The sequence below is a fragment of the Falco rusticolus genome, chromosome 3 (genome assembly GCF_015220075.1).
Source record: "Falco rusticolus isolate bFalRus1 chromosome 3, bFalRus1.pri, whole genome shotgun sequence".
Classification (NCBI taxonomy): Eukaryota; Metazoa; Chordata; class Aves; order Falconiformes; family Falconidae; genus Falco; species Falco rusticolus.
In genome coordinates, this window is record NC_051189.1 from 24010716 (window position 1) to 24081223 (window position 70508).

Genomic DNA, 70508 nt, shown 5'->3' on the forward strand with positions numbered 1-70508 from the left:
GATTCATTTTTCCCAGTAGCCGAATCCCAACAGCACCTACCTGCTCATTCGGCTTCTGCTTCTCCTGCGCTCCCTAACCTTTCGGATGCCTCAAACCGAAGCTGGCAAAAATGAACTGTTGTCACTTCAAAGCCCCTTGCCTGATCCTCTCTATTAATTAAGTTTATTTTTTGCAGTTATTTATCAACCTGGCTGATGTTGCAGTTACAAAAGTTTAAAATGTATCTGGATCATCGTAAGAGACTTCTATTGGCAAATTATTGTATTATGCTGAAATTTCAAGAGGCCCCAAAGATACACATAATTAAAAAATTACCAGCAATATGTGCAAAGCTGGAAAACAGTAGTTGTCATGGATCAGAATAGTTACTCTTTTTTTCATTAAAGTAAATGTGAAAACAAAAGAGAATTGCTGATGAAAATACAACTGCCTTTTTTTTGTTTGAAGAATTCAGCCTCTTACCAGTTAGTATTTGCAACACAATTCAGAGGCTTCAACCACTCCCTCTAGCAAAGAAGTCGCAAGAGGAATGCCACCAACAGTTTGATGCAGTCTTAACTTCTTCGTCCTGTCCAGCTACTAGAAAGGATATGCTCAGGAGTATGCCATATCACATTTTCCACAGGCTTTTTTCCCCCCATTCTGCATTTCTAGTCAACATAACTTGTTAATTGCTTTTCTTTAAAAATCTAAGCAAGTTTGCACAACCATATAAAATTATGGATTATTAAAAAGTGGAATAGGTGATACCACATTACGGTGCACTGACATAGAGAAAAGGCTTAGAACCACAAGTCCACAAAATTTTTTATCAAAATAACACCAAGTTTAAGAAACTGATGCAGTGCAAAGAAACTTCAGCTCATCATACAAAAAAAAAAAAATAATCCATACTTAAGTATGTAAACTGCTTCCAATCCTGACATGACTGACATAGTACAGAAAAAGAAAACACTGTAACCCAGATGAACATCAAAGTTAAAGACTGGCATGCTGGGCAAGAAAGGTTCTTATTCTTTGCAGGAGTTCCTTCTTTACACTGTCTGGTACCAAGGCTGTAACACAAAGAAGAAAGGAAGAGTTAAAAAACCCAAAATTAAAAAATATGCCTACATCAACCTTTTACAACAGCTACTTTATTATTTGTTTGTTATTGCAATTCTGTTAATTCCTAAAGTAACTGAAGCTTCTTGATTTTCAAATAGCAGATCTATATTTTCCCATTCAAAATAGGCTAAAACTGAAGTCTATTGAGAACACTTGTTATTGGCAGGTTTTTGCCTAGCCATAGTCAAGAAAATTGGAAAGTTTAAGGGAAAGAACTATTGAACAGTAAGGAGGATATAATCACTAGAAACTAGCTGATTATCCTACCTTTTCTTCTTCACAAATTTGAGACCAAAAAAAAAAAAAATCTCAGACATGACCTCAGAGTAAGGGTCTCCAGCAAGTTATTTCAAAGGTCTATTTTCATTTAAGACTTAAAAGTTTCTCCCACTAACGCTAAAGCCTAATAAAGAGTCCAATATAAATTGCCTATATAAGTTGTCTATCCAAAGACAACTGCAATATTTCCTGAAGAGATTCTATTTTTCTCTATATGCTACATCCTTTCCTTTTCCCATTACACAAGTACTGGTAGTTCCTATTTTCCATCTTAAAAAGAATTGGAATTTTTATCTCTGCTGCATACCTCAGGTTGTCTTGAGACCATTAAGTCAATTATAAAGATGAATACAGACTCATGACTAAATAATGTAACCTGCAGAAGTAATCTACACACACAGCTCATTACATATTTTTAACGGCTGTTGCATAATACAAATTCACTTTTATTTGTAGTTAATCTCAACCTATTAACATTTTTCCTTGAATCCAACACAGGCAAATTCATAATGATGCTTTCAAAATATTAATGAAATACAGGTAGGTATGTTTACTGTGGTACTACCATATCCACATTTGCATTTTCTTACCTCTGCCTTTTGGAGTGATTTCTGCCACCAAATCATCAACGGTAACATGCTCTAATCCTTTTTCTTTAATGACATCTGAGGAAGACCAAGACCAATATTTTAAGTCTTTTAATCTATTCATTAGAAGACAAAAGCTGTATGTGTAGGTCATCAGAGAATATGAAGTCATTCACTGCAGGTTATTAACTCAGTACTTACTGCATTGTACAGTGCATTTAGTCTCTCATTCATACCGCAGGTTTAAGGATGGGAACTTGTCACTACTGATGCATCTTGATCAGCTCGTATTTTAAAATCCAACGTTACAAAGTTTAAGCTTATCTGAGCATTACCAGATGTGTACATTACTGGAGTGTTGTAGCAGTTCACAAGTTGGTCTGCTTATCTCTTCAAACACATTTTATGTAATAGTGAGAAAGAGATGCAATTGGAAAAAGACTTTGGAACATACAAGGGAGAGCAGAGAGACGGCAAATACTACTCTTCATAACTGGTTTAAACAATGTCTCCCTCTCTATTTCAGCAAAGTAAAAAAGCATATCTGAAAGAATGGTATACATCTACAGCAAAACAAAAGCTATGCTTAAGACATACCGTGTGATTAATATATACCAGTATTTAAACGATTGCCTATTTATAACACCCTGAAGACTACTGAAAAATGCAGAAGTTAACGCTGAGTAGAAACTTCAATTCAGTAGCATAATCCTAAAATATTTTGTCTAAACTTGAATAGTTTTAGCTGTATGTCAGTACATAGGATTGATTGTCCCCAAGACACTAAATGTTTTCTGAACTGACACCACATGAACTATTTATAAACTAATTTTCTTGGATGAATTGTCTGTAGAAATTAATCCTGGATTTCTCAATTACTGGCCCTTATCCACAATGGCAAGAGGCTCTAGAACAAGTTACCAAAAAACCCCAATCCCAAACCAAAAAACAATCCAAAAAACCCCCACCACAACAAACCAACAACAGCAAAAAAACACCTAACCCCCACAAATTCCTCTCTGTCCTTTCTTTTGGAGGTTATTAGGGCTTTAACAGAGACAAATGAACTTATATTTGCATTCTCAGCAGCTGAAGTTACAGTTCAATGTGCTAATGTAAACCAAGTAATTTTATATAACTTTACTATAGCACAGGATAAAGTATGCAATTGAGAAGGCATATAAATATCTCTTTTGCTATCTGTACTATTGAAATGGATTGTCTCTGGCAGTGACATCAGGCAGACAACTGCAAGCATGGATCATTTCAGCCTTCTCTGCAAAACCACCTATAAAAACAATTTAACACACTCAGCCCTACAAAAAGAAAGACTTTATAATGCAATATTGACTTGCTGGGCACAATAGACCAAAACAGAATTAAAGCTCAAGGTATTTTTTATTTGCTTTAAGGAAATTTCATCACATGATCACATTCCCAGATGCTTAAATACCATTTATAACAGTTTCATGCAATTTACAAGTCAGTAAATTGTAGTAATGCTAAAACTAAAGATTTGGTTATTTAGAGGCTCATCTGCTTGTTTTCTCTCATCTAAGTAGATGATCTTAGTTTCAAGAATGTATTCAGAGAGTACAAATGCACTTCTTTCTCTCCCATGTGCAGAAAACAAAGTTCTCTTAAGTTTCTAAGTTGCATACTGCTGCATTTGCTCCATGTTCCTTTATCTTAGCTTTTATTCTTCTGTGGTAAGGAAGTAATCTCTCTCAGAACAAAAAGTCGTATCATCATGATAAAGAATCAGTTGCAATGCTTTTATCAGAAGCTTAATAGAGATCAGACCAGAGAAGAAGTTTCAAGGTTTTTTTTCCCAAGATGGCAAGATTCTTGCATGCAGAGATACCTTCCTCTGGCCCAAGTCCCATTTTAATTGACTGTTAGGCAGTAAAGCCTTCATCTGGGCCTTTTATTTGGCCAGAACCACAGCTGATTACAAAGGGCATTAGTTATCTGACTATTGTTACCTTTGCAGTGTGCCTTCAACTGATCTTTCCAGCCGCATTCAATTAATTTGGCTCTCAGCAACTCTTTAAGGCTGTTAAGGCAATATATAATCTTGTTAGGAACAGCAAACACGCTTGAGAACTTAAATATGCTCCAGTGCCAAGCCAAGCCTACAATCACTACTCATAGCAGAACTCCCAGACCAGCAGCAGAAGTGGCTGAACAGCATGTGAATCCTAACCCAAATGGGTACCAATTTCTGTTTACCGTGTTGAACCACAAGGAGTTGGCAGATCAGGAGCTAATTCACAGTATTTCTTCAGGCAGTGTTGATGCTGCAGCCATGGAAAAGAGGTAGAAACCCTTGAACCACTTGAACTGTCAGAGTCTGTTAGCAAACGTATGCTAACTTTCAAAGTTAGAATATTTCACCTGAAACCTGGCCTTCAAAACAAATAAAACCTTCCCCCCTCTTTTCTGAAAGCAGAATTCTATACCACTGTCTTCAACTGCAGGTTTCTCTCCCCGGTTACACTTTACCTCATGCTGAGTGAAGATGAAGGGATCATATCTTATCTTCCTAAGTATGGTTAGCAATTATAAGTGTAAGCAACAAGAATTCAGGCATTAAACAGAGAAGACACACAACAATCTGCTGCGATGATACATCTACTGCATATATCAGAAGAGAATATTGAAAGCTAACTAAAAAAAGTGAAAATTAGTACTGAAAAACAGATGGGAAAATGAAAGTAAGATACGATAAAATAACCTTTAACATTTTTATCCTTTATTCCATCAGCTAGCAAGCATACTTACCTTGTACCATACTAAATAACTCTAGCAAGATTCTGTTTTTATGAATCAAAGGATTACAGCAAGAGGCTAAACCGTGTAGGTCTAATCCCTTTTACTCAGTGCATTGTGCAGAGGGCAGTTGAACTGATGACAAAAAGCAGAGTAATAATACAGGTTACATTCACTGCTTCTGAGTATTCAAGAAATCTAAGTGCTGTCTCTGATCACAGTACAGGTCTGGTAAAGGATGTTTATATTAGAGCTTTTGACACCCTGTCAAAACTCTTCTCACTCTTAAATTAGAATAAAATAGGTCCCAGTACCATTTCAAGAAATTGCTTGGTCTGCTGAAGCTCTGAAATCTCCACAGACACCATGTCAGTCTACAAAAGTTAAGGCTAGGTACAGGGCTATGACCTAGAAACAAGACTCCTTCTCATAAAGGCCTCAAAAAATGAAGGAAATGGAGGTTTTGATGTGTAGTGTTACTAGTAAAATCATAAGGGAAACTTCACAAGCATGCTAGTTACATGTAAATACAATGCAAATAGAACAGAGTGAAGAAGCAACAAAAGGCCAAGAACTAGCTGCCACTCTGCCTTGGATAATTTGTTGCCTTTATTGAGATCTCTACAACGACTTGCACAAGTGCTGTTTTATGTGTTTCACTGTATACTTCTTTCCCTAACAAGAGAAAAGATGGGAACCCAAGAAAAACTTAAGAGCAAAAAGGAAAGTTTTGCCTCGTTCTCTTTATCAAAAAAAAAAACACCATTCAATGCAATGAGTTGCATTTAATGGTGATTTTCATACGAACCAAGAGCTTTCCAACACAAAGTACCAGAATAAAATAAAGCTTTAGAATTCATAAACCAACCGCCCCATCCTTTATTTTCCCAGCTTCTCCTTTCAAGTATAAACCTGCAATAAAACTGTTCAAAAGGCAAAAAAAATCAGCTGTTGGGTTTTTTTTATATATATAACTTTATATAATACATAAGACTTTCACATGCAGGCATATGAAGAATTTAGAGTTAAGCTTAATTAATCTTTACTGCTAGGTGTACTTCATGGCTGGTAACATTTAACGCCCCTTACTGGCACGGAGTAGGAAGCTTACTTACCGTTCTCGCTCTCCTGTCTCTATTAGCTTTTGGTTAATGGTTGCTCTCATCTGGGCGTCTTTATTCATGTTGGCAATCTGGGTTTGTCACCGACCTACACAGAACAGAACAGCGCTGTGACAAGCATCGGTGTCACCGGCACCACAAAAAGAACAGTCACGGGCGCAGCACTGCGCCCATTGACGCACCCCCGCAGCGCCTGGCCGGCGCACCGGTACGTGACCTGCCCCGGAGGAGAGCACGCCCGCAGCCCCACCGGAACGGCACTGCCCGTCCCCCCAGCGCCGGGGGCACCGGCAGGTCACCAGGCGGCCGCGGCCCACCTCGCCGGGCACAGGCCCCCCGCAGCCCGACCCTCCCACCCGGCGCCTCACCCGCCCAGCCCACCCAGCGGCTCCCCCGCCGCGGCCGGAGCGAGGGCGTGGGCGCGGGGCTCGGCAGCGGGCACAGCCCCAGGCCCAAGCCCGGCGCGCTCCCGGCTCACCCCGCCGCGGCGCTGCCACTCCCCGGCGGCAGGAGGTGGAACCGCCTCCCGGACGCACGTGCCGCCGCCCGCCCCCCTCCCCTCTCTTGCGGGGGCCGCCGGGAAACGTAGTCCGGGACGGTGCCGCCGGCTAGGCGACTACAACTCCCGGCGTGCCCCAGGGCTCCTGGCCGCGACCCGGCGCGGCCTACAGCTCCCCGCGCGCCCAGGGCTCCCGCCCCGGCCCGGACTACAGCTCCCGGCGTGCTCCGTCGCCGCCGCCGGCCGCCAGCGCGGCCCTTCCCGTGGTGCTCCGGGGCGGCTCCCGCGCGTCGCCTGAGGGGCCGCCGAGTTGCCGCCTGCTGCCAAGTTTTCCTTGGGGCCGCGGCATGGCGGGCGCCGCCCACTGCTCCCTGCGGGTCAAGCGCCTGCTCTTGGACCCCAAGTTCGAGGGCTACAAGCTGTCCCTGGAGCCGCTGGCCTGCTACCAGCTGGGGCTCGACGCGGGTGAGGAGGGGGGTGGGTCCGGTGGCGTGCGCGGCGCGGGAGGGAGAGCCCACCGGGCTTCGCCTTCGCCCGGCGGCTCGGTCGGCCCCGTGGGCAGCGGGGAGGGTACCGGCTTCGTCCCAGTTGCCCTCCGTCCTTTTCCAGTGCTCCACAGCTCGGCCCGGCGGCCCTCGGTACAAGCCAAGTGTGCCCTGAGCCGGGGAAAGCCCGGCCCGCCTTACCGGGAGGCCTGCACCACTGTCTTCTGTCGGGAACAGCGGACGTTTCGGGACCTAGCGTTTCGTCGCGATTTTTGTCGTTGTAATTGACTGAAATGTCATTGGTATCTGCCCCACCCCTCTCCTAGCCTCATGTGGCTTCATGGTAGACCAAGGCTTCTGACTGCTGTCAGATCACTGCCTTACAGCTGTCTGCCCCTGTGAGTTTGGACTTAGTTTCTAAATGGGTAAGAAAATGTGTGTGCTAAATCTGGTCTTGGCTTGTGCACACGAGGTGACCAGCAGAGGTAGCTCAAAATGATAGTGTATATGTGAGTGTGATGGATTATGTGCAATTTAGAGAAATGTGTAGGAAACTGATACCGTCTACAAACAGAACAAATCTTCAGCAAATTAGTTATTTTTCTTCCTCATCCCACAGTTCAGAGGTGCATCTTCAGGCTATGTATTCCATGCTCTGCTTTTTCTGCTAAGTATTACTAACGTTTGAGTTACTAGTCCATTAATGGGCTAATTCACCGAGAAGAGCATTAGTGCAAAATTGTGTTGGGTATGTGCATACAACCTTAGCCACGCCCCCTGAAATCTCTCGGCATTGTACCTTTATTGATTTGTGAAATTTAGGCCTTTTGTAAAGTGGATGAATTAGTGCCCTTTTTTTTAATAAAGCTGGGACAGTAATACACAATTTGGGTGGACTATCTATTTCTATTTCTACCTCTATATGTTTACTGGAAAATATACCACTTTACAGTCACCCATTATGTGTTACTTTAGTTTTCTGTTGAATACAATGTATTTAGTAATGGATCAGAAAGGTATGTTTGCTGTGGTGAATTGTCAGCAGTAACATGGAAGTTGTATGTGAATTGTGTATTGGAGGATAAGTGAATGAAATTGAGGTGAAACTGTATATGTATCTATGATAGGACTGGAAAATTTAATGAGTAACATTTTTGTTATGTATTTTTTCTTTTTACTGTAAGACTGGTTTAGGTGTCACCTTTCAAAAGGCAGTCCAAATGTGAGTGTATGTGTGTTGGGAGCATACTACAGCTGTGTCAAAGATGGCAATGGTTAGTGTAGCATAGTTACAGTCTCTTAGTTTGTCCTTTACTTGATGTTCTGCCTATGGTCAGACAAGCAATATGGTTCTTGGATAGTCAATTGTGCACCTATTCTAAATAGATGAGGATTACAGGTTTTCGTTAAAATATTTGAATGATGAAGTTGCTAATGGAGAGATGGATCTAGTCAGTTCTTGTTCAGATATTTTACATAACAGTTATAGTAAATCATGTGATAGGTGTCTATTAAATCCTACTAAATCATTAATACCAAGTCACTTATTCTGTTCTCTGCGTGCATGTGTGTATATATTTAGCTAGATATTGATCCACTGGAGACTGGAAAGCTGCGTTGTTGTTATTTAAAACTAGCAACGTGAAATATAAACCAAACCAGGCCTAATATCTTCTAGATGTTTTGTTTGTCCATATTTCAGCCTGCCTTAGGCCATACAGCTGATGCTCTATTGTTGCTGGTTTTATTCTGCTTACTTCAAGGTGGTTTCCTCTGGTAGCAGTGGTCTACATATGGGTCCTTCGATAACTTGACTTTTATGTTGTGCGTGGTTTGTAGGCCATGGCTTTTTCAAATCACTGCATGGGAGAGGAAATTAAAACTGTGTGAGAAAGCCAAGGACTTTTGCTTTCCAGCATATTTGTGAGCAGATAAAGTGCCTCAGGAACATGATGAAGAACTTAGTAGTTTGTTGGTTATTAAATTAATATTTGTTACTGAGCAAAGAGTTTGGTTTCGTTTCCTCAAAGTGGGAGTTAGTAAAGTACAATAGCTGAGAAAAATGTCAAATGTTTAGGAACACTTTCAGCTGGACTAATTTCTGATTTTATTCACAAACTGTGTGCAAAAATGTTGTAGTAGAATCTGGACAATAAATATAAAAAGGCTGTTGAATTTTTTGTTTGTTTTGCAGGAAATTATTTCAGGAGTGCTTGTCTCAAATGACCTGGGATTTGGAGTTCTGCTTGTGTGGCATCCCAGATTTCATGGCTGTATGATGAACATGTGAGGTTTAGAGTACTTGGAATACGTGACAATAAGTAGAAATAGGTACTCATTCTTAAGTAGAACTGAGTTAACTCAGCTGTAGTTGAAGTTTTTATGCAGTGTTATTACAGACTTGCGTATTGAATATTAGAGTATTGATCTCCTTTGTTGATATTTTAATTTATGTTTTTATATTTATCCATTTTTATGAATTTCACTACTAGCTATAAAATTATCAAAAAAAAATTGACACATGGATTTGTTGCAGGTTTCAACTGCTAGAACAGGTGGATAGCAGCACATGGTATTGCAGGGCGACTTGTGGTTGTCATGCTCATGTGGATGGACTGCATTGAGCTTCATTTCCTGACCATTGTGTAAAACTTAGTATTCAGCTCAAATTTGCCTTTAACTGTCAAACTGTGGTTGCCAGGAATTTGCTGTGGTCAGATGTACAGCTGAAGCAGAGAGAAATTTAAAACACTTTTTTAGTTATTTACTAGATCTGTGGTAGGGAGGCATTGTCTAGTGAATTTCTGAAATATATAGTCACAGAGATGGAGATTTATGAAATTCTGATATCTTATGTTCCCTTTTAAATACTCCGAGTTGCATGTTCTTTTATTTCTTCCTTATTTCTACCCATTCTGTCTTAATCTAAACTTTCACAGTCTTTTGTCTTTTCTTATCTCTCATCCTGGTAACATGTTTTGACTAATAATGCGTCCCACACTATTATACCTTTAATTCTCAACTCTTCATCCTAAATCTTGTCTATTTTTCTTTTTATTTTCCTTAGTTTACTTCCATAACTTATTTTGGAATGCTTCCATTGCATTGAGCTTTATAATGCCTTTCTTTGAGATCACGGAACCTTTGTGAGGGAGGAAAGAGTGTCTTGGTTACAGTCACCTCTTCTGCCCTGATCTGACCTTGGCAGAGTCCAGTACAGTGACTGTGGGGCAAATCCTTGTCTCCCGCAAGGAGCATGTCTAAGACACACAACATTTTTAAAGGAATTAAAACCTTGCTCTTGACTTCCACTAGTTAGATGTAACTTTGTTCCCTTTTCTTTCCAGAGGCTTAGGATTTATTCAAATGTGGACATCCCTCATGCCTTTCCTGTCTACCTTGTCTGTCTGGCAGAAGCGTTACACGTATGATGTACTGCATGCTTTTTGATGCAGTAACAGCTGAAAGGCATAGTAAACAGTCACTCAAACATGGAGCTCCTGTTGCAAGTCAGGAGAATATGCAAGGAATGCATTCCCTTGAACACATATGCATTTATGTTTTTTAATCACTTTTTAAAAAAGTGTTGTTAATAAATGACTGCCCTATTTGCAGCCTGTTAAGACGAGGTCTGTGCTTCAGTCAAAAGTAGCTGCCCAGTATTAGTACTGCTACATGGAAAACGTGGAGCCGAAGGCACTGATACATTTCAAACATTTATAGAGATTTCCATTTGCATTTTCCAATTCTGTTTGAAAAATAAAATATAGAAAAAAGTGTTTAATGTAATGGAAATACTGAGAAACTGTGAGCCACAGTTTTTTCCAGACATTTGCAGCTATAGTTCATAAATGTAGGTTGAGGTCTCAGGCATGTGTGTATCTGTTCTTGTGTTGCACCTCAATTTCTTGAGAAAGGAAAAGATAATATATAGACAAGTTCTGCCTTGAAACTGTTGTTAAAGAAAATGGTTCTTGCAGCTGGTACAAGTCAACTTACAAATCAAGGCATTGCTATAGTGATACTTTCACAAATGCATTGATAGTTTTTGGATCTTGTTCAATTTAGTGCATGATAGATCCTATTTACTTTTCACACTTGTGTAAGTAATTTGATCTGACAGAAATACTCCATTACATGGTATCTGTCAGCCTGTGCTTGTTTGCAGCAAGCTATGTGTTTATTAAACAGTAAATTTTTGTGTTGTCTATTAACATACTTCCTGCAGTAGAATAAAAAAGCCTTGTACTTTTACTCAACAGGAGCAATGAGATGATCCTACCATTAACAATAAAAACATATTTGTTAATTAATATTTTTATTAGTTAACATTAATATTTTTATTAGTTAACATTAATATTAAAAGAAAAAAATTAATACAGGGTTAGAAGCATCTTTGAATGCTGCTATTAGAAAATAAATTAATGTGATCTCTTCCAGTAGTAGATAAGTGTATATGAAATACTAAATTGCTTCCACCGGGTGGCACTGCAAAACAAAGTATGACATACAAGCATATAACATTTGATGCCCCAAAATAATATGTTGATATAATTATTTAACATATTTTCTGGTACTGTAAAGTTGTTTTGATGTATTTGGTAAAACATTTAGAATGAGAAGGGAGATGGTTCTCACCCTTTTTTTCTCTACTTCCTCCCCGGTGCTGCTTTTTAGTGATTGATGGCCCATATATGACTTCATTTAAAGTATAAGTCCATTGTTAGTGTTCTTTATTCAGAGGTTGTTGTTTGTTTGGGGTTTTTTGTGGGGCAGCGTAATAATTATAGTAAGATTCAGTTAGGTTAGGGACATCTTACTCCTATTGATTCTTATGAGTTACTTTTGCATTCAGTGATTTTGCTTTTAAGTAAAGGTGGTGTGAATGAAAATCTTTGCTTAATTATCTTTGAAGTATTTCAAGTCAAACTACTTCTTTTAAGCATGGTGCTGGAAATGAGTACAATTCTAGAAAAGTGGCATAATTTTCTTTGTACTAGTCTGAAATATCCCAGCTAGCTAGGGTTGTTGGGAAATAGTATTGACAGCTGAGATTTAATTTATACATCTTGTATATTTGCTGTCTTCTGGTGTGACAGAGTATCAATCAATGTTCCTGGGGTTTAGTTGTGCAGATTTATTTATCAGAAACTTGCAGGAGACCATGTATCATTCTGTTGAATAGCTGCCATTAACTACTGCTTATTAATTGAACCGGAAAAGCAGAAGCTTAATGAATTAGTATACTCTTAATAAAAACCAAACCAAACAACGCCCCCCCCAAACCAAAAACAAAGCAAGCAAAAAATCCTGACCAAACACCCACACAAAAACCCACAAAACTGTGACTGAATAAGGTGATGATCTAATTGAAGTATTTCTTCTTTTCTCTTTATATTAACTTCTCTTTTCCTGAATTTACTTTATTAAATGTCTTCATTTCTTCTCTTTTTTGTCCTTCATTACCTTGCACTTAGCTCTGTTGGTTTTCTCCTTGTTTTTTCAAGGACTTTTTTTCCAAGTTTTTCAAGGTTTTTCCAAGAAAACTTGAACCTGGAAGGCTATAGAGAGGAAGGAATGAACTTCATCCTAGTGTAAAATCTCCTATGAACTATCTGAGCACATGGTATGTGATAGCAGATGTCATTTGTGCCCAGATTTCAGTGAATCACAGAATGGGTTTCAGTTAATCAAGGATGGAATAGTTTATCTAATTACTTTTCCTTGGCAGGGAGCTATATATACAGGATACATTCTGCAAGCAGTTGATAACCTTCTTCACAGTGTTTCATGACAGTGCCACACACATTTGTTTGATTTCCTGAAATCACATACAAATTTCATAGTTTCTGACTGCTGTTTATGAAGAATTAATTACATATTGCAATTATGCAAGGAATTTGGATCTCCTATTCCTGACCCATTGTTCAGGGCTGTCAGGACTACAGGCTGAGAAACTCAAAGAGAGTTATTCATGTTCTTCCAGCTTTTATAAAGCTTATCACCTTACAATCAGCTAATTAATAGTATATCGTTCCAAGAATTTTCTTGAAAGGTTATACATTTGCTTTAGGAAGCATCTAGTTTGGACTATTTTCACTATTTGTATGTGCTTTAATTAGAATCTAATAGTAGCAACGTGTCTAGGGGGACGGGGAAGAAGTAGAGACAAGAAGCTTTACAAAATAAGGCAATTTTAGGTTTTCTGTGCTGAAAAAGCTTTATATGCTTCTGCATGTGTGTTCTAATTTCAGAAGATCAGTTGATCTAGCTGTACAGGAAGTAGATGATGTGCATTTGGTTTCATTGAAAATAATTATCTTGGATTATGCTAGGTTTTGTCTTTAATTGTTTATAGAATATTCACATCATCTCTTGTCATGTTGGGAAAATTATCTCTGTGATAAAGCTTGATTGTACAAACAGCTTTAAAACACATTTTCACAACATATCCTTCTAATTTCTTTTACAGTGTAATTTACAGCAAAAATATTCTAATTAGTTAAAGTAGAAATTAGAATGGGTAGCAGTCTTTCCCATTATGACAGGTATACTTTCTTATCACCTCCTTTGTTGATATTGTAGGGCTTTTTTTGAAGTGCCATGGCTTGGTGAACAGTAATTTATTAATAGCAGAGGTACACAATCTCTCCTGTGTGGTGGATATGAATAATGATTTGAGCTGAGTGGAATTAATGCTTTTGGTTTGCAAATATCAACAGTGATTAGGAGACTAATTGATAATTATACTGTCATTTTGCAAGCATTTTTTGTAGTATGAGTAGATTTTTTTTTATTAATCAGGCAGTATAATCTTGCATAGTTTCCTATAGCCACTTTTATGTTAATAGCCAGTATTTCTAATGAGGTCAGTTCTGAGACATCTGGTGACCATCTGATTGATAGTATTGTGATGGCTGTGCAGTGGCACTGATTGCATTAATTGGTGTTCTGACAGAGTAGAATAAAAGCTACTGAAGAAGCATTAGTTTAAGTAGATTCTAAAGAAGAGTGTAAAATCTGAGATGAGGACTGCTGCTGCATACAGTTGTGAATGATGTCTGTTACAGGAGTGGATGGAAGTGGAATACTGGGTATAGCTTTGCTCTGTTTCTGAGCAGAAAAGAGAAGAAAATGGAAGCTGAAAAAGTAGAAACTAAAATAACTGTTGCTATGAGAAGGATTAGCCTTGAGGTGCTTTCCCCTCTGGGTTTGAAGGCTAATCATCATAGACTGACAGTTGATGACTTAAAACTTTCTAAAGGATTTTGCTTGTTGTGTGAAGTTTGAGGTACGCTTCCTGCAGGGAAGCTAAGATCCTGGGACAACTGTACTGGAGAGTAAACACATCTTTTTTGTGTTCCAGTCTGTCTGAGACTACGTGCAGAAGGATGGATGAGACCTCTGCTAATGTCTTTGCTAAAACTTGGGGATTTTCTGTGTTTTGAGATGTTGAGACTACAGCTGCTTGGTCTCTGTATCGGTATGGAATAGGATGAAGGAGCTGCAGCTAGTTTAAATAAAAACTTGATCAGCCTTAGATAACTCCAGTTCTTAATAACTTCTATCTGAGGAGAGGTTTTCTATTTAGAAAAATCTTGCTCGAGCGGATGACTGTAGGTAGCATGCTTCTTTGCTTGAAGAAGGTACCGTTACAATGGACAGCCATTCTCTGCAGCCTCTTTCAGTTAGAAAAAGCTTAGTCTGAAATTTTGATGGTACCTTGGACATTTCTCAAGATTTCAACTTCAGCAGGAGTGCTAGCAGCATGGGGTGGTTTTTTTTTGTAATGACCATATACTAATTCTGCTTTTTACTGTTGTAATCTTCTGCCTTGCAAGTGTTGATAGCTTGGTTCAGAATTTAAGACTATGAAATGCATGTAGTTAGATGGGATGTTTCTTTTGGCTCTTGTTTGCTTGAAATTACTGTAGAGCAGAAGGTTTTTTCCTTTACTGTAATACCATGTACATACTGGAAATGATTTGTGCTCTTCCCAAGCAAATGTAAAGTAGGTTTTACATAGCTGTTGTGTGTGTGTTTCATCTTGTGAGGGTTATCGAGAAACTGGATCTCAGCACATCCTGAGAAGATGCAACATAAGTGTATTGGGTTTGCATGGCTGGGTTTTGGTAGTGGGGGGGATAACAGGAGTGGCTTCTATGAGAAGCTGCCAGAAGCTTCCTCTATGTTCAACAGAGCCAATGACAGCCAGGTCCAAGATGGATCCACTGCCAAGCCAAGCCCATCGGTGATGGTGGTAGTTCCTCTGGGATAATGTATTTAAGCAGAGGAAAATGTTGCTGCACAAGAACAACAGCAGCAGACAGAGGACTGAGAGTATGTGAGAGAAACAACTCTGCAGGCACCAAGGTCAGGGGAGGGAGGAGGTGCTCCATGAACCCGAGCAGGGATTCCCCGGCAGCCTGTGGTGGAGCCCATGGTGAAGCAGGCTGTCCCCCTGCATCCATGGAGGTGAACAGCGGGGCAGATCCTTACCTGCAGCCTGTGGAGGACCTCACGCCAGAGCAGTTGTGACCCCGTGGGAAGCCTGTGCTGGAGCTCCTGGCAGGGCCTGTGGAAAGAGAGGAACCCAGGCTGGAGCAAGTTTGCTGGCAGGGCTTGTGACCGCGTGGAGGACTCACGCTGGAGCAATCCATGAAGAACTGCAGCCCATTGGAAGGATTCACTGTGGAGTTGTGGAGGACTGTCTACCATGGAAGGGACTCCATGCTGTAGCAGAGGAGGAGTTGAGGAGTCCTCCCCCTGAGCAGGAAGGAGCAGAAGAGACAATGTGTGATGAACTGACTGCAGCCCCATTCCCCATCCCCCTGTGCCACCTGAGGGGAGGAGGTAGAGAATTCAGGCATGAAGTTGAGCCTGAGGAAGAGGGAGGGATGGGGGAAAGTTGTTTTTAAGATTTGGTTTTATTTCTTATTACCCTACTCTGATTTTGATTGGTAATAAAATAATTTCCCCAAGTCAGGTCTGTTTTGTCTCTGACAGTAATTGGTGAGCGATCTTCCCCTGTCCTTATCTTGACCCTACGAGTCTTTTGTTATGTTTCCACTCCCCTGCCCAGCTGAGGAAAGGAGTGATAGAGCAGCTTTGGTGGGCACCTGGCATCCAGCCAGGGTCAGCCCACCTCAGTGGGCCACTATAAATGGTAATAGCTATTACGTGATCACAGTAAAGGGCTGCAGTGGCCTTCAGTGTGGATGACCTGCTTTCCAGGATTATGGTGACATTTTAAAGTGTGTATAAATTTATTTTTCTTCAAGTAAACCAGACCTATGGACTAAGGATGGAAGAATTATTTTTAAATTACTAATTTGAACTTTATAAATTATTAAATTATAAATATATAAATTTTAAAATAGGCTTTTTTTCTTTTTTTTTTTCCTCCAGCTGTAGCAGAAGTAAAACTTCGTGATGACCAATATACCCTTGACCACCTGCGTGCTTTTGGCATGTATAATTATCTTCACCTTGATTCCTGGTACCAGGATAATGTCTACTATGTTGATCAGTTTGGAAGGGTTATGAATCTGTCAGTGACTCTGGTAAGAATAAACTTTTTTAAAAAATTACTGGATTTCAGAAGATGGGAGTAGTTAAGGTAGAAAATATGGCAGGTAGGATCTACATGCAAAAACTGTGGGAAGCTATTGCCAGGAAGATAGGTAGATTAACAAAAATACAGTTAACCAGGAAGGATGAAAGATTTTACATGAGGTTTCCAACATCTTTTTGTTAATACTATTGCATTAGTATTGCAATAGCACTGAATCTACTTCCAGTCTGGAGAAGATAGACATGGTGACAAGCTGAAGACTAGACACTTCTTTTCTAGTTGCTGGCTGTTTCTCCCCTACGTTACTTGGTGTTTGTTTGCTATTAAGGAGAGAAAGAAGCTGTACATGTTAGAAATGCAAGCCTTTATGGACTAATAACTTAACCTGAGTGTCACTTGTTGGAGGCAAAAAGGTACTCCTGGCCCTGGGGAAACTTGAAATAGAGTGTAAGCAAGGTAAACTGAGTCTGAAAAACATGACAATTCTCTGCTTTTATGCCGATGTTTTTAAGTAGTCAAACTTTCTATTTCTTTTGACCCATTCTAATGTGTGGATGCCCTAGTTTCCATTACAAACCTTTTTTTCATTCTGGAGGGGAACATACGTAGCTCGATGTACACTGTTTCTGGTACATGCAATTGTAGTACTTGGTCATTAAGGAGTAAAAGACTGTGGAAAGGAAAATATCCATCTTCATGCTACCAAGGAATTTGACTTGTAACCCTGTGGGATGAAAGAAAACACAACATAGAGAGTGTGACTTACTCTGTGCAAGATCCTGGTGGTGGAAATTACTAGGACAGGGCTAAGCTGAGAAAAATCCTGAAATAGTAGTCCTAGATTTTTCAGGAAATAACAGGTTTTTAGAGGATAGTAGGCTGAAAGCTGAAGCTGCAGAATAGTTACTTTACTTTTCATAGAATGTAGAAGCAGTTGAAGCCTTTGGCAGACTCTTCCTGAGACAGAATAATCTTCTGGGACTTCTTCCAAGTCTTCTGAGATCATCTGGATTCGCAGTAGGAATGTCTAAAGGAAAGAAGCTTGTTAGGGGAAGCTGCCCATGAATAGTGGCTCGTAAAAATCTCATTTTTTGTGTTTTTTAACTTGTGGTTGGTTAACCTGGGCTTGCTGCCAGACACCCACCCACCCACCCAGACTGTCTCTCACTCCCCCTCTTCAACAGGGCAGGGAGAAAAAAGACAACAGAAGAGCTTGTGGATTGAGATAAAAATAGGAAGATCACTTGCCAGTTACCATCACGGGCAAAACGGACTCAACTTTGGAGAAATTAATTTAATTTATTGCCAAATAAAACTAGAGTAAAATGATGAGAAACAAAGTCACTCAAAGCTCTTACCAGGAGCTTGCTCCAGCATAGGCTTTCCATGGGCTGCAGGGTAGCTATCTGCCCCGCCGTGGTCATCCATGGGCTGTAGAACCTCCTTCCCCATGATCTTCTCCAAGAAGTGAACCTCTACTCCACACCACCATCTTGGCTGACAGGCTCAGCTGTGCACTGTGGTGAGTCTGTCTGAGCCAGCTGGAAGTGGCCGTGTCTGGTGTGGGGCAGCCCTGGCCTCTCCTTACAGAGGCCACCCTGCAGCTCCCCAGTGCCAACACAACACGGACACTCAGTATGTTCCTTTGTTAGGAGGGCTCTGAAGTGTGTAAATTTCTTCCTTAGCAGATAAACTACATAAAGACTTTTATAACAGGCAATAATTTGCATTTCTGTGTGCAGTAAATTGAAATGATAAATACTTTTCCCTAAGACTGGTGGGTTCACTGGAATCTTCAAGAAAATGATGCTTGGTTAATACCTTATCATGAGTTTCAGTTCCACCGGACTGTAAAATAAATAGCTGCCACTTTGTGTCTTAATATAAAATACAGTGCTATTTTGCAAAGAAAACATGTTTGCATATGTATTAAGAGGAATGTGTATTCAGAAACATCAACAAGGTGTCTTATTACAAATGCGCCTGGCCATATATTAGTCAGATGTATATTACAAATAATATTGTTTTCAGCCAAGCCTAGCTTACAAGTTAGCAACAGCCACAATTAAAATTAATGTTGGTGTTCTATAAAACAGAAGATGGAACAGGTTAACATGCTTATCCTAAATCCAAAGAGAAAGAACACAAAGGCTTGTAACACATAATTATTTCTAATTCTGCTTCCTATTTTGGTTGCAACCTTGATCCCAATATGGTGGTGTGTTAGTTATCCATAAGTCACAAATTATCTGTGCAACTTGTGTGTTTAAAAAGATGGCATCTGTGAAGGCAAAAAGTATAGCTAACACCATGCCACTTGCTCAAAATCAAGCATAATTGAAAAAGGTGATAAACATGAGCAGTTTTTCTAAGTCAACAGATGAATATTCAGGTGTTGTGTTTCTAATACCAGTTCGAGAAAGTTATTACCCTTACTTGGCTGGAAACACTATACAAGGTTCAACATTCTTGTTAGAGCTATTGGACTTCTTTCATTCAATAAACCAGCATCTTTGGTTTAGAGATCAAATGGGTAGTGTAGTGACAGGATTACTGAATTGTTTTTTTAATCGTTGTGGGGGTTTTTGCATCTGAATTGGCTTTTTTAGTTGCTTGATGTTTGTCAAGCTAGGAAATACTCAAAGTTTTCTCCTCCAGCTGTTAAATACTTTGACTTGATTTTGTGACCTTCAGCTATTCTTATGAAGATGACTTTGTTTCTTCTTATATTCAAATAATGAGAAATTATGGCAACAGTAACTCTTCTCACCTTGCTTAAAACCCTTAATGGCATCTATATTTTCATCTGTATTCCAGTAAGAATTAGCTGTGGAATGCTGTTTGTGTAAGTGTCAGTTACCTTTAATTCAGAGCAACGATTAGTGGCACCAGAAACAACTTGAGAATTCTGTTTGAAACAAGTCAGAATAAAGAAGCAGATAAATTGAAGAAGTCTAACAGGTTTTGTTGTTCTATATCGGGGGTTTTAAATATTTGGTTCTTTGTTACTCAGAATGCTGTGTGTGGGCATTTTTGCTCAGTTAGAGAGGTGTGTCAAGTGCCTAGATATTTTGATTTGTCATCAAAATGAAGTTTTGTATTTGTTACGGCTGCTCTGTGGCAATTGCCACATAACTTAGAGCTTTTGTCTTTTCCTTTCTCTTTTGGTATGTTTTGTCTTTTCTCATTCCCTGTCTTTTCCGTGGAAAAGTCATTCTTATTTGAAATGTCTTCTGAAATATTACTTGTTTTTACAGTACAACAAACTGTTTCTGACTTTGGAACAATACTATTTCTTAATACAACTTAAAAAATTTAAATCTTACAGGCATGCCAGAGAACCCAAGTAAAATTTCACTACTTAACACTGTGTAAGCTAAGATATACTACTTAAATGGAGCCTGGCATGGGGAAGTCAGGAATAGTAGAGGGAATTCCTAACCTTGCATTTTACATTTTGCCTCTTGTACCTGCATGCTGGCTCCTTATCCTTAGCAACTGGAGTACACCCTGACTTTGCCTGTGGGGGAACCATTTGCTCAGAATTGCTACACAAATTTGAAACCTGGGCTGCTTAAAAGGCTCAAAATCAGTGTTGGTGTCATAGGCAGATGAAGCAAACGAGCTGCTGAAAGGAAAGGGGGTTGTTGTAATAATGAAGACACCCAGAAGAAATCTGGAGTAGACGAACAGAACAACAGAGGTCAAAAGGAAGCAGAGTATGTTGTCAAGGAGTATAGAAGTGGCAGAGCTAGAGTTAAAAGCCAGTGGAAAAGATAAGAGACTTGGGAGTGAAAAATAGTTAAACAGATTCAGAATCTTTGTAGAGAAGTGAAGGAATAGGAAGAACTGGGTCTGATGAGAAGCTGCCTCTATTTTTTTCTTAAAGAAACTGTGTTGCTGTCATTTAAACCTAATTACAGTGAGTAAACCTGACTTCCAGCTAAAACTATAGTAATTTTAACAGTTCTTGCCAGTATAATAAATTACTGTAGTATCTCAGCATCCCCTCATACTTCTGAAGTAGAAAGTTACTATTAACCCCTGTTGACCAGCTGGTGAACAGAGAAACAGTAAGTCAAAAAGCAGATCTGACACAAAAGAGTTTTGAGGGCAGGTGTTGCTTCAGCATTAAGTAAGTTCATCCTTGTCGGACTGAGATCAGACACTATTGTAATAAATTCCTAAAGCTAAATTAATGAACAGAAAGGTGCATAAGAGCATTTCCTTTCTTTCCTATTGAGAAGGAGGCTTTTTTGTATGTAATAAAGATTATTCTTCCCTTGTTTTCCGGAGATACATTGAGTCTTGACATTCCTGCTCAGTGCTGATAAGTCTGATGAAAGCTTTAGAAGAATAAATGGTTGATAGTTAATTTTTTTCATTATTTTTTTTTCAAATTTCATCCAAAACTATTTGAACCTTACTGTTAAGGTTCACTTGAAGGCTGAAAAAAGTGTGGTCTTCTGTAATGTTACATAGTATAGCCCTTTAAATCACTGTTAACAGGGATGATGATGCTTCTTTCCATGATGAGATGCATGGGATTTTGATTGATTTATTTTTTTTCCGTAAGTACAGTAGTCATTGCTGATTACAAAGGAACGTTTTTATTGTGGAGAACACTACCTACCTTTCAGTGAAACCTTAAAATCAAGTAAAAAATGAGGAAGCCAAAATACTTTGTCTCTAGTGTTTGTGGGATTTTTGTTTGTTTTGTCTGGGTTGTGGGTTTGTTTGTGTTGGGTGTTTTTATTTGTTTTTAATTCTTCTATTTGCGCTCCTGAACATGTTAAAAATTAGTGTAGTAGTTCAGGGGGCATAGTGACACAACTGAATCTACAAAGTGACCCTGAATACTTCCAATAGTTAAAAATCAAATTTGCATCTTTTTAATTGCAGGTTTCATAATAGCCCTTGTGCCTTTTTGTAGTACACAGTAATCTCTAATATGAATTCAAGTAGGCCCAAAAGGCAAGCTGGCTATCTGTTTGTCATCTGGTCTTTTTTGCTGTTGCTTATTAAAATGGTACTTACCCAAATCCAATTTATCTTGCTTACCTTTGAATGTGTTTTAAATGCACATCTGGTTTTAATAACTTCTGGAAAATATGAAGGATTTGAAATCCCCTCAAATACAGGTTTCTCAACAAATGAGGCCATGGCATGCTTTGCATGCACAAATGTATTGTTTCTGTATTGCATACATGTGCACAAGTGCAAAGAGGTCTTTTAAAGATGATGCTTTGTGTGTATATTTTTAACTGCCTTATTTCACAGATCGGAATGAGTGAGTTACTTTTACTAGAAGTAGATATGTACAGAGGTGATTCCCCACCCCCACCCCACCCCAAGCTGTCCATTGCTTGGGTGAAAATAGAGGGCCAGGAGATGATTAGAAAAGAATATAGTAATTTGTGGCTGAAATTTCAGGGCCTGTAGTGAGAAGCTGTTTTAAAGAGACACTTTTTCACTGCTATTTCTTAATCTCATGCCCACCCTTACTATAGAAAGAGAGTGCATTTTGTGTGGCACAGGATAGATAAATACTTATTCCCTCCCCAGATTTTCATCATAAAAATATGTTTCTGTTTGTGCTTCTTTTTACGTACTTCTAAATATCTTCAGAATTGTTCCTGTAATCTTTTTCTTTGAAATTTTGTTTTTCTATTTTCACAATATATTTGTAATTAAATATCTTTTTCATTTTAGTGACCCTAATGCTGATTTTTAGTAACAAGGGAAGAATTTCCGTATTGTTAAGCAGAGTTTTCTGGTTTGTGGAGCTTCTAAAATAATTGTAGATCAACTGGTTGGAAACAAGCCTAGTAAAATAAAACTGAAAATAGTTTAATTGGCTCTATGACCTATGTTCTCAACATAGTCTATTTATTGTTGGATTAAGAACATAGATTGGGCTTAAAAAGAGAAATGTTGATCTGTAAAGGCCAGTCGGGCACCTTTTTTTGCAGAGATGACTGTTTATTTGTTCAAGTTTATTTGTTCAAGTACAGTAGCCTGCAAAATATCTACAAAACCTGTTGTATCTCATTTTGTTTCATTTATTTCACACATACACACACACACACACATATATATATATATATATATATAAATAAAAACCTGTCTGTGAGATCACAGGAAAGGAAAGAACCAGAACTTCATGAGAGATATATCCTTAGGATACAGAACAGAAACAATAGGAGTTGGTTTTGGTTTTTATTACTGCAAAACCTTTTTGGAGACCTCAGATCAGATGCTGAAGTCTATGAATTGGTATAAGGGGTAAGGTAGTGAGTATTTTTTTTTTTTTTAAAAAAAGAAAAAGTTGTTAGTGTTTGCTGTTTGTTTTAGAATCATAGAGCAGCCCAGGTTGTAAGGGACTGTAAAGGATCCTATGGTCTAGTCATAGGGATCATATGGTCTAGATGGCATTATCTAGCGTCCTGTCCAGTTGCATCCTGAAAACCTCCATTGATGAGGACTCTGCCATGTCCCTGGGGAAGTTGTTCCAGTCATTGTTTGTTCTCACTGTGAAAAAAAGTCTCTTATGTAGAGTTGAAACCCTTCCTGGTGGACTTTTACCTGGTTGTTCCTTGTCTTCTCCTTGGGACTCCTTGTGAAGAGAGAGTCTCCTTCCTCTTCGTAGGCGCCCTTTAATTACTGGCATAGTGTGATGAGGTCCATCCTGAATCTTCTTCAGGGAGACAAGACCTCCTTCATTCTTTCCCCATAGGGTATGTACTCCAGCCCTTTCGTTGTGTTCATGGCCTTCCTTTGGGTCTTTTCCAGTCTGTCCATGTCTTCTTTTCAGTTTTGGGGACCAGAACTGGGCACAGTACTCCAGATGTGGCCTAACAAGTGCTGAGTGAAGTGGTATGGTCGTGTCTCTATCTCTGCTAGTAATGCTTGTGCAGATGCAGCCCAGGATCTGATTTACCTTTTTTGCTGCAGCATCACACTGCCCACTCATGGTCAGACCCCAGGTCTCTTTCAGCAAGGCTGCTCCCCAGCCACACAGATCCTAGCTGATTCTGGGCTCTTTGATTATTCCACCCCAGGTGCAGGACCTTGCACTTGTCTCAGTTTCTTTTCAAAATGTTGTTGCTGCCCTGCTCTTCCAGGCTGCCTGTGTCTTTGTGCAAGATGGCTTTCTCTTATGATGCATCTACCCCATCATCTGGTTTAGTGTCATCAGCAAATGTGGTGTGGGTGCTTTCAAGCCCACCACCCAGGTAATTTATGAACAGCATGAGGCCTGGTATCAATTCCTGGGGGGCTCCACTTGTAACAGACTGCTAGTCCGTTTTATTTAGCAGCTACTTAGTTCAGTTGAAAAACTTCAAGCAATTAAGTTCCATTTCCGTTATCTGAAAGGTTAGAGATGTGACTGTGATGTTGCTGAATCTCCAGTCTGCATCTTATGTTTTTCTGTAAGAATATTTTGTTTGTGCTCTTAATACTGCAGCTTGATCTACTTCATAAGTAACTGATCAAGTTGTATTGCAGATAAAGGATGCCCTGACCATTTTTTAAACTGTGATGCCAGCTTCTTTCCAAATCAAAAAGATTTGGTCAGTTGTTTGCTTTTTTCCTAAGAAGCCTTTTTTATACTTAGAGATTACTTCAAATCTCAAAAGGGAGGTAGATTCTAGTCCTAAGCAGGCAGCAGCATTGCTGGCATTCTGCAAGCCAAATAATGAGCAGAGAGTTACAAAACTTTATTCAGCAAAGAGGAGGCTGTATGTGAGAGTGAAGGCACAAGATAAAAGAATAATCCCTAAAAGATATCCTGGAGGACATGCATTTGTACTTAATGACAACAGTTGGAAATCCAATTTACAGGATGAAAGCAGTTGCTTCTCTTGGAATTAGAAGGAAATAAAGAAGGTAACGCAGGACTTCTGAGAACAACTACTAGAATTACAGGTGAAATTGGTAATCTAACATTCATTTTGCACTATTATTCAACCAGGCTGATTTGTGTAAAGTTTATACAGCAGGAAGTACTGGATTTTTTTTTTTTTTCATTTTGTTTTAGGGTGGGTTTTTTTGTAAAATGTAGTGATATGTATAATTTTTTTAAAGATCCATACGTCTTTATTGTTCACTGGAGAATTATATCATCTGTGCAGTTTGTTCACTATAGCGTCTCTGTTTCTTCGTGCTCAAAAGCCATCCACGCTTGTAAGTTTGGCTTAAAAAATAAGATTGCAGTGTGCCACTGATACGTTATGCTAAGTAAGTTTATCCTGATGCTTAGTAGAATCATAGAATTGTTTAGGTTGGAAAAGACCTTTAAGATCATTGAGTTCAATCATTAAGCTAGCACTGCCAAGTCCATCACTAAACCATGTTCCTGGATGCCACATCTACACATCTTTTAAATACTTCCAGCAATGGTGACTCCACCACTTCCCTGGGCAGCCTGTTCCAGTGCTTGACAACCCTTTTGGTGAAGAAATTTTTCCTAATATCCAATCTAAATTTTCTCTGGTGCAACTTGAGGCAATTTCCTCTCATCCTATTGCTTGTTACTTGGGAAAAGAGACTAACACCCACCTCACTACAACCTCCTTTCAGGTAGTTGTAGAGGCCGATTAAGGTCTCCCCTCAGCCTCCTTTTCTCCAGGCTAAACAGCCCCAGTTTCCTCAGCTGCTCCGCATAGAACTTTTTCTCTGGACCCTTCACCAGCTTTGTTGCTTTTCTTTAGACACAGCCAGGCACCTCAGTGTCTTTCTTGTAGTGAGGGACCCAAAACTGAACACAGTATTCAAAGTGTGGCCTCACCAGTGCTGAGTACAGGGGGAAAATTACTTCCTAGTTCTACTGGCCACTATTTCTGATACAAGCCAGGATGCTATTTGCCTTCTTGGCCACCTGGGCACACTGCTGGCTCATATGCAGCCGGCTGTCAACCAACACCCCTAGGTCCTTTTCTGCCAGGCAGCTTTCCCCAAGCCTGTAGTGTTGCATGGGGTTGTGACCCAAGTGAGGACCCAGCGCTTACCGTTGTTAAACTTCATACAGTTGGCCTCGGCCCATCAGTCCAGCCTGTACAGATCCCTCTGCAGAGCCTTCCTGCCCTCAAGCAGATCAATAGTCCCCCCCAACCTGGTGTCACCTGCACACTTACTGAGTGTGCACTCTATCCCTTTGTCCAAATAATTGATAAAGATAAGAAACGTTCTAGCCCCAGTAGTAAGTCCTGGGGAACACCACTTGTGATCGTCTGCCAACTGGATTTAACTTCATAGTATAATCATGTGATGGAAAAGTTATTTGCAAATATGATATTAATGCAGCTTTTCTTTGTTAGCTAATCACAGTTGTTGCTTCTCCAACTTACTGCATAAAATGACCACTCTAGGAAAGCTGAGAAATAATATAGCAGCTTGAATATACCAGTTGTGTAAGAGAATAGGCTAAAATTCTTTTAAATGTAGAAGTGAGTTTTTATGAACTAGTTTGAGTACAATTTTAAAGCTTTCATTTCTTTTAAAGTCTCCACATTTTTCCTGAGACTAGAATTATCTGAGGTAAGTGATTAATTATATAGGAATGCTAGGGGGAAAAGAAGTGAAAAGCCTTTTTTTAATGCAAAATGTAATTACTGCTATAAAATGGAAGAAAAAAGTTGAGTGCTGAAATATCAGTTACAGAACTCATTTTTAGTAAATAGAAATCAACTCGATGAAATTCTACAACCTTTTCCACATCTGTAGGAATGATGCTTGCCACCTACTTTTTTCCAAATATGCTCAACTGAACAAAGAAACCAGTAAATTGCTACTGAGATTTGTTATTCTCAATTTGTCTGTTATACTCACTGAAATTGATAAATACTTCATGAAGTCTTAGTGTGTGACTGTTTGCTTATAGGACACTGCTCTACAAAAACCAAGAGAAGTTTTCAGGCTACCTACAGACTTGACAGCTTATGATAATCGCCTTTGTGCCTCAATACACTTCTCATCTTCCACGTGGGTTACCCTTTCAGATGGTACAGGCAGACTGTATTTAATTAAATCAGGCAAACGTGGAAACAGTGCATCTGAAAAGTGGGAGGTAAGTCTTGCAGTAACATTTTTAAGAATTGTACGTCTGTCAAATCTTTTTCTTGCGTTTCTTCTAAGAATTGCGTGTAGGTAATGCGAAGAATTAAGCTTTAAATCAACTCTGTATCACTAATATGGGATTGTGTTCAAGTATAAATGACTATATGATTCTTTTATGCACAGAATAGCTAAAATTCAAGTGTTTGAAAGGGAACAGCCTTTTAACTGAAGAAGAAACTGTCTTAAGTAAAAATGAGGTTTTTTTAAACAGGTGGTTAAGTTCTTGCCTAGTTGAACTTTTTCTACAAAACATTTCCCCTTTCCCTTCTCTATTCCTATGTTTCTGTCTAGGATTTTTTCCCCCCAGTTATAATTGTTTGCTATTTCCGTGGGCCTGTGAAATAGTATATATTTTTTAAAAAACTCCGAAATTATTGTCAAACAACCTAAAAGCTACTTTTGTTTTTAAGTTTAGAGATTTCTGTTTGTTTCATGTTTGTCTGTGCAGATGTAATTGTTCTTGAAATATTCACCATTTCATTTACCCCACCTTAAAAATACATCTATGGAGACTAGAATAAAACTTAAACAAAACTCTTGATTAAAAAACTTGGACTAACCCTGAGGGTTACCTGCAAATCGGGTATAATGTAAGCAATATTATTTCCACCTCTCTGGCAGGGAAAATCTTCATAATGTGCACTTAGCTGTGGAAAATTATGGTGTTTAACATTTTTACTTAAAATTGTTAGTTGTAACTGAAGTATGTTTTATGCTTTTCTCTCTCATAATTATTTACGTAATTCTTTCAAAGATTCTTCATAAGGAATATTTTTTGTATCCAAATCAAAGTGATCTTACTACACTAATAATGGTATTGGTTATCCTGCTTGAACACAACAAATATAATTTAAGTTACATTTTTACCTGAGCTACTGTGAGTCTCATGGACTGTGGTTACTTCTTATTCATGAAAGCCAGATCTGGTATAAAGCGCCCACATTTTGCATGTATTTTCTTTACTAAAGGGCAGTTTCCTAAGCAGTCATGGAGATTTTAGTATTGGCAGGAACTCAAGTGTATGTCCTGAAGTGGAAGATTTTAGCATGATGGATTAATAAATAAATACAAACTGGTTTTTATTCTGTAGTGTGAGAATGCTGATACGTAAATTAGTTACATTGGAGTTGTCAGTGTAACAAAATATGAGATTTATATGTTCAGATTCCATCACCATTTAAATTCACTTTTTGAGTATTTAGAGCACTCGGTGTTTTACAGTGATGTTAACATCCCAACCCCATAAATCCTCAAACTGTATCAGGTTTCAGTAACAACAGCTGGTTTGAGCTTATACTCATTCAGCCACTGTAGCTTGAATTCCTTGTCACTTATTCTTTCAGTTTCATATGTTATTGTTCTAGCAAGTAAAGAATGTTTCGTTTATTCTTCTCTGCTATTTGGATTAGTTTTGTTTTATCTTTTTGGGGGGTTTGCTGAATGAGTACTTTTTTTGAGAAAAGCTGAAATACATGGTTTCTAGAATTAAAACTTCCAGCTATAGGTACCAAATGCTACATCTCTCAAGCTACAAGATGTGTAGTCCTTCTGTATAAAAGTATTTCATGTTTACAGTGGTGCTTATTAACCTTTCAGTATAATAGTAATATTTACATACTCTTCCTACCTACTCCCATACAAATATTGAATGGACTTTTCCAAACTGTATATATAAAAATTTAAAAACTTCTGACCCTAGCTTCTTCTAAACATGAATATTATACTCCTTCATTTAATTATCCATTTTTGCTTCTTAGTCACCTTCACAAAACTTTATAGAGGAGGAAAATTGAATCTCTTTCTAAAGATAGTAGCCAAATAGAGAACCCCCCTCCCCAGTACTGGTTGATGATTAAACACTGGCAGTGATGCACTGGACCTTTTTATCTTCTTGTTTGCATATGTCAAGGTCTACAAAGATTATCAGGATGTTGGGGTGTCTAGAGAAGTAGTCAGTGCCTTGGAGAAAACCTCGTATTTGCATCTTGAGTGTGAGACTATTTCTCCCAGTATGCTGTTTTATAGATTCTGTTCATCTGTTGTTGTACTTCTACTTACTGTAGTAGTAAATAGCCATAATGCAGACAGCTTTTTTTTTTTTTTGTGGATCTTTGTGCTTTAATGGGCCCTTATAATGATTTTCTAATACAAACAATAATAATTAAAAACATTTCAGAACAGTGGCTTGATAGCCAAGGAAGGGGGAACCAGAAATGTATGACATTCATGGATTCATATTGGCAGAGAGGTTTGTGGGAAGCAAACTAACTGATCTGACATTCACTGAAGCCTTTCACTGCTTTCTGAGAAAGCCAGTTAAAACTGGAAGTCTTGCTCTGACTTTTCACTACAATTTTGTCTTCTAGATTGTGTTTAATGAAGAGCTAGGAAGTCCATTTATTATAGCACACAGTGTTTCATTTGTAAAATCTGATACGCATTCCATAGCTGTGCTGATGCTTAGGGTGGAAAAAGATGAATTGGACACAAAAGGAAGTGAATTTCATATTACTTTGGAATGGGCTACAATTACAGAGATAAGCAAAGAGGGTAAGTGTTTTACATTTATATTATTGATGAGTAATGTTTAAAATATTAAATAAGCCATGCTTTATTCTTTGTCTCGGAAGTTGATTGTTCCTTAGGTTCTGGTATTCCCTTTCCACAAAATTTCAACTTGGATTTTACATAGGTAATTTTTTCTTGCATTTTGAGGTGAAGTTACTGGTTTTAGACCTAAATTCTGACAAACATTTGAAAGACAGGAAGAAGTAGTTTTATACATGTGTGGTTAAGGTAATTAGAAAACTAGATAGAACTTTACTTTGTGATGTTGTGAAATGCAGTTCCTGTTTAGTTTGATCTTGTAAAATCAAGGTTATACAAGACACATGATTTAGAAATAGTTCTCTACTTTTCAAAATTTTGTGGAGCTGGATATGGGGATTTGTTGGGGTTTTTAGCCTACAATTAACAGTGTCATAGGATTGGAATTAGTGTGGGATAAATACAAGAACTGTAGCATAAAAAGTAGTACGTATTTGAGGTGGTCCTACAGTAAAAGAGTATGAAATTATTCAGTTAATATTAGACCACATTTAAAAACATATTAGTGCTTAATACCTACTAATTAATGTATTATCCTAATAAAGTTTGGCAAAGGATAATTTATCTGTTCAATATGACCATATATACTTAGATTAAATATCATGATTTCCATAAAGGATGCAAGACCATATGCTTCAGCCTCTGATATAATGATGTGTAGATTATATTAACATCTTTGGGGGAAGACTGATCTGGTCTCGTTCATTATCTTCTAAAAAGTATAATATTGATACAGATAGAAAGAAGATCTTAAACTGCTTGAACTAAAGCAGTTTGCATACTGTCATGTTACTATCCAAATGTTCCTTAGTCTCCTACATACATGGTATGGATAGGATAATAGAACAGGACTCTTTCAGTCTATTCAGAATAGACTGTTACTATTATAGACCATACTACTATCAGAATAAACTGTAGTCTATTCAGAATAGACTATTTCACCTACAGTGATCATCTAGTCCAACTGCCTGACCAATTCAGGGTTGACCAAAAGTTAAAGCATGTTATTAAGGGCATCATCCAAATGCCTTTTAAACACTGACAGGCTTGGGGCATTGACCACCTCCCTAGGAAGCCTGTTCCAGTGTTTGACCACCCTCTTGGTAAAGAAATACTTCCTAATGTCCAGACTAAACCTCCCCTGATGCAGCTTTAAACTATTCCCATGTGTCCTATCACTGGACATCAGGGAGAAGAGATCAGCACCTCCCTCTCCACTTCCAGTCCTCAGGAAGCTGCAGAGAGCAATGTCACCCCTCAGACTTCATTTCTCCAACCTAGACTAGCCCAAAGCCCTTAGCCGCTCCTCACAGAACATTCTATCCAGCTTTCACCAGCTGTGTTGCCCGCTGTCTGTTGTTGAAACCTTGGATAATGGAAATATTTGTAAAAGTCCAAAAGCCAGGTAAGACTGCCTTTTGCTTTTTTGGCCAGCTCAACAAGAGAAAGGAACCTCTGAACGTTACTGGTTGTATCTTGTAAGAAAAAATAAATCAGTAATACTGGCAGTCCAGAACTGAAAGACCATTGCTTAAAGAGAGCACTGACACAAACTTATTTTGTAATACTTTATATTTTCATCAACAAAATCTTCTTTACATTGTGTTTTTTATAACTTACAACAAATGTTCATGGAATGAAACTTTTTCCTTAACAGTGGGTTTAAAAACCTTTCAAAAAATCTTGCCAGTTCTCCAGCATTTCCAAGGATCAGACAAAATTTCTGTAATTACAGTCAGCAGATGTGTAAATAACAAGATTCAAAGCAAACTTTAGTTATGAAGAAAGAAAGAAGTTTTGATTTCTTTTAAATAAGGATCTTGCAAATCGAAGTGAGGTATGAATCAGTCTCGAAGATAAAAGCTGTTTTGTGGAATTACAATACTTTACATCCTCCTTCATCAATAGGCAATTGCTATGCATAACTTTTTTTGAAACTCTGCCTGTGGGTGCAGTTTATCAAATGAGACTGTAGTAAAAATAAGTACTTAATCAACAAGCTGTTTATCAAATTACGAAAATCTATGCTTCATCAAAGCTAAGCGGTAAAACATAGTTATGTCTCTTGACACCAATAACTGCGAGAATCTCTGCAGTGTCTGGTTGGCTAGATGAAGTGATCACACCTACCACTATTGTATTACCAAAAAAAAAAAAAAAAAAAAAAAAAGCATGAAAATAAATCTGAGTGGAAGCAGTGATTAGGTCTGTTCACATCTTGTGTGGTACTTCAGTGGGCTGTGACAAAGGTATACACTTTCAAAGTTTGTTCTTTTTTTGTTCGTTTTTTTTAGTAGGAATCATCACTGTAGGAGCTTGAAATGAAGAACTACCATGCTGCTTTATTAGACTTGGAAAATGTTACATGCTTAGCTTTCTTCTGACCTTTACAAGAAAAATCATGTAGTATAAATTTACCAAAACATAAAGACTGACTTAAAAAACTTTAAAGTGTTGATGATTGATTGAAAATACTCTGCAAGAGGTTTGGCCACACAATGACGAGTTGTGAGGATGTAGAACCTTTTAACAAATGAACAAATGCTCTAGAGACACGAAAATAAATTTTATGTTTCAGCGCATGGTTAAATTCAATCAGTTAAATAACAGCTTGTTCAGTGAGTGGCTAACTTCCCACTACAACAAAGACTTGCTCGTTTGGTCATGTATCTAAGCCAAGCTAATTTGTTAATCTCTTAGAACAGGTTAACCTATTGCTTGGAGCCTTCTGATTGTATAGATCTCTTAAGTCTGATAAGAATGGTTGAATCTCTTCAATTCATACACACACACCTGGCCACCCACCCTGCCCCCAACCAAATTTTTTAGGAAAAAGAGGGGGGCTTTAATTAACACCACTAAGTACCAGATTTGTGTTATAGTCTGGTTATTACTCTTTACTCTGCTTCTTGCTTAGCAAAGGAGATAACAAATTGAGAGGACTTAAATTATACCTTGTTTATCCATCATTATGTGTATTCTCCTATGATTCTGATATTTCTCTAAGCTTAACATTGAGGTCAAACAGGAACACATTTTGGAGTACTAGAGTGGCATAGATGATTTTTACCATCATGATCTGATTTTGTCTAATGTCTCTGCTAACGTTTTTCCAGTTTCTTTCAAGTAAAGTTGTAGTTACAAATACAGTGATTCCTTGATATTGATCTTTCTTGATTTCTTAATGAAGAGATGAAGCATTAGAAAAACTAAACAATTCCTGGGGAAAATTTTATCACCTGTGAGAATTTTATCAAGTTGTTTGTTCTGTGCTAAAAATCAATTTCTACTATCTGTTACTGTTCAGAAGTTGATCAGTTACTGAGGACTTTGTGGGCAGTAAGATTCTGAAGGAAAAAGAGCAAACATTGTGCTAGAACCTGTGACCTTACTGGTGTTTTGAGTTATCGCTACTCATGTGTTTGGGAGCACAGTGGGGAATGAATGTCATGGTCCTTCATCGTCCTTGACACCAGTAGCTAACATCTGGGACCTCTCTTTTAAAGGGCAGTGTTCTACAAAAGTTGAGGAAGATGAGCATTTTCCGTTATGAGTAAAGTATTACCACTAGCTATTTCATTGCTTCTCAAGTTTTTACAGCAGCTCAAAAAGTATTTGGAAAACTTATTTGTACAAAGGCTGTGAGTGGTTTTGTGAATTGCTGGGCTAGCTGGGATAAACAAAGACATTGTAAGAAAAAAGGGCCATGTTAGTTTAATTTTACAGTCTGCATATTTAACAAACTTACTGGAAAACAGAAGAGAAATTTTTTAAACTATGCTGCTGTGATTTAACTGGTAGGCTTGCTTTGTATGTATTTGTAACGAGATTCTTGTATAATAATTTGTATTCTAGAAAAATATTACTACTAAGATTTCTTTTTTTTTTAAATTGTGTAGGTGATCATAGATATGAAATCTTTAAAAGGAGAGTTTTACAAGGAAAATCAGTCCCCCATTATGCGGCAATAGAACCGAATGGGGATGGTCTAATGATTGTTTCCTACAAACCATTCAAATTTATGCAAGATGAAGATGAGAAATTAGAAGAAAATGATGATGCAAAAGCAGCAAATGAAAAGAAAGGTAAGACTTATCTGGCAGATGATGATAGGCTGCTCTCTCTTGGCTTAGAAAACAGCTTGTCAATTTAGCATCTGTTTGGAAACTGTAGCGATAAATGTTTGTCTTATAATAAATTTGAAGATAGCTTTATTTATTTTTAAAGGCCAGATTGGCTTTTTTTTGTTTGTTTTCACACTATAATTTTGAAGACTGTCCTGTCTCAGTTTCTGGGAAGTGTATCTGTAGCACCTGTGACTGATACTTTGTGAACAGGAAACTTGTGGTAAGAGACAACAGTGTTTAAGAGTCCTTCCATAGCCACAGTTGCTTATATGAAGCTTAGATCAAGGAAATCTTGTGTTGTGACAACTCAAGAGCTTCCAAAGGATCTATCCATACTTGCTTTTCTTTTAAATAGGAAGATAACATGTATAACATGACTCTTTAGAAAATGAATACATGTGTATTTGTGTTTTCTGTGACCAGCTGTGCACTACCTACTCATGCTGTCATAGCCTTCCTTTAATATAAATATTTCTCTTAAAAGGCCACTTCTTGTAGCAGTTCAATAATCAAGATAGACATCAGGCAGATTCTAGATCCAGGAGCAGAAGTCAATCATTACCTCTGGGCAGGCAATTTCATTTCATCTTGAGTTCTATTTCATCTCAGTTTTATTCCATCGACTGAGGCAGGTGAAGACTTACTTAATCTTATAAAACAATTTCTGTTGAATAGTCAGCATAGCTTCTAGCAAAATAGGTAAGAAAAAAATGGTATATATTGTCTGAGCATGCAGTAACTTGTCAGCACCATTGCATCTGGTGTCTCTTCAACCAAATTATTAATCATTAATATTTCAGTGTATTTAAATACATTTTGGTTATCAATTTTGTAATGTTGCAATAAACTTAGTGATAATTAATGCCCATTGTATAACTTTATCAGCATATTTGAGTATAGACATGAATATAAATTGATTTCCAGATGAGGGAAACAAATGAACTTGATTGCTAAGAAAATGTTCCTCCATTTTATAATCAGAATATTTTTTATTTAATTTTTTTGTTCAGAGTAGAAGTTAATTTCCACTCTTCCATAAACTTCTCTTCTGTATCTCCCAGTATTGCATGCTGTGGAATCCAGGACAGAATTTTGTAATCTAGTTTGTATTTTTCTGCATGTTTCCTATTGTAGACCCTCTCTATTACTGGCAGCAGACTGAAGATGATGTGACAATAACAGTTCACGTTCCTCAAGACATCACTAAGGATGACATAAAAGTGCACTTTTCCCCTGATAACATATGTGTTACACTGAAAGACCAGCCTCCTTTGATGGAAGGAAAACTCTATTCATTTGTGGACCATGAAAGCTGCACATGGATAATTAGAGAGAACCAAAGGTGTTGTATATGGTTTTCAGTTTTCCTATTGATAAGAATTTACTTCAAAGTGTACACCATATCTTTGGCTTCTGACCCCTCTGGGAGTGGACTCATTTAATGCTACAACCTGCATCCCTTCTTACAAGATCCTATTCCCTGTACTGAAAACAGTTCACTGGCTTTTGCTGTGCTGTCTCGTGATACAGTTTCTTCAGCTAATTGTGAAAGTAATCCCCTCCTCTTACAGTTACACAATTATAAACTGCGTGACCAGCTATATTCTACAACAATTGTAGAAGAGCCTTTCCAAAATAATAAATTATTTTATTTCAGGAAAAAGGGATTATGTGTAACTGTCTGTATGACAGCTATACCTGTATCAGACCAGGAAATGAAGAGTTTCTACTACTGAGCTGTGAAGCAGGGTTCTTTGCAACATTAGGGATACATTGATGCTCATAATGTTAACCTCCTGGCTTTATTTTCACATGCTTTGTTGGTGTTTATTGGCAGCCAGGGTTTTAACATCCCTTTCTAATGTTGTCAGTTGCCTGTCTGAAACAGTGGTGATAGGAGTCACTGGAGGTTAACCCATGCGTGTCCGTATGACTACTTGTCTGTGTGACTACCTGTTTTTTTTAATTCTCTTTGAGATTTGTCTTGTCCATTCACTTCTAGTTGACCACAGTAGAGAAGTGAATAGGTAAAATGTATTTCTGAGGTCTATAAAATACAAATGTTTTGTCCTAGATGTTATATCAAGGTAGCGCATACTTAAGTAGCTCTATTAAGTACTACTTAGGTTTCAGATAAACTTCCGTAGTTCTGTCACTCTTTGAATAGATTTCTTTTTACAGGTTCTCTGTGATATTTAAAATGTTTTAATAAGGCTGCTTCAGGGGAAACTGCATTTACATTGAAAACTCTGAGGATACTTACATGAGTATATTCCCTTTGTTCTTAGGCTCATGTCCTTGGACTATTTCTTTAGAATATTTTCTGACGTAATAATTTACTTTATAAATTGAATGCTAATGGTTTCTGTTCTGTGATTTTCATTATTAATTCAGTTTGGAGAGGAGAAGTGCTCAAATCTACATTTAAAGCATTTTGACTAATCTGAGAAATGGCTGCAGTGTTTTCATGTACTGTTCTTTGTCTTCTGTTTGCATTTTAGTTTAGAAATTTCTCTAATCAAGAAAAATGAGGGATCCCACTGGCCAGAGCTAATAGTTGGTGACAAAAGAGGGGAATTCATTATGGACTCTTCCCAATGCTCTGAAATAACAGAAAGCTTGATGCATCTTACCTCTGAAGTAATGGTAAGGAGTTGAAAATAAACAATTTAAAATTCTTGTACATTTGCATCTTGTCTTTTCTTGTTACTCTAATTTGCACTTCATTGACACAGCTCATTAGTTCATTTACTATTCAGAATCTTAACTCTACATTCATTTTTAACTGAAACTGTTAACAAACTAATGGCACTAGAGTTGTGATTATACTTTGAACAGTAATATCATCTTTGGGGGGGACTGAATTTAGCACAGATGGCACCTGTGCACCAAACCAGAAGTCTGATTTAACATTGAAAATAATTTTTTTTTCTCACCACTTGAATGTGGCAGATAGTTTTAAAGCAGTGGATTTAAGTAATTTTGAAGAATGTCTGTTTCTTGTTTATCAATAGGTTAACAATGTTTTAATACCGTCTTCCTAGGGATACTGCACTTGGCTTACAGACTCTTAAGTATAAATAACATTTTTAAAAGGAAAGCATATGCATGACTCATTAACTTTCTGGTGTTATTGTTATACAGGGAGTCTACTTAAAACTAAATAGAATGTGATTTTTAACTACTCTTTGCTTGATACTTCCCCTTTGAGTTTAATTAGAAAATGGCATCTCATCTAAAACTTGTGAAGTGTGGCTCCCTATGAGTCTTAATATATTAGGTTTGGATTATTACTTTTTTTAATAAGGCTGAAAAGTGTTATTAAAATAAATTCTGTTTAGCACTCTGAATTGATTTATCTCCTCTTTCCCTCACTATTTGTGGGCAAGATATTGTAGTACATCTTTTGACCATAGATTTATTGGGAACTTCAGTTTTCTTTTCTTTTGTAACTCCTACTGAGCTTAGTGATGATCTTTTTTTTTTGGTCACAACTTTTCAGCTTATGTGCAGTATGATCATGTAAAGCAAAGATCTTTCCTTAGGTACCTATTAATTTAAATAAATACTATGTATTTTGTTATACTGCGACTTCCGCTACCTATGTATAATAAAGGCATGGATTCTTTTTGGTTGTCTAAGTTGCTTATGGTAATGATGCTTATCTGGAAGGCTTTTAAAAAAGCTACCCAATGAAATAGTAAACCAAAGGCCATCAAGAATGCTTGGTAGAGGAAAGGTAGATCCCAAAGTGTAGCCTCTAAAGAGACAGATACCCTGTGCATTAGGTTGCAGTATACGACACCTGATTTTCCTTGCTTCTGTCACTTAAGGATATTTATTTATCTCTTCGTGTTTATTTTCTTTGAACTTCAATTGTCGTAGCAATTAAAAAAAAAAAAAAGAATATGTTCTGTTCTCTTTAATTTTGTGGACAGAACCAAAATAGAAGTTCTTAATAATCAGCTGAAATGGGTGAACTCACAAACTCCTTCCTGTCAAATGAGTCAGTGCCCTTTCTAACCTTTCCTTACAGATTCTGTTGGTCTTACCTTTCAGCTTATATTAGTTGCCAAGATGCTTTTTTGTGCGAGAAGCAACAGGAATTCATATTTAAAAAGGAAATATATATATTTTGCTTTCTGTTAAATAAAGGTCCCTTTCTATTATAATGAAATTAGTTCTTTAAATATATCGCAAAGGTAACATAGCTTGGTGGTTTTGAAAATTTTCCAAGGAAGATGTGATCAGCAGAAGTAAGCTTTTTCTATATGCAGTAGTGTTATATCTTGCTCTCAGATTAGTAGTGAAAGTGACGGTTTTTCCTTTCTTTGACTTGTGGAATATGGAAAAATAAATGTGCTTTTTTTCTTGTTTTGAGCACATTGAAAAATATACATAACATCATTATTAATTTTAAATAATTAGCAATGCTAAAAGTAGGCATGTATTTAAAGATACCTATAAAATTAATTAATCCATTTTTAATACAGTTTCCAATGGCAATTTGAAAGAAGCTTGCACTGATGTAAATTTACTAAACCTGTGTTTGTTTTCAGGATTGTGTACTTTTGCTACTTACAGAAGGGAATTTATTGTCCATTTTTTAGTGGCTTTTGTACCTTTCCTTAAACTGAAATGGATTTTGTTGTACCTACCACGCATGCTATTCTCCACAGCAGAAATGATTCTATTCATCTTGAATAAGTACATAGCTTGATCTTTAAGTATTTAAGGATATGCAAATGATTCTTCCTGTTCTATTGAACTTTTTGTATTGAAAAGATATTATATATATATATATATCTTCAGTAGCTTTGATTTTCAGTGTAGGTTGTTGCTTTTTTATTTCAGAATCCAAACCCTGAAAAGGAAAATCCACCTTGTAATGCTCAAGAACTAGAAGAATGTGATGCTTTTCTTGAAGACAGCGCAAGCTTGTGCAGGTTTGATGGTGATACTTTGAAAGTCACTCATGTAGTAAGTGCTGCAAGTTATTACAGAAATATTTTAAAACGTTAAGATATGCAAGTTTGATTCTATTATCAGAACAAAAATCTGTGCAACCTCTTAAAACCACATAAATTTCTTCCATAATGTAAAATCACAGTACCAACAGAAATTATCAACAAGCATTATGTATTCTTCAGTGTCATTTTAATGTAAAAACAAGGCTGCTTTTATTCTGTTCAAAAATATGTGTATACATTAACAAGTAAGCCATTTGAAAAAGCAAAGTTATGTCAGAATTGTTGTAAGAAAGGGGTGTTTTTCAGTGGCATAAAATTCTTCTAGATCCTTTAACTTGCATTTTTCTCAGTGACTTTTCAGACAGCCTGGTAGAAAGTTGACCTTTTTTACTAATGAGCTGGGGCGTAGATCACTTTATGGCAGGGGTCCTCAAACTTTTTAACCAGGGGGCCGGCGCGCGGATGCAGTGGCAGGCAGTCATCTGCGGCTGCTTGGTTCCCCCCCCCAGCCCCCGGCGGGGGGGTCTGTAAATACCGGGGGCTGGATTGAGGACCCTGGGGGGCTGTATCCGGCCCGTGGGCCGTAGTTTGAGGACCCCTGCTTTACGGTACTTTGTCAATCACACTGAAATAACAGACTGTAAGAAAAATGCTTCAGTAGGAGGCTTGATCTGGGTTGTAAGCAGCCTTGACTATCACTAAGTTAGGACTTGATATGGTCGATGGCGTAAAGCAGGAAACAAAATAATCATATGAAAGCATCAGAGATTAAGTTGTTGTCTTGGGGTTTTGGGGAGGTTGGGTTTTTTTCCAAGGTATCTCTACTAAGTGTGTAATAAACATTGGTGTTGCACTTCGGTGCTACCTTGTGTCACACAAAGTACATGTAGGATAACCTGTTCTGTACAGCAAATGTGATAGTTACAGAGTAAGATTTTGAATTGGTTCATAATTTCCCATTTCCTCAGAAGAGCTCTAGAAGATGTCTTGGGTATCTTACAGATCTTGGTTTGTTCTTGTTTTTTATTTTTTTTTAATGTATCTTTTTTCCTTTGGCAGTACAGATACATATGCATATGTCTGTATGTGTCTGTGTGTTTATATATGTGTATTGTGTACATATATGCTTGTACATGCATTTATCCTGCCCCCCCCCCCCCCCCCCCCAAAAAAAAAATAAAAATTAAAGGCTAACATGCTCCACCAAGAAAGTAGTCTGTTTTGTGGATACAGTGTGTGAAGTTACATTTGTCAAAAGGTAAAACCTGTAATTTGTAGGAGGACATTTTATAGCAACTCAGTTGAAATGGATTTTAACTGGTCAGTGATGCACAGTAGGAGAACAAGAGACAGCAGACATGAATAGAAACAAGAGGTTCAAACTAGATGGAAGGAAAAACTTTTACACCATTGTTGTAGCATGAATAAGGTTGCCTAGTAAGGTTGTACAGCCTCTGTCCTTGAGGTTTTCAAGATCAGACTGGATAAGATTCTGAATAACTTACCCTAAACTATGGCTTCTTGCCCTGAACGGTGAGAAGTTTGTGCCCCAGAGACATTTCACAGACCAGGAGGAACATGGTATCAAGGAAGGCAGATCTGATGTATGTTGCTTTCCAGGAGGCAGCAAGACATCGTGGACAAGTCTGAACTCCAGGGTGTTTGTAAAGGGCTCTTGAAAAATTGGTTGCATAAAAGTAATGCAAAGGCTCATGTGTTTAAAGCATTACAGTCTTGAAGTTGAGCCATTGGACTTGAACTGAATCAGCTGAAATAATTATATTGGTTCTGCCATAGACTGTATAATCTCAAATAAATATCTGGGTCTGGATAGCTGCTGTTTCTGTCCACTGGATCTTATGTTAAGGTTAAATTAAGGTTTTCAGGACAGAGGCCCCATCCTGTGACATTGATACAATGATAGGGTAAAAAGCTAGTTAATAGTTATTGCCACAATACATGTAATAAATGGTGCTGTGACAACTGTTCAAGAGCATCTGAAATGCTTATTGAATAATATATTGTACCATGTATTAGTGTGTAATCCTGCATGTTATTCTTGCAGACATAGCTTCTGGATATAAAAAACCAGTTCAAATGTATTTGTTCATCTAGTAACATGAACAATGTAGATCAGTTGTAGGTACAAACAGGAATTCTTGAGAGTTCTTCCTGGACAGACCTTAAGGGAATAGGTTGTTTTTTTCCTCTTTGAGCATTTGCTAGTCATACTGCTGCCTTAAAAGTATTGCTGTTAACTTCCTTTAGAAGGCTTTACACAGAAAACTCAAAATATGTGTTGTTTTATTGTTTATTCTTACTATTGTTTATTCAGACAGCAGGATATGTCTGTCTTGCCTTTCTTATATAATAGGTAATTCGTGGTGAATAGAAGTGGTTATTGAATGTTTTTGGTGATCAACATATCTGATGAAGAGTGTACTAATCTGAAATTTAGTGATTATTTGATTGTGAGTAAATAGAAAGTTGTTGGCATTTCATAATTTTATATTTCTAAATAATCCTCGTTCCACTGCTTATCAACTTTTACTGCATAGAGACAGCATTTCCTTCCCTGGTCACATTGCACAAGACCAGTCATGATTACATAGAGAGAATCTTTTCCTAACCTCAGAAGTCATAGGTTAGGATCCCCTATCCTAGCAAACGATTTCTACACACATTTGCTTGTGTGGGACACATGTTTCCCTAAATATTATCCGAAGCAACTTAATTGTATCTTCTTGAAACGTATTAGTTAGCCCTAGTGTATTGAGCTGCTGATCAGTGCAAGGCAGTGTAATATATTTAAACATTTTGTCAACTAACATACATGAAGCTGTTGGTCATCTGACTTTGGCAGTATGTATGACAGAATCTGCTATTTGTGCTTTGAATCAATATTTTGTATTTCTTTGTTTTGTTTTCAGATTAATCTTGGAAGCAACCAGTATCTTTTCTCAGTTGTTGTGGATCCCAGAGAAATGCCATGCTTCTGCTTGAGGCATGATGTTGATGCTCTTCTTTGGCAGCCCCACTCTGACCAACCAGAGAACATGTGGGAACACATTGCAACTTTTAATGCTTTAGGTAGGGAATTTAACTTCTGTGTCACAGTCCTCTATCTGAGACTTTTCTACCTGAATACTCTTAGTATGGCTTCTGTTGATATTTCACTTCATTAAATTTGAGTTGAAAGGTACTATGATTCTGTTGAAAGCAGCATTGTAGCTTAATTCTAGAAATACTAGAATGTAAGAAATAAAATGTTTATGTCTTGGGAGGAAAGTAAGCCTTTTTAGACCATGTACAGGATGCACACACAGTACTGCACAGTAAAAAGGAGAGTTCCTTGAATAAGTGAAGTTGAGTTAAAAACTTAAAAGCACAATCGCCACTTTAGCACTCAGACAGAAATCATCAGGGAAACAGCTGCAGTTCATTGTTGACATGTCTAGGTGTATATATATGCTTATGGTAAGATGTTTTAATAATTCACCTTTAGATTTTTCATATCTCGTCGTCCTAGGTGATGATTCTGAAGGATTCAACATGATTGTTCACTGTTCTAGGAGCATCAGATTATGCCAACATACAGTAGGCTCAAAGGAAGCTAAAAGAAATACTTCACATACGTGCATTTAACCTATGGAACCCTCTGCTGCAAAACTTTGTGGATGTGGAAAGTTTTCATGTATTTGAAAAAAAAAGTAGAATAAAAAATCATCATGACAGAAAAAAAATCAATCAAGAGCATAACTGTCAGCTCCGGCTCAAGAAGCCCATAACTTCTGAAATTACAGACTGCCAGAAAAGTAGAAAATGTAATTGTGAAGAATTGTTAGTTATTGCTGTATTCTTGCAATCAGGACTAAGAATTTGTTTTTACCCAATGTTGGAAGCAGAATCCTAAAGCTGAGAAGCAGAAAGTACTTCGAAAAATACGGAATCAAGTGTAAGAATTGCCATGTCAGGTCAAATAGGATGGTCCATGTAGCCCTGCCAAGTAAGAAACATATAAATCAGTTGTCATGAAAGTTAATGTGATACAGAATTTAATTCTGTTCTGACAACTATACTCTTCATGTTCTGTAGGTGTTCTCTAGACTCAGTCCTTCAATAATGTTATGAGCATGACAATTTATTCCCTCCCTCCCCCAAATACATGTGTTTGACCACACCACTCTCAGGCTGGGTCCAAAATGTAAGGGAAGATATTAGCTGTTTTATAGAGCTCACATAGGTTACCGTGATACATAATTCATTTTGTTCTGAGGTTTTGCAATTTATTTAGTTTTGTAATATGAATGATTTTTTTAATTGCCTGTTACTTTAACTTAAAGTCAATTTAAACTGTAAGCATCTTAACACATCCTCTAACAAAAGAGATTAAAATCACAATTTGTTCTTTTTTTACTCATTTCAAATTTCATTATGCTGGGAAAAAAGTGGATGACAAGGATTGTGATGTTTTTTCAGATTACTGTAAGTTTCATAGTTTCTGTGCTGACTTTGTAGTACTGTTTTAAAAACCTATTTTTGTTGTTTTGAAAATAATGGAAAGGAAATTATGATATCTTGGAGCTTTTTGTACCTAATGTGAGAAAAAACACTATTGATCCTCTACTTCCTCCTCCTTACAGTACTATCATTTCACAGTATTATATTGAAGTTTATACTTCTGTACTAATCTAGTTCACCTTTTATGTGCCAGAGAAGATGTCAGTCATCAGTATGTAGATGATCTACAATCAAATTTAGAAGTACTTTGCAGGAGCTAGTAGTAAAAATTAGTATTTTCTAAATTAAAAGGCTAGTTTTCCAAAATCTACAGTATTCACTATATTGACCAAAGCAATGTTAGTAGTCCTATTTCCTTCTTCCTCTGCTTGGACTTTTGGAATTAGTTTTTAACAAGCTATACAAAGATGATAATTGAAAACTTAGTATTTTTCAGTTTGAGTCTTGGACTGAAGCCTAAAGAAGGAAGCAAAAGTAAAACTGAATGTACCAAGTTTTTTGTTCTGTATTTCTGTCCTAACAGCTTTCTGTTGAAAAAAAGCAATTTGTCTTGAATAGAGCTCTGGATGCTAACATCTAACGATTTGCTGCCGGTCAAAGGAGCAATTGTGTGATCTTGCCCATTCTTATGACAGTTTACTGAAGAAGTCTGTATCTTTCACTGACTACTCATTAGTCTTGCTGTATAAATCCCCTGCTCCTAATAGGGGATCTATAAACCAGAAAAACAGAGGACAGTGACTTTTTTTTTTTTTAATAAAGAGCCTATGATTTTCTTTCTGGGAAATCCCATTTAAATACAAGTCCCCTGGCTCAAAAACTTTTTACCTGCAAGCCTATACTTAAATCCTGCTTTTATTGTTAGTGCCAGTGTTTAAATATGTGAATTAAATTAATGAGCCTGCACTTGGAAAGTTTTTCTGGCTCTCCTGATATTTCACAGTACAGCAATCACGTCAATTGATAATCTAGCTATATATTTACTAACTGTTTTGTGATGAAAACTGTCAAGCTGGATTTGAACAGAGATCATGTTTTGAGGACAGCAGCAAGCATCTGTAAATTTAGAAGTCTTGGGGTTAACATTAAAAAAAAAACCAAACCAAACCAAGCAAGTGAAACACTCTCAAGGCTTGAAAATGCACTGTTAAAGTGGGAAGGTGCTGTTGTGGGTTAGCCCTGGTGGCACAGGTTAACCTAAGCACCACAAAGCTGCTTGCTCTCTTCTTATGCCCACCCTACCCCCAGCCTCAGTGGGACAGGGGACAGAACAGGAATAGCAAAAGCAAGAAAGCTCATGGGTTGAGCTCTGGTCGGTTGGCATCACGTGTCTTGGTTGTGTCCCCTCTCAACTTCTTGTGCATCCCTAACCTACTGAGGGGCGGGTAGAATTGGAAAAAAGAAAGCCATGACAATGTGCAAGCACTGCTCAGCAGTAGCCAAAAAAATGTGTGATACTAACAGTGTTTTAGTCATAAATTCATGCACCTTATGGTCTGCTGGGAAGAAAATTAACTCCATCCTAGCCAGCCCCAGTACAAGTACTTTGACCTCTACCCTATGGTCTGGTAAGAGGGAGAGCCCAAAGAAGTAAACTCTAGCATGCTTGCTGTTCTCAGAGGTGGTGTCTTTCAGTGATAATAACCTTTGCAATGCATTGTTTGATGGTAGTGAAGCAAACAACCTTTCAGAAAGATGGTAGATGACTTGCAAAAATCATGTCTCAAGTCTCTTTACTAAAAGGAAGTCAGTCTGGAATAAGTCTGGTTTCCATTACAGAATTCAGTTAGTACAGGAAAAGGAAGATTTTCTTTCTCAGTGAATATCAACAAAGATTGTATTGAAAAGTAACCTTTTTTTTTCTCCACTCAGTTCTAAATAGAAGACAAGTTTTAATTATCTGTTTGAGATCAGGTAGGCTCAGAAATCTTAAATGGTAAAAGTAATTACAAACTGGGAGATGAGGGGAGAGAAGAGGCTTGTTCTGCTTAGACTACTGTTACTGGGCCAAGATGTGTATCTATGCCTTTTGATCGTGCTGAGAAAATGGAAGACTTTGTGAGGTAGAGAGGGGCTAAATGTAGGAACAGTATCTAGCTATACACACATACGCATCAAAAACACCAGTTAGGAAGTTGTACAGAAAAATTGTATATTGGTATTAAATTGGTTAATGCATACCTCCAAAAACTATTGGCATATTTAATAACAACATATAGCTCGCTCTTTTTTTGTTATTAATTGAATGTTATTTTTTAAACTAAGCTTGGTTCAGTCTTAGTCAGCCAAACTTCTGTTAAAACCAATATATTACTTATCCCTTATGCTTCTTTGTGGGCTACGCAGGTTATGTCCAAGCATCAAAGCAAGACAAGAAATTCATGGCATGTGCTCCAGATTACTCCTACGCTGCTCTTTGTGAGTGCTTGCGACGAGTTTTCATCTATCGTCAGCCGGCTCCTCTGTCCACAGTTCTCTACAACAGGAAGGAAGGAAGGCAAGTAGGACAGGTTGCTAAGCAGCTAGTAGCAACCCTGGAAGCCACTGATCCTATCTTAGGCTTTCAAGCTACAAGTGAGAGATTATTTGTTCTCACAACAAAAACCTTGTTTTTAATAAAGGTGAACTCTGGAAATTAATTATTCAGTATATTCTGCTGTAGTTTGTGTTAACAATTTATTAAAGAACTGGCTAGGTAAATCATCAGAGAAGTTCAGTACAATTTGATGGATTTAAAAAGGAGATATTTTACAAGGGACTCAAAATTTTTCATTATAATTTGTCTGTAAGGTAGTGAGAAAGTTTTTCAACTTTGCTGTCACTGAAGTAAGCTTTTTCAGAGCTATGGGAAATTGTCTTCTACACTACCAGCTTTCTCAAAGCAGTTGTCAGAGGCTGCTATTGCATAGGTGAATAATTTATGCATTGTTTTTTCCAAATACTCTGCAATACTTCTGAGGTTTGAGAATTCGCTTCTGTTTTTGAATACCATTGTTTACCTATGAAAGAAGTAGTCAGATAAAGAGAATAAAGCCTTGAGTTACAAGCATATGATGTGCAAAATAAAAGTGTGTATTATAAAAAAATATCCCAAATTAAAATACTATAGACCAAAAAATGATTTAATATTGCAATATTCAGTAGTATTGAGTGAAATGTGAATTGAATGAATGGAGGATTATATTTCTTACACAGGTAATTATTTCAAGTGGAATAATGTAATTGTATGCACAGATTTTAGATTATTGATTTGGGACTTAATCATGCTTGCAGTGTGATGTTCACATTTTAAGATACACTAGAGTAACTTTTAGTAGCTTTCTCCTGAAGCAAAGTAAGGGTCAGTGTGTAGCTGGTGATTACATATTGAATGATATTAGTTAAGGTCTAGTTATACTCTTGGTTGTGTTCATTTGACGTTGTACTTCATCTCAAGCAAATAATTTACAATTAGAGAATTACTAACAGAAAAAGAACCTGTATTATAACCTGAGATGGGAAACTCAGAAGTACTGCTTCTGCCTCAGATACTGCTGTAAATACTGTGTTATTAGTTAACCATTCTGTCGGTGATGCGCAAGTCTAAATGTATATTTGCAACATAAGAGTACACAGGCCATGAGGATGCTTCATTTTAACAAACTGGCATGGTTAATTGCATTGAATAGTTGTATCTGAAGATTTTTGTTTCTTATTTTAAATTGACATTGTCAGTACAGTTAAACCAAAAAAGGGTTGGTTGTGACAGCTCCACCCTGGGTTGCTTTGGGTTTTTTTTTTCAGTTTGCTTAGGACTTTGTAGCAAAGAATGCCTAACATACAGTGTACTGGCAGTAAAGCTGCTGTGATCTGTGATAACCAAAGTACTGAGATAGAGGCAAATACAAGTGATTTACTAGTTTGCATCTCTTCCAGTATTATTTTAGACCTTTGTAAGAATCTATTGAGACGAAAACAAGTGTTCCTTTTTTATGGACTAAGTTTCTTAGTTGTGATTGTTTTGACCCTCCTATAAATTCTCCAGACTGGTATTGGTGAAATGATTAAATAATATAGTGAGAATTTGAGAGGGAGAAATGCAGGTTGTGGCTTGCAAAAAAACTCCAAATGTAGGAGCTTTTTAAGGAACCTGCTTTTCCTCCTGCTTTACAGAAGTATTATACTGTATATCCAATACTGAAAAGTTTTTTCCTTACTCTTTCCTGGGTAAGTTGATTTTCAGACGTTCCTTTCTCATTCTGTTTTTTTAAAGCTGTCTTGAAAATGCTTTTTAAAGAGACTCAGTGAATGTATTACTGTTTCATGACTGTTTTGCATCTAAATTTTCATCGTTGGGCAATAATGTCAAACAAGGTGGTAGAATTCATGCAGAGGTCCTTTAGAAAAGATTTTATGTAGTTGATTACTTTGCAGTGTAAATTGTGTGCTTACTAACCTGAGATTTAATAATTGGGAATGCAGAGTTCTGAACACAGGTTTAGGGAACTGAGGAATGAAGGATTCGTAGGCAACATGCTTTCGTCACCTCAGGTACGTTGCAGGAAGCTTCAGTATAGATGAGAATTTCAGCTGTTCCTTGTCAGATTCTCCTTCTTGTGGGTTAGGTGTCTGGAAACATACTTCTGCTGTCTCCTGCAACAGGGGAAACAGTCAAGCCTCTTCAGAGGCTGCATTACAATATGTAATGACAAAACCTCACATTCTGCCCAAATGTCTGTCTGTTTCATGTGAGTTCTTGTTTGCCTCTGGGAACAACTGAACATGGAGAAGAGGTTCAACCCTTTTTCCATGTTACTCATGTATTTGCAATCATGGTGTTCCCAAAACTGATATATCAGAGAGTCTCTTTCATTTTGCTTTCTATGAGAGTTAAAGACATTTTATTATTTAAAAGATTCATTGCCTTGAGGAACCTTGCATGCTGTTGCACAGCAAGCTACGATAATTAAATGGCTGCAAGCCACAGGGAGGCACTTCCTGTCAGCATTCCCATTTCTCTGTTCACTTAATTTTAAGGCTTATTTGTTTAGCGTATTAATGTCGGCTTACAGAGTATAGAATGTAGATATTTAAAATAGGTGGTTTTCTGAGAACCATTCTTCAATTTTTCTAGGTTTTTATTTCTTGAAATTTTACATTTAAGACACAGTACTTCCTGAGAGGTCCCAATCATGATCTGTTTACAGATTTTTTGAGAAAATATTTGGCTATTACAAACTTGCATTATTTATTTCTAATATTCTTTTTCACTGTTTTCCTTGGCTGTGTATTTGGAATGTATCATGTATTCTTCTACAAGGTTAAATAAATAGAAAAATATTAAATTTATTAATAAAGGGGTTTTTTAATTATTTTAAAGGTTTTCTGTTAACTTTAAATGTGCATCCTTCCTATGCTACTGAAGCAAAATAGAAAAATAGAAATAAGAAAATCCTTAAAATAAGACTTGTTATGTTAATGAGCTTTCTGTTAGGGAAAAGTTCTCTTGGGTGGCTGTGCTGCAAGGTCGTATCTGTTGCTAAGACATGCACTATTGCACTCCATGTTCGTTGCTGTGAAAACTGCTGTACAGTGTTTTTCATGTCCCGTATCTCCCAACATACAAATTTATGGAGGTAGTTACTGGAGGGGGTTGATAAAGTATTCGGGTGTATTCTTGTGTTAAAATGCACGTTGCATCCTCTCATCTTGTGCCTTTGTTATATACAAGATCCAAATGATCTGGACAAACCCTTCCAAATGGAAGAAGAAGAGAGATCTGCACTTCTTTCCTCTCCCCTACCTCAACCCAGAGTTGCTGTTTTGCAGGAGACTGAAGGAGAAGAGGAAGGATTTGGTCTGTATGTACTTGCTGTGCCAAAAGCAGCTCTTTGTTAATGAAACAGCAGACCATGTGAGAGTAACAAATGAGATTGAAGCTTCCATTTTATTTCAGCTTGCTGTGCTTTTTTTTGATAATAGATATTATTACCACGATAACTTTTGGATTTCCTTGCCTTCTGTTAATTTACATTTTCTGCTTTCATTATGCAGATTAGATAAATGTGAAACCTGCAGTCAATCACACATTAGCATGTAATAACGATTTTCGGTTTGGTTTAAAGTTTTGGGCTGCCAGATCTATGTGTTATTGGTAACAGCTTCCTGGAAATCTGGTGAGATTTGTTTCCCAGCCTCCCCATGCAATGCATTTGCATTTTTGCTATGGATAAAGATCAGCAAGGTCAAAAGACAACTTAGCTGCAGTCTTTGAGGTAGAAGAACCAAGTATCAACCAGGCCCTTTAGTCAAGACTTGCAATAAATTCAAACTCAAGTTTTAGTACTATTTTGGTTGGAGAGGTATTTGCTGGAGTCTTTTTTTTTTTTTTTTTTTTTTTTTTTCTTTCCTCCCTTTAAAAAAGGTTTAAGCTATTTCCAAAAGATTACTTTCTTTTAACAAAGATGTTTACTGTGATGTGGTAGCTGGGTATCAATTAAAATATGATGAGAGAGATAATTAAGAAGTTCTGTTGTACACCTGGAAAATACTTACCATAATCTTTACCAATCTAATACTCTAGGCAAAACATCCTTTATAGACCATTCCACTGTGTTTTTGCAATCCAGTTAAACTGGCACTTGCAAGGAATTGTCAAGAACAATACAAACTCAATTTTGAAAAATCAAATTTTTAGAGTGTCACTTCTGTTATGCTATGATGAATTTACATTATCCACTAGTTTTTCTTCATGTATTAGTTGCATTCTGAATGTGCAGGAGTTGTGTGTATATACGTTTGTATATTTTCATTTACATCTATATATGCACACACCATGTATGTACACATACTGCCTTAAAGTATTGGGGAAGATGAGCTGGATTCAGGAGATGGGAATCTTTTACCATTACTGACGGCAAAGCATTGATTCTTCATTAACCTGTCCATGGGTCTGTTGTGATGCCAGCAGTCTGATCTTAAGTATAAATACTTCACTGTATGCTAAAACATGGATTTGCAATTGGGAATAAGTTCTTGAATGTGAAGAAATCCTGATTCTTAATTCAGAGGCTCCTTGGAATCTGTATTATGGTTTCAATTTATCTTTTTTACTGTTTAAGTCATCCTGGCATAAATATGTTGCAATGTCATAATAACTGCTTTGTGTGGAGACATCGGCTACGAATCCTGTGGAGTTTTTCCCCTGCTGAGGATTAAATATATGATATCTCAGTATTGCGTTATACCCAAATTTAAACAGCTCAGAGGCCAAGTATTGAGCAGATGCCTCAAGTTGAAAGAAATTATGCAGGAATAATAAGCGTTTATTTTTTATCAAAACAAGTGAGGTTTAGTGGGAAAAGAAATAAGATCGACTGAATACTAATTCTGTCCCTTTATCACTGAAATTACTGCTGATTAACCTTTATTGATTTTTCTCCTTGAAGCTGTTAATTCTCCCTGTTCCATGCACCCCCACTAATAAATACAGAGTACCTTACAGTAATTTAAGGTTGAACAATTTATTGGAATTTTGTGAGTAACTGAATTAGACCTGCACATGGGATATCTAAAATATGAGCATGAGGTATAAGATGGATACATCTGTCATAAAGAGACCAGAAACACTGGCTTTTGATCAAGAACTGATGACCATCTGAACAGAAATAAAAAATGATGCTGTGAAGACATTTTCGTGAGTCACAATGTCAGATTCTGAAAAGAGTGAAAACATGGGAACTTGTGCAGAATAAGCTTGCTTAGAAAAGAGAACATATACACAGGTTACTTTTTAAAATGTAGAAATATGTGCAATACTTCACTCAAAGCAGTTGGATAAACATCTGTGTGATCACAGCATCCTCTATTCCCATTTTATGTGCATTTGGTAAGGGCAAGTCAGCAAAACTGCCTGGTTTTGCTGGTGTGATTGGTGTTACTCCTTTTGTGCTGCTTCTTGCCTGGTGGAACTCCAGGTGCTCGCTGTGTCTGAAAAACTCACAGGTATAATAGTTAACAAGATATTTAAATAAAAAAGTATTGGCTGCTATTAGCAGTGCAGTTCTGAACCTCTTTGCATCCAATGTGATATCTGATAAAATCTGCCTTTTCACATGAAACTACTAAAATTTAGGCTGTGTTATTGTTTCACTGGTGTGTTTTTTCTGGGAAGTACTTCAACAACCTTTTTCTGTCTGTTCTTAGAAATCTTCGTCTTGTGCTTTAAAAAACAGGTGCAATATCCTCAGAGTTTGAACCTGGTATGTCTTAATGCCATGGGGATGTCAGTGTATCTCACTGTCTGTTTCAGAGAAATAATCAGTGTGCGAGTTGCTTGAACTGCTAGCTGTTCCATCGGGAAGTGGGGAAAAAGTAAAGTCAGCTTATTTTTCATAGGGTCACTGTGTCTGTTTACGTGGCTGCTGCCTCTGAGCTCTGTGTCATTCACCATACTGGAAGGTCTTGGGTGCCCAAAAAATGGGAACTGTGGGCTAGTTAGCACAACATCTCACTCTGTGAACCCATCTGATGTGCCTACGCAGGTTTTAGTGCTCTTAATTAGCTAATGTCACAAATCTCTGTTTTCTGTGATAGCAGAAATAAGTTGCAAACTGACTGCAGTATCTGCTTTGGAAGGAAAGAGCGCAAAGTAGATTCTTGAGATACACTTCTATATCAAATGTGATTCATACCATGACAAATCATTTATATGTTTTCAAGTTGATTCATGTTTACTATTAATGAATTCCCACAGTTCAAATTTTCTAGTGGAATTATTCACAGACCTGTTGGTAGATATATAAAAACATTAATTCAGAACTGGAGAGACCTGGCACTTCTCATTAGTATTTAATTTTTGGTTGGTTACTCAGTCTTTATTTATGTGAACTGAATTTCTTGAAACCTATAAAAAATAGTTCAGTTTGCAACTCTCGAGTGCTACCGACTCAGAAAGCGAAACTTTGCCTACTAAGTACTGGCAGTGGAAAAAGTCAACAAGGCCAGAGAGGGCTACTGAGTACTTCAAAAGCATCCTGCTAAAAGCAACCTCCCAATGCAGAGGGAGCACAGCTGCTTAAATCCTACCGCTTCTGGATGTTTCTTGAGCTTAGCAGCCATCATCATTCCTAAGCAATGTTACAGAGGAAGAAGCAGCTTGCAGAACCCACCCCATACTGCCTTTCAGCTCCGCAGAGTTTCTGACTGTGAAGTTAAAACAGTAATGTATTTCTACCAATAACGTCCAGCTGTTGCTTTACGCTCAGAATTTTCATCTGAAATGCTGCTGTGTGGAGTCCCACATGACAAGTTGCAGAAACTGCTGAAGGACAAGGTGAATCGAGTCAGTTTGCAGAAGTGAAACCTATTCAGCTGCCTTCAGATATTGCTGAATGAGAAAAACGGCCAGTACTTTATCTCCATACAGACTCATGGATAGTGGCAGATGCTGTATGAGGCAACAGCATACGATATCTCCTACAGCAACAGGAGCAGACTAACTGGCAGTGCAGAGGTAAACCCTTCTGGGCTGCTGAATTATGGGAAGATGTTGCTGCTCAGGTAGAGAACCTGGTTGTAAAAATAAGTCACGTAGATGCACGTGACAGATGCAGAATCCAGCCACTGAAGAACATCAAAACAATGAGCAGGTGGATCAGGCTGCTAAGATGGAAGTGGCTCAGGTGGATCTGGACTGGCTCTGTAAGGGGGAATTGTATATAGCTCACTGGGCCCATAATACTTCATATATAAGTATATATATATACTATATATGAGGCTGTCAAGGAAGAGATGCAACATATAGATGGGTTCATGATCGAGGGGCACTACTGTACAGGCTGTCCATGAATGTGAAACATATGCTGCAAGCAAGCAAGCCAAGCGGCTAGAGCCTCTCTGGTATGGAGGACAGTGGCTGAAATACAAATATGGGGAGGCCTGGCGGATTGATTATCACACTCCAACAAACCTGCCAAGGCAAGCACCATCTGCTTACAGTGGTGGAAGCAGCCACCAGATGGCTGGAAACATATCCCGTGCCCCATGCCGCTGCCTGGAACACTATCCTGGGCCTTGAACAGCAAGCCTTGGGGCAACATGGCACCCTAGAAAGAACTGAGGCAGACAATGGGACTCATTTCCAAAACAGCCTCATAGACACTTGGGCCAAAGAACATGGCATTGAGTGGGTATATCAGATCCCCTGTCATGCACCAGCCTCCAAGAAAATCAAACGATACGGTGGACTGTTAAGGACTACACTGAGAGCAATGGCTGCTCAAACATTTAAACATTAGGATGCACATTTAGCAAAAGCCACCTGATTAGTCAATGGTAGGGGATCTGCTCATCAAGCTGGCTCTGCCCAATCAAAGCTTTTACATACTACAGAAAGGGATAAAATCCCTGTAGTGCCTGTTAAAAATATACTAAGGAAGATGATCTGGGTTATTTCTGCTTCAGGCAAAAGCAAACCCATCTGTAGGGTTAATTTTGCTCAAGTACCTGGGTGCATTTGGTGTGTAATGCGGATGGGGAAATCTGATGTGTGCCTCAAAGGAATTCTTAATACAAAAAGAATGGTTTTCAAGACTTAGCCATGCAAAAGCTTCTAAAATTTTAGGCAGATGTTAAATTTCTCCATGCGTGTTCTCCCTGGGTAATATCCTCTTTAGTAATCCTGGGTCAATGTGCAGCTGTCCTAGGTAAGAAGAAATTTCTGATTGCTGTGGAAATAAAATTGGCTCCTACAGCTCAGTCAACTAGAATATTCCCTTACAAACTACATAATGCTTCTTAAACAACAGTAACAAAAAGGTATTTTGAAATAATGTACAACTGTCACACCTTGGGACATTTGATGGAACTGGATTTAGTGGATCCCAACTTTTCCCTGATTTGGGGAAATCAAGAGGAATCAAAGTTGCTGTTAGAGTAAGTGAGCCCTAACTCTGTGTGTATGTAAATGTTCTATGCAAACTATATGCATAGTATGTAATTAAGTATAAAATATAAAATAACCTGTAAATGTATTAACAAAACTAATTCTAGGTCTGCTGGGCTTCTATTCCCATTTGTGGTTTATTATGATGCAAGCATGAAATGAGGCTTATAAAAGTTTTGTGCTAATTAATACATGATAACCACTTCCAAATTAACATCTGGTTTTTACTGTGCTAAAACCAAACAGAATGGATTTCCTTTAAAACATTTCTTTGCTGCCAATTTTAAAGCTTTTGGAGATTTTCCTTGCAGTGGGTGCCACATGGGATATATAGAAGTAAATAGCTGGAAATTGTTGGCTTCTTTTTCCAGGTGTTTAATTCAGAAACCATGGGACTTCTAATCTTACTGTTTTATGATTTACCGATTGTTTGAGTAGCTGTTGTTACCTTCGTATTGCTGCAGCAGCACCCTGGAGTCAGAAGTGCATGGATTGTGTTTACATGCATTTGTGTTTGTATGCATTTCATGTCACTACAGAATATAAACCCATAAAAAGGAGATGTGAACGTAGATAAAAGCAAGAAGAGTAGTGAGATTCAGGAACACCTTAAGGCGGTCTTTCCTTTTTAGATATGGTTTCTTGATGAGGTGCTGTCTTTGGTCTTGCAAAGTAAACGTTGAAGGTGAGAAAGGACTATGTTGCAGATATGGGATAACTGAATCCAACCTAGGTGTGTCAAGTAGCGTTCTCCTGGAAACCATCAGTTTCTCTCAGGTACTCATTACTGTTTAAAAGGTATCATCACTATGTATCCAAGGTTTCTCAATCCCTGGGATTTTATTCATGGGTTCAATGCATAGAAGTATCTAGATGAACCCTACCCCATCTGCTTTACAGCGCTTTGCTGATTGACTGTCCTGTTGTATTTACCACAGTTTCTGGAAAAGTGCATACTGCTGTGTTTTTCAGGAAATCGGACCTATTTTTTTTATTTTTTTTTTTTAAAGAGTAGGAGGGTAGCTCTCTAGTGGGCTGCTGGCATGGCCTGGAGAGATACAAGCTTATGGTCTACTACCGTGAGTAATTCTGCTTTTTCTTAGAAATATTGGTCATAGAAGTTGACAAAGCATGTATAGCAAATGCTTCGTTTAGAAAATCATACTGCTTACAGCTAAGTTGTCTGTACAATGAAAGTGCACTTTCCACAACTGAAGAAATTAATGAAGGACACAAACCAAACCCTGCAGTGATCACATGGAGTCCACCTAGTTGTCATTGTTCTACATGAAGCGTGAAAATAGGATACTGTGTTAGGAGAATGAAGAGCTGGTGATGGATACTCACCAAGAAGTTAAGGTAACTGAATGATATCTGCTTAAAAGAATCCTGCAAGGTCTGTTGTGGAGATCATCAGGGACAGCAAGAGAGGGAGAATCACTGAGAAGGGTTAAAGTTCAGAAACTTTCAAAATTCTGTAAAATCCCTGACAGCTGCTAACTGACCACAGTTGATGAGAACATGCTATCACAGATCCCTTGCCTTCTATTTTGAGGAAAAGTCTATGGTTTTACACATATGCCTTCTCACACTGTTCTAAATCACTTACTGTGTCTTACAGCACATGGTAAAAGTGTTGTTGTCGGAACCATGATAAGTTTTTTATTGCTTTAAGTTGAATTTGCAGTATATTCTGTATACTATATTAATTTTTAATATATTGGAGAGTGATCCACTGGCAGAGAAATGGCAGTACTTAATAAATACACTGTGACTGTGGTGGCTTTTCACTATTTTTAGTGATTTCTTAGTATTTCAGCAATGTAGGTGATTTCTCTTTGGGGGAAATGTCAGAGATAGCACAGGACTTTCCTAGTAGGACGCTGGGTAAGAATGTGTAGGTGTATGGAAGATCACGTACAACTACCACAAGAATTGTTGCAGTCATGTGGCAGGTTTTGATATGCCTCTAGGAATTTCTGTATTTGTAAAATGTATGCCAGCGAATTTGTCCATAGGCAAGAGGAAGATGACAACTTCATTACCTAAATGTGGTGTTTCTTTGAGAAACTTCATAACTAGATTTTCAAAAATTGCAGAGAAGGGAATTTCCCTGAATATTTATACATAAGTGAAAATGGAAAAGGTGTGTATAAAAAATGCATACATAGAAGAAGCCAGCAATAAACTTTAATTTCTAAATAGTGAAAACATTGTGATACACTTGGAACTTTTATCTTATCACAAAAAACTGTGACTTACCTTTCCTCTTGAGAGCCTTATGAAGAACCGTAATTTGTTACTTGAAATGCTGGAAGACCAGAGATGATAATTCTTGCCTCCACATTGGAAAGATTTGTTTTCAGCTTTGTACAGCAAGGGATCCTTGCAGTGGTTTAATATTTTCACAGTGATAGTTTTCCAGGGAATGTAAAAAGAGAGACCGGTGGTGAGAGAAAGAAAAAGAGTTTAGTAGGAAGGGGTGATGGAAAGAATGAAACAAAACAACAGATGGAGAATGCTGTTCAACACTACCCATTGGTGTGGAGCTCATTTTTACCCGACTCTGGAATGGGCTTCTTGTTTCAGCAGGCACTTCTTTCACACATGTTTCCTAGTTATGGACCTCCTTACAAGTTTTTCACCAGCCCAGACTTGAAGCTTGTTCTATACTTTTGCCTGTCTCTTGGATAATCGACCTCAACTGGTTGGAACATTCCATGATGTTACCAAATATTTTATTTCTTTTTTTCTTTTTTTTTTTTTCTTTACCCTCAAGCTCATATTTTAAGTATGTGGTAGTTAAACAGAGGACACCTCATATGTAGAGTTGAAGACAAAATTGCAGGCATCTATGGTTGCAGTTGCAGTTCAATTAACAGGCAGAGAAGTAGCAGGAGCTGATACTGTTTAATTTCCTGAATCAGCAAACTGATTTGGAATTTTTTTCAACCTCAACATACTACACATAGCAAGGGGATAAGGGATTAGTATTGCACTAGGGTAAGAAAACACAGATCATCTCCTATAATTCTGAAATAAATATTTTTTTTTTAAATTACTGTGTTTATGTCAACATGGAGACAAATGCCAGGTGTAGATAGCCAAGCTAACTTCAAACCACCAGTTCTAGAACTGAATGTTCCATAGGTATATCTATGATGTGCTATCCGCATTAGTCTACATGCAATTCTGCCAAAAGAACCTACCTGTAACTACTGTATCTGAATGGCATTTGCTACCCGTTTGGGTATTTTAGCACTGTACCCTAGTATGATTTGACTCCATGCAGCTTATGAAGTTTAGATCACATGGAAATGTTAAATGGCAGCTATATAAGTAAATTTCCCTGTGTAGTCTTGGGAGTCAAACATTTTGGGTATCTACTTCTGACTTTAAATCTCTTTTGGATCTGAACATGTAAATCAAAATTCTTGTACTTAAACCTGAAGAATCAGAGGGAGATCACTCTGGAGTCACATATGCTCAGACTCTAAAAAGAAGCCACTTTCAGAGCCCAGTCTATAGCATAACCTTAATACCTGATTCCCAATGGTGACAAATTAGTTTTCCAAAAGGCTCAGAATTGAAGAGCACTCCACAAGTACCAGACATTGTTAAAAATTACCAAGCCCTCAATTACTCTGCTATTTACTGTGACTAAAGCAGGTGCACCTGACAGTACGGATTTATTTTTTCTAACTCTATCTATCAGTCTTGCCTGGCTGAAACAGACAGAATCTCTGAGAAGCACAGCCACAGTTTAAAAGACATCTTCCCCCAAACTCTGATTACTTTAAAAAACTAAAATTCTGATAGGGGAAAACAAATCCTAATTCAAAGCCTAGATACTTATGGGACTCTTTACTTCTTCCTGTCTTGCTTGACAGAGTTTTCAAGCTGCTAATACTTAAATATTTTGTAAATTAGGCCCAGAGTACCTAATTTTCACCAGGAAAACATTCATCTTAAATTATTCAGCTGAACAGGAAAGCATGTCTAGCTCTAAAGAACTAAACAGTGTGCAGCTCTGATTAGTCACCCAAGCACAAACATTTTGCAGCTTTGGGTACTCATCTAGTTAGGAAGAGTTCCTAGTTCTAATACAGAAAGATTATATTTGCAGTAAAACTAAAACCAAAAAACCTAAAAAACAAACAAACAAACAAAAAAAGGCAAAACCTGGATTTGAAAATGACAGAGATGAAAGCTTGTTTCGTCTTCTTAAGAGACCTGATGTGCTCTGGCACATTTGAGACAACATCACAGAGAATTAAATATGTTCACTCAATTGTGGAGAAAGCTACAATAGTTTTTGCTTTTGTTACAGGCACCCTCACCATAATTGCAGAAGTTCTAGAAATTACACCAGAAATTCTGGTTGGCATTCAGTGCTGCTGAGACCTGCCTCCATTAAGGCCCTTCGGAATTTCAGATTCAGTTAGAGATTTTTGTTTAGAATACAGGTTGGACTCCGCCTATTGAACACAGGCTTCTGGTTTTCCGTGGGAGGATGTGAGATCTGAGCTCCATGACTGCTCAGGGGCAGTTTGGGATCCCTCACATCACCTTGTGTTTCCTTTGCAAACACTGTAAATGAGACGGGTACCTTCCCTACTTAGTATTAGTCACCTCTCTACAGTATCCTGCTGCCTACAGCAAAACACGACATACCTCCTTGCTCAGGGAGTTCAGTGTCTCACCCCAGGATCAATGAGGCTGTCTTTGAATCTACACTTTCATCCAAGATGAGGCTACCAAGGGGATGACAAATGAAGGACAATACAGGTCATAATTATATTGAATTAAATACCATGATATTATGTGGTTAAAAAGCATTTTACTTTAGCATAAAAAGGCAATAATCATGAAAAAAGGAAAGGACAAGAAAGTAAACAACTGACACACAGCTAAACACTGGGGATGAAATCTTGTGCCTATTGACATTAATTGTCAGAATACTACTGCAAACGCTGCCTTCGTTAGGAAAGTGGTTGCGATGCCTGTCTAGTTAATGTCACTCCTACACAGCACTATTACGAGTAGGGTAGTTCTGTCTACTAAATCTTAAGATTTGGCTTTGACCTGAACCATTCTTTGAAATCATTTAATGTTCCACATAGTCAAATAATTTATTGTTTTTGATTGAGAGTTTTCTGCAGCTAGAAGGAAGTATGTCAGTCCCGTTGAATGTAGTCTTCAGCCTACCTAAATTACAGGTGAACAACTTCTTATCTGTCCCTTTACTTCACTGACCTGGAAATCCTAGCAGAGCTTTCTGAACACATGTGGAGACATGATGAGAATTTCACACAAAACTTTCACTTCCAGCCAGAGACATGCATGGAATCTCTGGCCTTTGCACCAAAGAGGCTAAATCAAGTCTCAAGAGAGTATATTAACTGCTTGAAAAAACAGTTTTAAACTTAAAGCAATCTTCAGTTTGCTCTGAATCTTCAGATGTACTATGAATTTAGGAAAAACTCACTTTTCCTACGTAACTAGCCCTAGAGTTTTGAGCATAAATATCAACTCGTCATCTAGAAAATACATGAAACAATCCACTGAAGAAACATAACCAATTGTTGTTGGCAATGGTTTCATTAGAGTTATGATTCCTTTGAACATGTCATAGGGTACACCTTCAACAGCTGTGGAATCAAGATCACGTTGTCACACTGTTATGATAAACTTGATTTGTCCTAGAGTCAGTGTCAGTTGCAATTAAAAACCTAATGTCTTCCCAGCTTCTGAAAGTTGATATGATTTACTAAAAAGCAAAATCATCCCAAACCTTCCTCAGCAAGGCTACACATTATCAGTACCTCACAAAAGCGAGCTGTCACTCATTCAGAGTGGATATTTTGACTCTCCATAATGTTTCCTTTTGTTTCTTATGTACTTAGAGGGTTATAAAAATTAATTGACAAAACTGACATTTAACAGCATTATCATTGGCGTCTTCATTTTTACCTAGTGAAAAGAAGGGTAGGTCTTTACCTTTTGAAGCTTCTGGTTCTTTCTGTCTGAAAAACCCTAGAAAAGTCAAGGCTTATTGTTTCCTTCATAAAAGCCCTTGTGTCAGAGCAAAATTGAGACGTGTCTGGGACTCCTCCTTACCTCCTCACATTACCAACAGGTTACGCTCCTCTGTCACTGGGAAGGTGCTCCTGTAGTTGACAGCTTCAGTCTACTCTATTTTTAAATTGATTAAACTGCAGAAATCCTTTGCAGTTTCCAGAAGTTAGTCCTTCTTCACAAAGTTCTGTTGGGCCAGCTTGAGCCTCTCAGCTTCTCCATCCTGGGATGCAGCAGGGAAACCTGTGCAACTCCACGTGGCAGGCTCCTAGTCCAGCAGAAACATGCAAGTGAGTCCTTGGATATCCTATCTAAGTGTCCATCAGGACTAAGGTCCACTCCATTAAACTATGCCTTTTTTGGTAGCATAGCTTCTCTGAGAGACTTCTTACTGGAAGGCAAGGCTCAACCAGTGCTTCAGTGTCTCTGCTGCACGGCTCCATATAATGGAACAAGCTTGTCACCTGTAAGTGCCTAGCTGGTGCAGTGCTGTGTTTGGGATTTGGTGCAAGAACAATGCTAATATAGCACACTGACGGTTTTGGTTGTTGCTTGGTGATGTTTATTCTAAGTCAAGGACTTTTCCATTTCTCAGGCCCTGCCAACAAGAGGGCTGGAGGGGCATGGGGAACTGGGAAGGGACATGGCCAGGACAGCTGACCCCAACTAGCCACAGGGATATTCCATACCATATGAATTCCTTAGCTTGCTTTGCTTGCATGCAGCAGCATTTGCTGTTAAACTGTCTTTTTCTCAACCCTTGTGTTTTCTCACTTTTACTCTCCCCACTGTGAGGGGAATGAGTGAACAACTGCGTGGGGCCTGGTTGCCAGACAGGGTTAAACCAGAACAATCACCACAGCTGGGAAAAGTTCAAGTACCTCAGAAGGAGAAGATAGGCAAGAAAGATGAACTGAATGAATTTCATGCATAATATGTAAGACTTAATATAGCACTATTGCATCCTCAGTGCTTGCAGTGCCAAAAGGTGGTTCCAAATGAGTGATACGTTCTTTATATCCATCACCTTTCTTTTTCATTCTACTTAAAGAAAAATACTTACTTATCAAAGCACTAACATTAAGTTACAGCACTGAGCTACTCGCAGGTCTTTACCCACCACAGCTTTCAATAAGCACTGAAAGTTGCACATAGAATCAAATCTGAAATAAACCAGTTTTTTCTCAATGTAGCTGTGAGGTGTAATTAGCATACAAAGTCTAGTGTCCAGTATACAATATCCCTTTCCTCAGCATTGTCACAAAAAACGGAACTACTGCAAGTACTTTCCCCAACCAGGTAGTAATTTCCTTATTTTATTACTCACTGGGAGTTACTCTTTAGTAGTGAGTAATGCTTTTAGGTCTTGGGGCTAAAACCACCTACTACCAGGTCTAATGCTCACTCCCTAGCTACATCTGTTTAGCTGTCTGGGAGAGTTCACCACTGCACTGCACTTAAAGGCAAGTACAGGATATGACATTGCAGATGTAATAACAACTCTAAATTTTCAATTAATTTTGATATTTTACATTTTTGGGATGCTAAAATGTGTTACTTGCAGAAAGCGGTTTCTGAAATCTTCAGATGTTTTGCTCAGAACACATCTGCTGTTTAGCTGCTGCGAAAGAGTCTGCAATAGAAACAGTCTGTGTATAATCAAAGATGCTCCCTGACCAGTCCTCATGCTGAGCTATTACAGAAGCAGCGGCAGCTGAAGGGAGTGAAAGGGAGCTGGAAGTGGTGCATATTTTGCTGGACTCTGGTATCTTTAAAGCCTTGGGGAGCTAGGTCCAGAGACTCATTTCCTCGCACTAAGTTTGCAAGTTCTGAACCATGTTCTTGATTCAGAATAAAAATATTTCCTATCAAGATTTATCCTCTAATTTCACATGATATTATTAAAGGAGAGACAGCACAGTGCAGTCTTGTTTCCCTTGCTCCAATCCCTTGCATTTCTGAAACTACCCATCCTGAAAAGTAAATGCTATGGTACACAAACCTGTTACTGCTTGCTTTTGTTTCTAATACCAGCTGGATCAGTTGTAGGAATAATTGGTCTATGCTTAAGTAATTAATACTGTATCTTTCAACCAAGTTCCAAAACTCAGAACATCTCAAACCAATTCTTGATCTATTTCTATTTATTGATGGAATTGATGGTAACAGATGTAGAAGCAGAAGGTGCTTTTGCCTTTCCCTTCCATTCCTGATCAGCAAAACATGACTCTAATTTTCAATTAATTGTCAGTTAATTTCCTCAAATGAGAGGCTATGAAAAATGACATTCTGAAGCAACGATGGATTAGGTGGGTACAACTCCTAGTCATGCTGTCATGGAATGATTCATGTGACAGTCTCTCTTCATGTCACAAAAATTAGGCTTTAAATCCCTTAGTCATTCTGTAAAAGGTGACACAATAACACATCATTTTGACCTTTACAGTGAGTTATAATTTAGCTGGAAAATTCCCCCCTCTCCCCCACAATACCTGTTTCTCTTTTACAGACTTGCTGCTGGGGAAAATAAGCAGCAGGGGTAGCTGCACTGACAACCAGCATTCCTCTTACCCCTTTCCCAAAGGAGCTTTGCAAACTTCAAGTACTCAAACCTTATAAAGACACGGTCCCTGTTAATGCAAAGCACCTGTTGATTAGCCATAGGCTTTGCAATTCACACCTTAGCCTGTTCCAGCCACATAATTGGGGAAACAACACATGAACCACTGAAGAAAATAAGTGAAATAAAAGCCAGGATATAAATAAGTTCTCTACGCAGACTCCTTAAGTATTGGAAACTTTCCTGAAAATGAATGTACAAACTGGGAGAAATTTTTGGGTTGGACATAACGAAAGGCACTAAGACTGAAAAGTTCAACCGCAAGAAGAATTTGCGTGCAAATACAACTGCCTCATCTGACATCAGCACAATCCTCCGAGTTTTCTTCAGAGTGTTTGCAAAGGCTGGGCTCCCCCGGCTTCCCCATCCTGGAGTCCCACGGCTATGCCCGGTGGGCAGAGCCAGCCCTGCGGCATGGGGCAAGGGGCATGGTGGTGCGGGGAAGAGGCCCAACGCCACGGCCCTCCTCCTGCCACCAGCTACAGTTTGGGGTCATGGGAGGATGCAGCAAGCCGCCTGCCTGTCTGGTGGTCAACGTGCTGAGTGCCCTTGTCATGGACACAGCTTCAGCCTCTTGCTGCCTGTGCTGTAGCAATAAGTGGAGGCAAAATCAGGAGCTGCTCAGAGATGGCGATAACCAGAATATAAAACAGCAGAGAAAGAAGCGGCACTCATGGAAACAAATGTTCAAAGACTTTTTTTGCAGGGAGGTTCCCATGAAGACTCACTGATTCTTACAACCGTAGTGGTAGAGAGCACACGCTGTGGGATAATGCCCCTGCAATGTCCTTACTGCTGACAAAATCAAGAAGGTAGGATCTTCCACAAAAACGAGGCATAAGATTTACCAAAGACATCTACCTGCTAAGAGTAAGCCTTATACAAAGTCAGTCTCTCCAAACAGCAGCTTCCCAACGGAGAGATGTTCTGGAGAGCAGAAGGGACCCTTGTCTTGCTGGGGCTTGTGCTAGTTTTTATGTGCTCAAAGAGTTTCACTATTTGAACTTTGTGAACGGAGAAAAACAATCAAAGTCAGAAATCAAAGTCCGACTTCCAGCTGCAAACCATCAAATGGCATGTGCAGCTTGAACAGCAAAGTTAGGGCATAATAAATGGCCTAGAGCAAAAGGGAAAGGATGCATTAGGTAGCATTGTTTGGGGGAAAAAGAACAGGAAAAAGAAAACCTTCTGACAAGAGACTAAAGGAAAAACCATCTTCACTCAGAGATCTGGAGGTGGAATCCCTGTTGCAGAGCTCAGAGGTTACTTGTTGTTTATTTCTCTTATGAATTTCAATATATGTTAATTAAACCCATTGTTAATAAACATAGGGTTTAGACTTTAGCCTTACAAGATACACATTATACATTTGCATTTAGCTGCCTCGCTGATGGCAGCTTTCCTATATATTCAGTCTGTTCACTTGTGTTTACTGAGGGATATCACTTCAAAGCGTGCCTTTTGAGTACTGAAATAGAAGGAACTAAAATAATTTATTTCCCATTTGAGATATTTTTTGATGCAGTTTGTTATTCCCCACTGTGTATCTAATACATTCACATAGACTTGCTGCTTCTGGCAGTATTAGAGATCAGATTTCTGAAATGCTGACAGAAGTTCAGTGTTTTTGCTAAAACCATAATCAGAAAAATCTGACTTCTGATAGTTCTCAAGAAGTGGGAAGAGAGAATTCATCCCAGTGTCTTCTTGCACTGCGATGGTTGTCCCCACAATGACATTAGTGTTTAGGACTCAGATCCCATCAGGCTTGGAAAGTCTGCAATGTCTTATTTCTGGGGAAAAGCAGAAAATACCCCCCTGTTCCAGATTTAGTTTAACATTTTAACAAAAGATAGAATTTATCTATTGTTTGCTATAGGCATTTGATAAATGGTGCTACCGTTAATGGTATTAATTAATGGTGCAACCATCACAACTCCTCTTTTATCCAGGTGTGCTGCAGCGTACTTATAGCAACTGGCATGGGTAAGTGGGAGGAAGGGGGATGGGTTCTCTACAAAGGCGCTGGCTCCGTGTAGGTGGTGGTGATGGTCCCTTGTGCAGTGAGGGGTCTCAGGCAGAGGTCATGGTCTCAAGCGCTGTGTGCATGGTCAGGGAGGAGTTGTGCTGGGTTTCCTTGGTGGAACACAGAACACCAGTGGTAGGCTTTTTGGGTTGGAGGCAGCAATTGGAGTTGTGAGCTTAACCTACAGGGTGCAAAGGGAAGGTGATTCATCTCACTGAAATGAGATTGCTTATATGTACTTTCTTATTTAAAAAGAGAATGCTCATTCATTAGCCAATGCTGTTCTGCAAAGCTTTTAAGCTCACAGAGATCACCAAGCCTATGCTTGTGTTTGATGAATTTGGTGGTAGGAAGAATCTTGACAGCACTTCAGCACAAACTTGGAATCTTTGAGAAAGGTACTTGCAAATCTGTAATTAGTTACTGGCATAATTAGATGGCATTTATTCCTCCTATAGTGTTTTTTTAACCATGTTCAGTTGTCTTTCTTTGCATTGTACTACTCATTTCTCTCGTCCTTTTATTAGCTTCTGGTGAACAGCACTATCTGCAAACAGTATTAAACACTTATCCTGTGAAAAATATAATTCCATACTATAGTAAAGTTTATTTTCTTCTTGTTTATAATGGCAGAATGATATTTTTTAGTGAGACATAATATCTTTTATTAGTCAATCTACTATCATTCAAGAAAGCAGACAAGCTTTCTAGTACAGAAGTCCAATTTCAGCTCTGGGTGTGGAGGACCAAACTGTGGGCAGAGAACAACTGATATGAGTTTAGTTTTATTATGGAGGTTGGGTAAAAAGGAGAATTTATTGCCTTTGGAGAAGATGAATCATAAATAAAAGATAGTAAAGTAATTTAGTTCCCATGAGGTAGAATGGCTGTGCCTATGCTTACATTGAAACTAGACCACCATCTGTTTATTAGTTTCAGACCCAACAGGCACCACATGGTCCGTGCCCAAGCTGTATAAATTCTCTTACCCTTGCAAAGAAGATGGTAACACCCAGTGTGCTTATCAGGAATATTGCCAGGCCAGGCTAAGTCCTGCCCTTTCCCTGTGAGAGTGTTACTTGCCATGAGGCTAGGGGTGCTCCAGAGATGGTACAACAGCTTAACAGTGTCAATGGCAGCAGAACAGTGCCCGTGCTGAGCTGCTGCTTAATTCACTACTGTTCACTACATGCAATTGTCACCTGCAGAACAGTTTTCCTTAACAGCAAAGTATTTAATTTAAGAAGTCAAAAGAAGCAGTAGCCTGTATTGAACTTCAGCCTGACACTCCAGAATGTCATATCATTGGGGAAATTAAACTCCAGTTTGTAATTTAGAAAAATACAGTCTTACTACCTGAGCTCACTCCATGGTCCCAATTTAGAAGCATGGTTGTCTCACGCTTTCTGCTAAGTGTCTGACCATCATTCGTTCCCCTGAGAAGCAGGTAAGAATACAGAATTCAGTTTTACTTGAAATCACAGTGGAAGCCTACAAAATAATTCACAGAGGCCAAACGGTTCTGTTACGGGATAGAGAAACAGCTGCAGTAGCACCAGAAATCAGTATTTCATACAGGAGCTCATAACTGGGATATGGCCGAAGCCTAAGCATATTTACCTGCAAATATTCGTGATGTAGATGATTACTCAGAAAGTCTGTGGGTGGCAGCTGCTGGCCTAAGAGAAGGAACATTTTTGTCATTTCTGGTTTTTGTGGTTTGTGACAGCTATTGAATTATTATCAGTCATAAAAAAAGCAAAAAACAAAACAAAAAAACCAAAACCAAACAACCACAAACCAGAAAACTAAGGTTTGGCTAATAATTTTCCTTCCATTTCTAGCTGTTAACATCTTTCAGAAGAAAACATGTTAACTTACACTGGACTTAAACTAGCCAGGACAAATATGTTGGATTTAGTTCCAAAAGGATGACACTTCCTTCTCTTTTCTTTTTCCCCCATTTTCTTTATCTCTGTATCTTAATCACAAATGTCTAATGATTCACCACTTTCGTATTAGTGGTGATAAAGTGTATGTCTTTTGTTATCTGCAAGTGCTGCCTCTGAATGAGCTTGAATCTGTCTCATCATCCCATGAATGGTTTAAAAATCATATCATTTGTATTAACTGACTTCTCAAATTTCATTAAAAACAAAGGAAAATGCATTTTTTTAAAAAAAATGAAGTCAAAGAGGACATTATTTGGTACCTAGAACAACTTCTCCTCTTTCTGAAGTTCTGCTCATGTTTCAATGGAGAGAACTGGAGTTCTCATCATACACTCTTTTGTTTTCATGGTAGATTTGGTGACCATGAGTGAATCTTATTGCTGTTGATATTCTTTACTTGCCTTTCTTTGTACTGATGTCCTCCCAGTTGTTCCCTCCAGCAGCATTTTCCTAACACTGGCCATTTCCAGCAGAGCAGCAGAATGGTACTAGGAGCAAAGAAAGCAACACAAAAAGGAAATAACATCATTTATATTTTGTGCTTTGTGAGTATCTCATGGAACCAGCACACGACCTGTTTGTACATAAAAGGAGAAAACCCATGGAAAAACCTGGTAATCTGAGTGTTCTGCTATGTTTCTCAGAATGCACCACAAACCCTGCAAGCTGACTATGAACTCCAGTTTTCCAGATGATCTGGGACAGGGTTTAAGAGGCTTCGCCAAGGCAAGGTAACAAATCTATATCAGAACTCATCATGACAAGGTGGTCAGATGTTATTTGTGCATTAAGTTCATTTCCAGCCTAATGGATTTGCTCATCAGAATGACTATGAGAAACAGCATTACTGTGCCCACATCTGTAAAACCCTGTACAGGTAGAAGCTCCTTCCCAAAGCTTCTTGAAGCCCAGGAACATTGAATGCCTCTCTCCCAGGCCCCCCAAGGCTGCAAGTTCAAGCAACCAGCTTTGACCTCAGGACTGGTGGCTGCAAATCTGGCTTCTGCTGGAGTGGCAGAGTCAGTTCTGGGCAGGTGCTCGTGGGGAAAGCTGAAGTGAAAAAGCTAGGGAGGGTTGACAGAGCTTTTGGAGGATTGCAGCCTTCTGTCTTCTCTCTGTATCCCACCCATTTCACAATGTAGCATGCCCTTTCTGCTTCTTTGGCTGTGCTTGTGTCATTGAGTAGCCCATGTCCTGGGTGTCCTCTCAAACAAGACGGATGCTCTCAGAGTATCTATTGGAAAAGCCCTGGGCCATATTTGCTCCTGAAGCCCGTCAGGGGATGGTTTGGGATGGTGCTACCTACTACCCACCCAAACAGCTCTAACAGTTCAGTGATGTGGGTAATGGAGTTCCAGTGTCTCTTCCTGACACTCCTCTACTAGTACAGAAAAGCCCTTTTCTCCCAGCTCCCTACTCTACCTCCACCTTGGTCTTCACAGTCAGGTCCTGCTCCGCACACTGTCCTGTCCTTGAGTTTTTCTCTCCTCAGCCTACCCTCTTATAACACTCCTTCCTCCAGCACCTCTGTTACAGGGTTGCTCTACAGATCCCCTCTCTTGCTGGGGCCCACCACAGTGCTTTCCCTCCTGACCCATGTGCCCCACAGCTTCCCTCTGACTGCCCCACCTTTGCCTCCTGGCAGAGGGGAATGGACTGGGGAGAACACAGGCAAGTGGCCGGTGCCCACATCTGTCCCCCATCCCAGATGGTACTTCTCCCCAACACCCAACACACCTCCTACCAGCATTGATACAGGGTCTTGGGTGGGACAGCACCCAGGATCCCATGGCTGGGACACAGTTTGGGCAAAGAAGAGGTGCTGCATCTGTGGAATGCAGCTAACAATTACTTACTTCTACTTTGAAGTAGAAGAAAATTATTATTTAGCTTGATACATGCTTGGAAAAAAAAATCCCATGAAGGTATTTGCACTGATGTAAAAGTGAACATTCCTTTAAAACTGTTTTGGGTACTCTTTTGTTCTCTGGATATTTTCCATGCTCAGAGCTTGCAATGACATTCTGTCATGGAACACTGTTAACTGCTCCACTTTATGTGTCCCTGGAAATAATATGTAGAGAGGCAAAGGTGAAATGCCTTCTGTGCTCAGAAAAGTTGGCTGAAAATGAGCCACGTGCCCAGCAAAGTGTCAGGAGTTCAGAGAAAGTGAACGCAGTGAGAGCAAGAGGATACATGAACGATATGGTGTACTCCGGCAGGCACAGGCTGCTCCATCCCAGTTCATATCTCATTGCACAACCTCTTCTTACTTTTTCTTTATCCCCACCCTTCCACCTCCAGCATACCGGGTCTGTGTATGCTCTTTTTAAAGAATCTTGAGTACTTGGCAAAATTTTATGCTTCTGATCTGACAACTTCGCCTAACAAACACACACTAATTATGTGACAACAAAAAATGTGGCCAAAATTATTCTTTCCTCCATCTTCCATCAAAGATCGTTCCCAAATGGATTCTTGCTACATGTAGTTTAGTTTTGCTGATTATTCCTTGTCCTCTTGAATGACTCAGCTGTTTTGAAAGCAAGTGAGCCAAAACCTCCTTCAGCTTCTCAGTCTGCTGATGTGCATTGCAAACCATTTCGGTCTATAAGAATTAGAATTACAACAAGATTTTTACATCCTGTTTCAAGCTCTTTTTCTCCAGAGTGACAGTGGATGCCATGCAAGTTGAACAGGAACATCAGTAGAACCTGTCAGACATTAAAACAAACAAGTCTTTCCTCCCCAGAGAGTTCTTCCTTGTTTCGGGATGTACCATCCTCAGTGTTTTGAAAAACAACACTTCAACACTGTTCTGCCCTGCCATGGACCAACTATACCAGTGCTCCAGGCATACTATGTGGGTAAACTACATTTTAGAATAGCTAAAACAGTCATTCCCCAAATAAATCAGTTCTCGGCATTAGCTAACTGTTACAATGTTATAATAATGTCTAATTAATCAATTAATTAAGTATTAATTTAATAATATTTAGCTGCTTGTCCTTTTGGACAAGAACTGTGAAGGAGGGGTTGTGATTGAGGAGCTTACCTGTGTGCACATAGGCACGTACCTAATTATAAGTCTTAAGGACTTTAATTATGAGTGATGGCTGGAGAGGTGAAAAGATAGCTAGAAATAAGGATTCACATAGCTGAGGTTGAGTGTAGTAGTGGGAGGGGGCTCAACGCACCATGAGGACTCATGACCCAGCCCCAGTGGGTCATCTGAGCCTAGAAGGGTACAAGGGTGGCCATGGCTGAGCAGGACTATCTGGGAGCCCTGAGATTCCGCATGGAGATGCAGCCAGGTGGCCTGGCCACAGTTAGAGGACACTGGCTGTCCCAGGGAGCCCAACATTCCTTTGGTGAGGCCAGTGGGCTGATCAGGCCCCCAACGAGTGTGATCAGTGGGGGATGTCTGAGCATTTTCACAGTGGAGTTTCTTCCCTCCACCAGCTACTTTGTATAAAACTGCACAGGACTCAGCTCGCATCTGGTAGTTGCTCCTTTGGGAGAAATTCCCCCATTTCATGTTTATGAATTTCATGTTCATAAACATAAAATAAAATTCACTGTTTATTTCCAGTGAATCAATGTCAGACATTTCTGATGCTGGTTCTACTATAAGCAACAAATTTCCCTGGAGATGTGTCTGCACAGGCCATGTTCATCCACAGCAAACTTGCCCAGGAGCTTGGCAGGGTTGCCTATCCTCTGAATAACACCTTCTCATATGGCGCTAAATCTGGTTTTGTCCTGTAGCACTAAACACACCTACTTACCAAAATAATAACTATTTAAATGCGTTAATTGGGTCTGGCTGGGATGGAGTTATGGCTGGGATGGAGGGATGGCTGGGATGCTTCTCCATAGCAGCCCATATGGTACTGTGTTTTGTATTTGTGGCTAAAACAGTGTTAGCAACAGACCAGTATGCTGTCTGGTACTGAGCAGTGCTCCCACAGCGCTGAGCCTTTCTCTGTTTCCAGCTCTGTCCCCATAGCAAGTAGGCCAGGGTGGGCAGGAGGCTGAGAGGGGGATACAGCCGGGAGAACTGACCTGAATTGTCCAAAGGGATATCCCATACCATGTAACATCATGCCCAGCAATAAAGACAGTAGTAGAGAAGAGGA

General features: G+C 38.5%; 2 protein-coding genes across 8 annotated transcripts; one reads left to right on the plus strand and one right to left on the minus strand.

The window, feature by feature from the left end:
- Window positions 1-796: 796 nt before the first annotated feature.
- On the minus strand, window positions 797-6470 carry ENY2 (ENY2 transcription and export complex 2 subunit). Of its 5 annotated transcripts, none has more exons than XM_037379423.1 (5): window positions 6346-6470; window positions 5862-5955; window positions 3960-4030; window positions 1978-2052; window positions 797-1056 (listed from the first exon to the last, which is right to left on the minus strand). In XM_037379423.1, exons 2-5 carry the CDS (start codon window positions 5927-5929, stop codon window positions 980-982), a joined length of 291 nt encoding a protein of 96 aa, XP_037235320.1. In that variant the 5' UTR covers window positions 5930-5955; window positions 6346-6470; the 3' UTR covers window positions 797-979. The 5 variants fall into 5 exon arrangements, with proteins under 5 accessions (XP_037235320.1, XP_037235324.1, XP_037235325.1 ...); XM_037379427.1 differs by having other exon boundaries at window positions 6236-6349; XM_037379428.1 differs by lacking the exon at window positions 6346-6470 and adding an exon at window positions 6249-6343.
- A 145-nt stretch (window positions 6471-6615) lies between these two features.
- On the plus strand, window positions 6616-48120 carry NUDCD1 (NudC domain containing 1). 3 transcript variants are annotated; one of them, XM_037379421.1, is made up of 11 exons: window positions 6748-6831; window positions 9046-9182; window positions 16260-16414; window positions 26309-26494; window positions 28911-29094; window positions 33051-33236; window positions 34413-34620; window positions 35780-35924; window positions 38133-38258; window positions 41179-41338; window positions 45116-48120. In XM_037379421.1, the coding sequence occupies exons 3-11, from the start codon at window positions 16322-16324 to the stop codon at window positions 45406-45408; spliced, it is 1581 nt and encodes a 526-aa protein (XP_037235318.1). In that variant the 5' UTR covers window positions 6748-6831; window positions 9046-9182; window positions 16260-16321; the 3' UTR covers window positions 45409-48120. The 3 variants fall into 3 exon arrangements, with proteins under 3 accessions (XP_037235317.1, XP_037235318.1, XP_037235319.1); XM_037379422.1 differs by having other exon boundaries at window positions 9046-9137; XM_037379420.1 differs by lacking the exon at window positions 9046-9182 and having other exon boundaries at window positions 6616-6831.
- Window positions 48121-70508: the final 22388 nt, after the last annotated feature.

Excerpts from the sequence above, each read along its gene's own strand:
- NUDCD1 (XM_037379420.1), top strand. The coding sequence starts at position 6,714 with ATGGCGGGCGCCGCCCACTGCTCCCTGCGGGTCAAGCGCCTGCTCTTG. Across the intron at positions 29,095-33,050 it reads TACAGAGATAAGCAAAGAGG|GTGATCATAGATATGAAATC; the intron begins GTAAGTGTTTTA and ends TAAATTGTGTAG. Across the intron at positions 35,925-38,132 it reads ATCTTACCTCTGAAGTAATG|AATCCAAACCCTGAAAAGGA; the intron begins GTAAGGAGTTGA and ends TTTTTATTTCAG.
- ENY2 (XM_037379423.1), bottom strand. The coding sequence starts at position 5,929 with ATGAATAAAGACGCCCAGATGAGAGCAACCATTAACCAAAAGCTAATA. Across the intron at positions 4,031-5,861 it reads GAGACAGGAGAGCGAGAACG|CCTTAAAGAGTTGCTGAGAG; the intron begins GTAAGTAAGCTT and ends TTGCCTTAACAG. Across the intron at positions 2,053-3,959 it reads GTTGAAGGCACACTGCAAAG|ATGTCATTAAAGAAAAAGGA; the intron begins GTAACAATAGTC and ends GGTCTTCCTCAG.